This window comes from Silurus aristotelis (assembly GCF_946808225.1).
Source record: "Silurus aristotelis genome assembly, chromosome: 9".
NCBI classification, from domain to species: Eukaryota; Metazoa; Chordata; class Actinopteri; order Siluriformes; family Siluridae; genus Silurus; species Silurus aristotelis.
The window spans coordinates 10,482,630-10,554,106 of NC_139582.1; the positions used below are offsets into that span (position 1 = coordinate 10,482,630).

The following is a 71,477-nucleotide window of genomic DNA, read 5'->3' on the forward strand; positions in this document are numbered from 1 at the left end:
ACATTAATACTATGCACAATAAAAAAAAATTATTCCTTAATGTAGTGGTTCTCGGTTAAATCTTTCCTAGAATGAAACCCTCAGAATGTGTGAATAATTATACTTACGTCGCAATGTTAATTTGCTTATGTTGAAGAAAGCTAGAATAACCTGTACATGAGTATTCAAATAAACATTTATGGACCCCTTTTTTCTTGTTAAAATTGAAGTTAATGGTTTTAAAACTTGTTTTCCACTCTTAGAAGAAATCTTTAAATTTGGAGCCCCAAAAAAGGCTATTTAGTTTGTCACTTTGGGGTAAACCTGCCAGTTCTCTTTCTTTCAGAAGCTAATAATATTAAAATAAGTAATAATTTTCCTCAAATGTGTACCACAGGAAGTAGCATAAATAGATAATAGACAAAATACAGTATGTGTGGTAAAATAATAATTAAACATTTAAATTAATTTAATTAAATTCATTTAAAGGTTTGCCAAAGAATGTATATTCTTACTAGAGGGAGTGACAGACATGAAGACATGGCAGGAGTTGTTCCAATCCCACATCTCCCACTGAGTTGAAGTCCAGCTGTAATCCAATAGGATTCTGCAGGTACCTGAGCACATAAGCCAGAGCGGTGCATTCCACTGGCCCAATATTACAGTAAATTAGCTTCAGGTGCTCTACTTCTAGTTTGGCTACTGCATCCTTAGCAATCTCGCTTTCTTGCATTTCATAGATGCACTTAATTAGCCAAACAAAACTTGGCATAGCATGCATGCTCTTCTTTTCACCCTTCACTGGCGGCGGGATTGATTTAAAATGCCTATGTAAACCTTTCGACAAACACTTCATGACTTGTTTGGATTTTTTTTCGAGCAAGACAGAAGGACATATTTGTAGAAGACTGCGATAGCGCTGGGACAGAAGTCCTGCAACAAACGCTGATGTGATCTTCAGGTTTGGGGCCTCAGCTTCACTGCAGTATTTAACTACAGGCCTCACGCAATGTAGAAAACAATTGTGAATAAAAACAGCTGGCTGCTCGCACTGGAAGAGATTTAGGATAACAGAGCAATTGTCATTGTTGTTAAGAACAATATGGAGAGCAGCAAAGAAGCACTGCATGGTTATATGCAGGAATTCAAAATGTTTGCAGTCAGAGTAGTCTGAGAGGTCCTTACAGTGTATAAGGAATCCCAAATCAATGTCCTGCTCTGTGATGCTACATTTCTGTAAGAGTGACTCTGTGAATACGTAACAGGAAGTCTCTAAACCCTCCAGGGCCAACTCTCCCAGTCGTTTTATTGTCTCTAGATGTTCCTGTAGCCATCCCATTCCCAAAGTTCTTTGTTTTTGGGGCCTCCGTTTCTGGAAGAAATGCTTCAGAACCATAAGGTACACATCAGTAACCGTCTGAGGGCTGCCTTCCCCGAACCCGAGCAACTCTTTGTAACACTTTGATATAATCCAGCAGAAAACAGGAATATGGCAGAGCCCAAGCAGAACTGTGTTAGCCTTGAGGGACTCTACAACCCGATTAGCTACACTGGCATCTTTGTGGTGTTTTCTCACAAAGTTATCAATTCCCTCAGGAGAGAAACCCTTGGCCAGAACTTCCTTGCGGAGATACTGCTTCAGAGATTGATCCACTGCTTGGGGCCTGCTGGTTACTACCTTCTTCACCCCTTTCATTAAGGTACCCTGAAGTAGATTGAAAAGCAGAGTATGTACAGGTGCTTGCTGTGTGGGGCAGCAATGGCGCTCTTCATCTGAGAAGGTGTGCCTAAATTCATCAAGGCCATCAAAGGTAAAAAGAACTAGGTGAGGGTGGTCAAGAATAAACTGGAAGATTTCATCTTGACCTTTGTCTGGCCAGCAGCAGTGTAGGAACAGGAGCTCTTTTAAGGAAAGCATTCTCTGTTCAGCATTTAGTTTACGGCAAGTAAAAGGGAACAGCATCAGAATATCTGTTAGCATGGTACCTTGAGCCCACAGCAGGTGCAGCCTCTGTAGCAAGGTACTCTTACCATTACCTGCTTCACCAGAAACAAGTATTGTGTCTGCTTCCTCATTAAGAGTCCCAAGCAGACCAACCACATCTTGTAGCCCCAGAGCTGTGACCTCTCTGTCACTTTGCACCACTTCTAGGAGGACATCAGTATAGATATCATCTAGGGAAAATCTGCTATTTCCACCATAAGTGCTGAGATAGTACGACTGGGCCTTAACAGAACTGCAAAGCTTCTTCTGGTAAAGAAGGCATTCTGGGGAAGGGAATGATGAGGAAACACAAATTAACAAGAATGTTACTAATGCATTGCTGTCGATTACAATGAGCCAAAGGTCTTGCTTTCTACTACAGTATATACCCTGCTAGCACAATGTGAACTTAGGAAAAAAAAAAGGAATGACCAAATGAAAAGTAAAAAGTTCATGACAGTATTGATCAAACACTTAACAAAAACTTAAATTCCTCCTTGCTCACATCTATTGTTATGCAGATAAAAGTAAAAAAAAATTCAATTGATATGAAAAATGTTTCAAACCACCCTAAGACTAACGAAACTAAGTACACAGGGCCCACACATTAAAACTGGCATTGCTGAAAATGTCCTTAACTTATGCACCACAATGCTCACAAGACAAGACTTTGTGCTGAGGGATACTGATCTTCAGAAGTTGATTCACGTTAAGTAACTTTAACATCATAAGAAGTTAAATGATAAGTCTACTGAAGTCCATTGTAGTAGATCCTGTTTGACAGTCAAACAGGGAGGACAAGCATAAACATAACAAGTGAAAACTGCATACATACCAGTCGAGAGATGTTTTTCTTCTTTTACACGTTGTGGCTTACTGTCTATGTGCTCTAGACACTGCAGTAAAGCATGCGCGGCACCATCCCCTCTAAACCTCACTTGGTCTAACAACTTCCTAACCTAACCAGAAACATAAGCACAATGTAACTGAATTTGTCACAGCAGAATACAATGGATTGTTCCAATCTGAGTATATATTGCTTACCTTCTGTGAACATGTGTACACCGGTAACAGAACTTCATCAAAGTCTTGTGAAGTAAGGCAGCCAGATTCCATGAGTGCATCCAAAACCTCATCCAGATGGTCCCGAATCTTCTTCACCAGTGCTGGCCTGTCAATCAACAAAGCCTCACTGGCTCTTGTGGGAGTCTTCTTGATGTCCTCTGGCCTTGAATTACCTTTCCCAAAGCAAAGTCCAGCTTTCTGGGCCTCAGGTAAGATTTGCTCAATAGCTGCCAGCAGCAGACTGCATGCCTCTTCACCTTTGCTGTACACTAAATCCAGAAGGTCTCTGGTTTTGGAGCAGAGGGGTTTAGTAAGGCCCTGGACATTGTGGTAGTCTTCCCAAATGAGGACATCCCAGGACAGCAGCAAGTCAAGCACAGAATCCAAAGGTTCAGCAGTGCCACTGCAGCATAGTGCTTGCAAAAATTCGGTTCTCTGCTTTAGCACCAGCTGCTGTGCACACATGACTTTGCTTCACATGTATTTACTGCTTTAAATGGTAGTTAGTATGTTTTAGAACTGCACAATAACATTTCTATAAATAAATTGGTAAAAAAAAAAATATAGTGCAGCTTACTGCACCATCTTTACAAAACAGAGGTGATGATGACATTGTAACGAATAACAAACAATGTTGTTCAACCCTAGTACATAAAATAAGTGCAAGATGTAAAAGACCTCTATTTGAAAGATGTAAAAGGTAGCCACAAAACTATACTTAGATAAAGGATGGTACAATAGTACACAGAAGGTAATCATGTCACCAAGGAATAACAGACTTCCTTCAAACTAAAGAACAACTTGAAAGTTTGGTTGTCGCAAAAGATATAAAATATTTAACATGAAATCATGAGGTAACAGTCCTCCAAATGACCACAGAACGCATTTAGTCCTAAATATTTAAAAGAAATTACAGTAAACAGTTTTTTAGGCCAAAGAATGAATTCACAATTCCATGAATTAATCAGAAGTCCCTCAAGTAACAATCCTCCTTTAACCACAGGATAAAAAATATAACTCAGTGACCAAAAGAGAATGTATTTATCTGAATGTTGCTCAGCTCCATGTCCACACTGAGAGTCAGCAAGAGTCACATAAATACCACATACTTGAATGATCACATCATAATGTACCTCCTCTCTTCCTCCTCTCTCCAGTCCATCGCATTTAATATATTAGCCGAATTACGACAAATGTCATAAACAAATAAAAATGGTTCTCTCCCAGTCCACCATCTAGATGTTGATTATAGGGAAGTGTAGACAGTGTGTGTTGACACACCCCTCAGTCCAAACTGACTATAAACGCTCTCATAAATCTATAATCATGCAATACAGTTTAAGATTGAAATACCTGCTCACAAGTCTGAAACAGCAGATCTGTGAAGAAGATCAGTGATCACCAGCTGTTCCACCGAAACATCTCAACACGTGAACTCGCTCCTGAGCTTCTTCCTCATTCCACAGCTGATGTATTGCATGGAACTGAGTCAGTCCATATGCAGATTATTTACTGCACAAACCCTAACCCTAACCCAGATTTTTGTTCATGGATATAATAAAATAATAATAACCTGTATGTTTATCCTTCGTGTGATGACACGGACATTTTTTCCCTTTGCTGTAGTGAGGAATGAACTGAAAGTGAAACAGCAACAAGTATACAATGGAACCGGAAATGAGAAGATTACGTACAATGAATAGTGTATTTGTTTGTTTGTTTGTTTGTTTGTTTGTTTGTTTGTTTACTGCTTTTTTTTTTTGCTTGCTTGCTTGGTTTTTTTATTTGTTTGTTTGCAATTTTTATTATTGGTGATTTTGTTTGTTTGTTTTGTGATTATTTGCATTTTTGGTAGGTCAGACTAGTTTTGACATTATATTTATACATTATATATTATAGTACAATATAATGTCTTAATCAGCAATCAGGAAAATCCTAATCAAACTGTACACTGAAATGATGGCAGTTACTTAGCAAGATAAAACAGAAATATCAGGACATAATGAACTTAAATATATTGTTGCATTAAACGGTTATAACATATCAAAGATGCATTATGAAAAAAAAATTGTCTATGTCTGTGAACGTTCAGAGACACAGTGGATTAGAAAAATAATCGAAACTTTGCAAGCTGTTACAAAAAAGTATAGTTCAATCTACACTGAAGGACCAAAGATACACTTTTGGGAGTTATTTTTAGCAAAAATTGTGTAAAGATATGAATGTATCTAATTGAATAGCTTTGATTTTGAGTCATGCAGTGACTGTTATTCCATATAAAATAATCTTATGAGGACTATGGATGGATTATTGATACTGAGTATGAATATTGGGGGTCTGGAATTAAGATATGAAAATACCTGAAACGTTGTGCAATACTTGTATTATACACTAGATGGAGCACGAGCACTGTGACCAAAAACTTTCTTCTTTTCCCATAAGTATCTGAAGTTTCCCTACTGTTCATGTAAAACCTGTTTTTAGCAAAATTATAATATAAAGTATACATTTAGAATATACAGGATATACAATTAAAATAATATCTTTCCCTGAAATATATTTAATATATATATTTTGCCTTGTCAGTCCACACTGTTAAAAATGTTTCCGTTAAAAAACAGTAAAGAACTGGCAGCACGGTTGCCTGCAACTTACTGTAAAATTAACAGTGTCTTAGTGTTGGTGAAATTTACAGTTGGCTACTGTTTTTGCAAATACAACATAACACTGTTTAAATGTACTCTTTAACAGAAGTAAATCAGCTTTAGAGAGTTGTTTCAAAACATTATTTCTTTATTAAACTGTCTTAGTCTAAAACCTAAATAACATTAAAGAAAATAACACAGATTCTTATTTACAGAACATTTGTATAAAATAAAAACAATGGTCAACCAAAAGCCCAAAGCTTATTACATTTATGGAAATACATCTAAATGTAAAAAAAAATTTACTCTGGAAAGAAAGACAAAGTAAATGACAGAAAACACCCAAGTATATACAGTATTTTTGAGTGAATATGCATGTGTGTGATGTGTGTGTTGTGAGTGTGTGTATGCGATGTTTGTGTGTGGTCTGTGTTGTGTATTACTTATATAAAGTCCCACTTAAAATCTATTAATTTTTTAAGTAGACTGGAGACACGTCCGCTTTGATACTCCTACAGCCTTGTGCTCTTTTCCAGATTTATCCCGAATAACCGCCTGAAAAACAAATGTGGGTGTTTAGAACTAGAGTGGAGGGGAAATCATTTCTCACAGAGAACATATAGCAAAGTATATTCTTGCATAAAGAACAGTTTTCATTCCGGAAAGAAAACAAGCTTCAGATCTTTTGGGCAAAAAGTTAAACAGAATAACACTGATAATTAAGGTTTTTTTTCTAAAGCTGGAGGCTTCACGAATTTCAGAAAAGCAGCGGAAAACACCAGTCGTGTTAGTGTGATACAAAGACAATGTGATTTCAGTGCAATGAAGTTTGAAAAATGTACTTTATCGAAGGCAGTGTTGTGCTTGTTACTAAAAAATAGTAACTAGTTACAGTTACTCATTACTTCATTCAAAAAGTAACTGATTACTTACACCAAAAAGCGTTACTGTTAAAAGAACGTTCTTTAATGTTCCCATTAATGCCCTTTTATGTGTTATGGTGTATACAAACACAAAACTGACAAACACCAAGTCATTTTTAAACTTTATTTTATTTAAGTCAGACCAGCACAAACTGAATATATCACAAGGATTTCTATAATAAATAACAAAACAAGCTGAATAATATATTCACAATCAAAAACTAAAGTGGCTTCTGCTGTTGTGCTGAGCTCTTAAAAATGTTCCTTTCACAGCTGAAGTATGAAAACTATCAACAATGTAGAACAGAACACCAGGTTAGCTTCTAGCTTCTAGCTCCTCAGGCATGGAGTTTATGGAGGAGCTTCGGCAGATTGGAGTTGCTGTTTATTGCAGTAGATACGAGCTTGGAACCAGAAAGACACAGCTTACATTTGACTAAAAAGTTTATGTCTTTATACTCAACTAAAGTGAAATAATGAGCATATTTCCACTTTGAGAAACTCGTCTTGCTCTCACCTCGACTCGCCATTACTGCCGCACAGACCTGAATAAACGGAGACACGCCCACAGCGTGTCTTCTTCGTGTTTACAGTGGTTCATCCACCAATCCTGCAATGCGTCGCTGCTGTAAGCAAGTTAGACTGTAGTCTACACTTTAGCCCAAATTCATTCATTTAAAAAAGTAACGGGTAACGCACCATACGGTAACGAAGTTACTTTATTTTTAAAAGTAATGCGTTACAGTATTAGTAACGCGTTACTGCCCAACACTGATCGAAGGATTATCAAATATTTTGCTGAATTAAACTCACCCGGTAATTGGGAATAATGCAACCCGAGTCTGAAATCCAGCTGCACAACACAGTGGTGCATTTGACGTATAAATCACTGAAAATGAGCAAATAGAAGAAAGATTCACTTCCAATATCCACCACACGTTAGCTGCCATAGCATATGTAATGAATTTTGTCACGAAAACAAAAGGGAACTCACCTGTTAATCTTATGAAGACGGTTAAAAGTCCCTGCATGCTCACTGCAGTTTACAAAAATACTGTATAGTAATGTTTAATTTTCTCTGAGTAATAAATACAGCAAAATGCCTTTATATTGTGTCATCATTTTACAACAACAATAAAACAGTAATGTACTGCTTTTGAACATAACATTATTATACTGTTGAAATTCTAGATAATTTTGTATATAGAATACAGGCGATAAATATGAGCAACAGTAAAAACATAACCTATTTTGCTGAAAGCATTGGTCACCTGACCTTTTCTGCTATATGTGGTTCTTTTCCAAACTGTTGCCACAAATCTGGAGGCACTTAACTGTCTTTAGATGCGCTATAATAAAATTTTGCATTCACTTGAACTCGAAAACCCAAACCTGTTCCAGCATGGCAACGCCCCTGTGCACAAAGTGAGCTCCATTAAGATATAGTTTACATGCTTTGGAGAGAAAGATCTTGAGTGGACTGCTATAGAGCTCTGATCTCATCCCTACTGAACACCTTTGGGATGAATGTGAACGCTGACTGCACCCCAGGCCTCCTCAACTACATCAGTACCTGCCTTTCATAATACACTTGTGGCTGATGAAAACAAATATCCATAAGCACACTCCAAAATCTAGTGGAACATCTTCCCAGAAGAGTGGAGGGAATTATTAAAGCAAATTGGGACCAAATGTGGAATGCAATGCTCAAAAATCACATACTATACTTATGACCATGGGGGCCCAATACTTTTGGCAATATAGTGTATTATAAAACTTTATGTAAAAATGATATATATATATATATAAACGAGTTTATTAGAAGAACAGTGCATGTACAAGAACGTTTTGGAGACAAGTTGAGTGAGGTGAGATTGAGATGGTTTGGACATGTGCAGAGGAGGGACATGGGGTATATCGATAGAAGAATGCTGAGAATGGAGCCACCAGGATGGGAAGAAGACCAAGGAGGAGGTTTATGTATGTGGTGAGGGAAGACACGCAGGTAGTTGGTTTGAAAGAGGCAGATGTAGAGGACAGGGGGGTTATGGAGACGGATGATCCGCTGTGGCGACCTCTAACAGGAGCAGCCGAAAGAAGAAGAAGAAGAAGAAGAAGAAGAAGAAGAAGAAGAAGAAGAAGAAGAAGAGGAAGAAGAAGAAGAAGGCATACACAATGCGGACACCTGACCAATAAAACAAAAAACTTTTTTTTTTGACAACCCATTCCACATTTAGTCCCCATTTGCTCCACTCTTCTGGTAAGATATTCAACCCCATTTTGCAGTGTGTTTGTGTAAATTTGTCCTCATTTAGCCACAAGGGCATTAGTAAAGTCAAATGCTTTACTATAGGGTGAGGAAGTCTGGGGTGTTGTCAGCAATCCAATTCATTCCAGAGGTGTTGAGATCAGAGCTCTTTTGCAGGCTTATGACGATCTTTCAATAAACCCATGTCAAATCTATATTCAAAAAACCTGCTTTGTGCACAGGAGCATGTTCTAACCAAGTCTATGTGGGTTACCTCTGGGTTCTCTGGTTTCCTCTTGCCTCCTAAAAACAGTGGCAGACGTTATATTGGTGAATCTAAATTGCTGTGAGGCTGGAATGGTGCAAGTTGGACTGGTGTCCCATCAGGGGTTGTAGTACCACCTTGTGCTCATTGTTATCAAGATCCATGATCAGCATAAATCGCTTACTGAGACTTTGTTAACTTTAAAAGCTTTATTTTTAGCTTTACTGTCACTCTTCACTTTTTTCTTATTTATTCTTAAAGCAATTCTATAAACAAACCTTTTTACATAGCCTTAATTTACTCATTACTGCATTCTGCTAAATTGAAATTAAAAACAGAAGTGTAAACAGTGCTCTATTGTGTGCATTTTTTTTAACCATTGTCTAGACTGGGAGGGTGTTCCCTATGTGGCCCATACAACACATCTAAGAACTGAGGGTGTGAAAAATTCAAGCCAGTTCTTTGCTGTCAGCGGGCTCTGTGCTGTCCATGCTTTTTTTTTCTCTCCACTGTCCCAAGACCATTCTTGTTCTCTTACCCACAACAGAATGAATCGTTTTCTTTTGTCAGATCTGTCTAACTGTGGCCTGGCAATTACACATGCTCAGCTATAACCAGAAGACAGACGCTCTGGGAGGAATTAAGCCTGACTTTGCCACATACAGTACACTGCACATGAAGTGCAAGCTTGTGCAGTTTTGTTTTACAGCTTGTCAGTTGTACACTATTGAGCATTCTTCCGTCTGACAACTGTTGAAAATCCTACATGGTTCCATTCAACTAAGAAGCATCCAATGTGGCTTTCATCATTGGTGGTCCGTGTGCATTACTGTAGGCTGTGGGGACGTTTTGAAGCGGGAACTAGAGACTGTTTTTGATTGTCAGCCAAAGAATGCTCAGGGACTTATTCTTCTCTTATCCTTCCTATGTCTTGTCACCAACTAAGATCGATGTTGCTTCTTTTTATGTTGTTGACCTTCCACAAATGTCATGAACACTTCCCGTTTGTTTACTATCCTACTCTCTTCATTTTTCATTAAAGCAATTTTTGGTCTTTTTGTGATAAAGTGTAACAGATAACTACAAAATAGTCTAAAGAAATGTTTTTTAATTGAAAGTCTTTTTAGACTCCTCTGAGGAAAACAGTACCAAACTCCTTTCTGTAATTCTTAACAAGAGGAGCACAATTGTATAGGATTGTAGACACTCCCTTGCACATTTTTTACATTTACATTTAAGGCATTTAGAGGACACTTTTCCAGAGCGACGTACAAAAGTGCTTTGAGGCTCTATCAATGAATAAATCTACACTGGTACGTAAGATTACAAACTTAAGATAAATCAGCCTATAACTCTGTTGAGAGTTTTTTTTTTAACAAAACAAACTTGGAAAGTATTGAGTACTTCAGTACTGGAAAATATGGAAAATGTTAAGTGCTTCAGGAAGAGGTAGGACTTTACCTCAGTGCCAAAACAGAGAAGAGCCTTGAAGTATACTTACCTCTTACCCTAAGAGAAGGTGAGACCAGTCAAGCAGAGCTGGAGGATCTCAGGCAGCGTGATGCAGTGCGAGATGTGATGAGGTCTCTGAGGTAAGATGGCGTTGGTCCATTTTTGGCTTTGTAGGCAAGCACCAGTGTTTTGAATCTGATACATGCAGCTACTGGAGGGAGCGCAGCAGTGGGGTGGTGTGGAAGAACTTTTGGATCATTTGCAGTGGACGATAGCGGACTGAACAAGCACCTGAGCAGCCTGTGTGGACAGAAATGATCGAATCCTTCGGATGTTGTAGAGAAGGATTTAACAAGAACGAGAAGGAGAAGGACAGTTGATAGTCCATAGTTACCCCAAAGTTGCGAGCAGAGTTATTAAGAGTTAGCTTATTTTTTTTCAAGCTTCTGTATAGTCTCATCTCTGCTTACAGTATTTGCACTTTCATCTGTAATGCAACAGGATCAAAATGGTCACTGCATTACACTGCCTTTGTGTCCCTCAACATTTTCTCTTTAGATTTGTTTTTGAAATAATGATCTTGTAATGATATTGTATTTGCATATCCATTTGAATATCTAAAACCCTTTTTCCTGTAGGGATGAACCATCTGATCACCATCACTGTACCCCGCAACATCGTATTTATCCAATAAATGGACATTTGGTGCAACCCAGATGAGGATGCGGTTCCCTCTTGAGGCTGGTTCCTCTCAAGGTTTCTTTCTTATGCCATCTCGGGGGGATTTTCCTCGCCACAGTCGCCACCGGCTTGCTGATCAGGGACAAACTTACTTATAAAGAACATATTCATTTTTTATCACCACATTATCTGTGTAAAGCTGCTTTAAGACAATGTTCATTGTTAAAAGCGCTATACAAATAAAAATAAATTGAATTGAATTGTGGAATTTTACAGTCAAGACTTGATGTTGGTATCAATACTGTAGAACGGTAGAAACCTTGAGAAGAATCAGATTCACTTCTGAGTGACACTGAAAATAATAACAGTATGCAGGTGTAGAAGAGTAAAGACAAGCAGTAGAATATGTGTTGAAGGAATGTTCAGATTGAGTCCTGGGATAAGTTTTATGATCTTTCTGATTACAGCAGCGGGTTCTTAGTTACAAATCTACAACATCAAAAAAAGATTAGACAATGGCATGTATGAGACTTAAAAATATTTTAAGGAAGAAAACTTATTAGTGTTTTAGGTTCTAGTGTTTAGTGTTAGGTTTACTTAGACAGGTTTAGAAAAAGGCAGACAGACAGACAGACAGAGAGAGAGAGAGAGAGAGAGAGAGAGAGAGAGAGAGAGAGAGAGAGAGAGAGAGAGAGAGAGAGAGAGAGAGAGAACTTTATCAGCTATGCCTTTGCAACCCCAATTCCAAAAATGTTGGGACACTGTGTAAAATGTAAATACTGTATATAATTTGCAATAATTTGCAAATCTTATAAATTCATGTTTTATTTACATATTCATATTTGAACAAGACAATGTTAACTACATACTGCATCTATTACAATAGTATGACTTTATAATAGAAGAGTTCAGGCGCTGAACTCACCTGCCTGCAGTCTAAAGCTTTCACCATTTGACACCCAGAACTGTTGAGCAGATAGAATCCTGTATCAGACACATATGGGACAACATTTCTCTCCCAAAACTTTAGCAACTGGTCTCCTCAGTTTCCAAATGTATATGGACAGAAGATGTGATGCTACACATGGTAAACATGGCCAACGTTTTTGAGACGTGCAGCCATCAAATTACAATGACCTTATTGTTTCCTTAAAATGTAATATATTCTCAGTTGAAATGTTTTTTTTTTTTGTTAAATTGTTTATATTGGGGTTGTGCACTGTAGTAGTTGATTGAGTGATGTATTGATTGTTTGATGATGATATGCGTATTTTCTGCAACTTGGCTTCTGTTTTTATTGTAGCATTTATTTATCTGCATTAAAACTCTTTCCTGATTCCTGACATTTGCAGTTACATTCAACTGTTTCTGAGTGGCCAAGTATCTAAAAAGGGGTTAAAAAACTCTTGGTAAATTTATTATATCTGGCAGATGTATGTCTAGAGTTTAGATCATTTAGACATGTTCTGGGAATAGTAATGGCAGAAGGTTGATTCATTTCTCCATTTGTATAATCTTCCTCTTATGTTCAAGCTTCACATTTCCATTGACATACATCCAAATGGGAAGTCAAAGAAGATTATTTTGAACACATTTTTAAGTTGGTTCACATAAGTTACTAGACTAAGTCTCTTGTATAAACCAAAAGCTGGTTTATTTTAGCTAATTTAACAGCATTTGGAACATGACATGATTGATACCGTGAAAAACGATGACACTGAAAAATAAATGGAAGGGTTTTAGAAGTACGCTTTTGATACTATTTGTAATTTCAACACAATCAAGATGTTACATTTGTAAAACATTGTGCAATGAAGTAAAAACAATGGCTTGATATTTGGAGAACACAACGCAAGTGAACGAGTCAGCCAATTGATCCACTGGGTATTCACTTACCTACATCTAGGAGCCTTTTTTAACCAGTGGTGGACAGTAAATAAGTTCATATAATTATTTACTGTACTTAAGTAGCTTTTTCACATATTTGTTTTTTTCTGAAGAATTTCCATTTGGGGAGACTTTAACTTTAACTTCATTAAATTTTTAATTCAAATATGTTTTAAAATTGTTTTGAATGCCGCTTGGTGGTATCTACTTAAAAACAACATACAGTTCAGCTTTGGTTCAACAGCAAGCAGAACATTTTGAAAGTAATAAATGATGGGAAAATGTGGACATAGACGTACATACACGTAGAATACACTAGCCTTTATTTGTCACATATACATAACAGCACAGTAAAATTCGTTCTTCACATATCCAGCTGGGGTCAGACCGCAGGGTCGGCCATGATACGGCACCCCTGGAGCACAGAGGGTTAAGGGCCCAAGTGTGGCAGCTTGGCGATATCGGGGCATGAACTCCTGACCTATCCACTGAGTCACCACTTCCCACTAGGTGAGGTGCTAGTCTATTACAATGCAACACACACACACACACACACACACACACACACACACACACACACACACACACACACACACACACATTCTCTCTTTCTCTCTGTCTCTAATTTACATTTACAGCTACTGCCATTTCTTTGGAGATGGAAGGAAACCAAGAGGACCCAGAGGAACATGAACAGAAACTCCACATAGACAGTAACCCAAACTCAGGATGGAACCTGGGGCTCTGTATCTGTGAATGAAATCTAGATTATGAGCAAATTAGCTCATCAGATTGTGCTCTCTGTTAAAATTCGTTCTTCTGTTGTACAACGTTTAATTTGTATCCTCTGAACAGTCTCAGAGACACAAAACTAATCAATGCCATAGCACAACAATTCCATTTCAGTGCGATCAAACAAGAACAAACAAGTGCCTTGTTCTTGTGTCGTTTGATCAGCCTTCAGTCACAGAAAATTAAAAGCATATCAGCAGTTTTCCATCATTGCAGGACATTGCAAGGTTTCCTATCCACGAGATGCTCCTTTGAGGCGGCCGACAGAAGATCAAAGATGCAGAGGAGTCGACAGTCTCGCTGTCTGATGTTGGCACCAATAACGGACCGAGCGGTACAATGGCTTCAAACGGATAAAGCAGGGAAGCAGATAAGCGACGTCCTAATTGACTGGAGTCGCCGCAAAATTGGTAGCCAATTAGCCGAGGGACACGAGAGTTTAAAAGGAAGAGGGGATCAAATGTCTCTTGACGAGAAAAGGGTGCAGTCAAAGGAGGTCCTGTACAGACGAGCATCTGCATGTGTGTATTGGTTTTTAATTGACGAGAAAATTAAAGCTGACTCCTGAGACTTTCTTTTGCAGCTAACGATAGATAAGGAATGAGAGAATGAGAGATAGAGAAAAAGAAGCGGGTCTGGGGGGCAGGGTTCAGAGTAAGCTCTGACTCCTGCTGGGTGCGCCGCCACTCAAGATGGCTCCTACTTGTTGGACATTCATTATCAAACCCGGTTTGCTCCTTTCATCTCCTGCTCGGCACAGCTCGCCACGCAAAATACAGAGGCACCTTGCAGCTTGACATCCTCCCATTCACGCTGTACCTTAAACAGCATGCTGCCACATCAAAGCTGCCACGTTCGCTTTGATGTTGCGAAAAAGAAAGAGGCCCCAATGATCTACGGAAAAAACCAATGGAACTTTTTTGGAGTCTTTTTCTCTTTCTTCCTCTCTCTCATTCGCTATCGACCCACATTAGTGACCATTTTTCAGTACCTGGTTGCACCTAATATAACTGACAATGTCCTACCATTTATCGTGATCAATTCTGAATTCACCTCTTCAATACAATCCAATCATTTAGAAGTGCAATTCATTTCGGGGGGATCCTCACCCCAATGTAGACTCAGATCCCCAGGAGCCGATTGGAGTGAAACCTGATCAGTTTTTCTGCTATTGTGGCACAATCACCTTACGATCAAGTGCATTCTGAGATGCTTTTCAGTGGTCACTGTAGCCTCACTGTTAGCTTGCACCAGTCTGGCCATTTATTGTATATCTCTTGTATATATATAAGACACTTGCTGCTCACTGAAAGTTTTTTGCTTTTCGTACCATTTTGAAAAGACAAAATTGGAGTCTGTTGTGTGGAAAAATTTCAGGGGCGATGAAATTTCAGCATTCTAATGTTTTAAAATTTACATAATTTTTTGCATTGTGCTGCTGTTGCCACATAATGGGCTGAGTAAGTAAAAGCATAAAGGAACAATAGCAAGATATTATACATAATAATACATACATAATAATATGTGAACAATTTGGACGAAATGGACTTGTGCATTTGCGATTTTCTTACTGCTGCACTCCTTTATTTTTGTGCTGATGCTGTTGTTATTCTTTGTCTTGTTTTTTTTATTGTGATTTCTGCTTTTAGCTTTTTTTTGTTTTTTTTTCTATAAAAAAATCTTGTTTGCTGTTGTGTGTTTCGGTTTGAAATGGGTTTTATTTCTGCTGTTAATTTTTGTGTTGCATGTTGATCAAGCCTTTTGGTGTTACTTTTGTGGTGTTACTTTCATTATTTGTATTTTTTTTTTTGCCAACATTTCTGTATTGCTGCTGGATTTTAGGTGTACAAACTATTTAAGATGTCAAGCAGATTTTGAGCTTTCGGCTTGTAAATATTTATTTATTTTTGTCTGGAAAACCCTGGAGTATTTTTAATACAGCAATATAGAAGGCATTCCTATGTCCTCACATGTGTACTTGGACGTGTAACATACAACAAACAAGTTTTAAAAAATGATAACTTTTTCATCCCTTCAGCCTCTCTGGCCTACACTTTTTATGTGACCAGTAAAACATGCGGCTGCATTTTTTCCCCCTTCACTAAAGGTTACTAATTTCCCTTTTTAAAGCTGTAATTAGAGAGTAGCCCATTTTTTTTTTCCCTGCAGCACTTTTATTCTCTTCTTTCTCCCATTTTAAATCACCTGTTATTGTTCATTATGCCATCACATGCTTTGACTGCTACTGTACTAGTACATTGTTGAAGAAGGCAGGTTAGCAAGGATAACTGAAAAAGTGTGCGTTCTTCAGGTATTTACTTTATTTATGGGTGAGAAGTAATTCTGCAGTAGCAGGCATCATTGTTTTTTTTGCTGTAAAATCTTGCACATTACAAAGCCATTTTAGAAAGAAAATGGACAATTGTAAGTAGAACTGACCTCTTGTTTGACATCTGAAACAGCTTTGTATGCGAATATCTTGGGAGAATGTACTGGAAAAGATTGCGTTCATTCTCTGCTCCTTTTAAAAAGTTGTGTAAGAGCAGCTGCTGAGCACGCCGAGCCTGTTTTTGGAACGCGGCAGTTAATTCGGTGTCTCTGAAGGTTGAAGAGCCTTTGAACAGCGATTATTTATGTCTTGGTGGTTCCAGTAAGGGGAGGATGAAAAGATTCTTGATAGGATGCAGGTGACATGTACATCCTCCGTGTCATTAGTACTGTCAATGGGAAACAGGAATATCTCTCTCTCTCTCTCTCTCTCTCTCTCTCTCTCTCTCTCTCTTTCTCTCTCTCTCTCTCTCTCTCTCCCCACTCAGCAAATGCAACACAGAACATTTAATTGAGACACATGTCAGCATCACTACTTTTTTTTATATCAGCAGTATTTGAATGAGCGAAGTTCTGTCAGCAGCTTTGCATCCTAATTCACTGAACTTGACAATTATAACTTTTTCCCCCCCAACCGTTCTCTTGTACATAAAAGCATGCATCACCAATTAGCTTCATTTCCTATCTTGCTCTCTCTCTTACTTTTTTATGCTTTGGAGCCTGAAAGCATATTACAAACGATTTCCATTATCCTGAAACAGCACTTTGAAGTTTCCAGATACGGAAAGTGAAAGAGAAAAAAACTCCACTTACACTAAAATGTTCAAAGTTGCTAAATACAGTGCAGCAGATTTAATTTTTATATTATCATCAAATTGCATTTATTTGTTTTTGTATTCTACTTTTCTGTTCACTGGAGTCGATCATGGAGTTGTGCATGTTGGACATTTATTATTAACCGAGGAGAATCTTAAGTTGAAATGATGGAGATAAAGTGCAGTGAAACTTTTTTACTTGTATCTACAAGTAAGTGCTTCAATATTTTCTAATATGTTTGACAGTGGTGAAAGAAATACACAAAGTATGTACTTAAGTTAAAGTACAGATACAGTAGGCTAATATATAACTCTAGTAAATATAAATGTGCTCCCTTTTAAACTTAAAAAGTCTAAGTACACAAGTATTTGCCTTTAAATGTGCTTAAGTATCCAAAGTACTATAATTTATGATAGCTAATGTCCTTTTATCATGTATGTCACAAGACTCTTTGCTTAATCAATTCAGTTTATGTGAAAAGACTTTAATGGTACTCTCAGCATACCAACCTAATTAATAGAATAATATTAATGAGTTAAACACTGATTAATACCTATTCAAATTATCATGAGCCCTAAACCTTCTTTTCAACTACTTAAATAAATTTTGTAAATAAGGCCACGGTGTTGTGGCAAGTTACAGTCAGGAGTTTCTTCTATCATTTATTTCTTTTAAAATGTTCTGCCTGCTGTTGAACAGATGCTGAACTGTATGTTGATGATAAATAGATACCACCAACCAGCAAACAAAACAAGTTCAAAACGGAGTGCACGCTCAAGCCTGATTGGTGGCTTGCTGCGTGTTTGAACAGTTGTGTTTATCCACTAATAAATAAAAAGTTACCTCAGATTTTTTGTTAAGTGAACAGTACGATATTTGATTTTAAAATAAAGTAAAGTCAAAGTAAAAGTAAAAGTGTTCCCAAAAAGAAAATACTTCAGTAAAGTAGAAATATGCCAAAAACCTACATAAGTACAGTAATGAATTACAATTACTTTGTTACTGTCCACGAGTGTTTACTTCAGGTTCGGTCACATGTGTACTAAATGCAATCCTTTCGCGTGCAGAACATCTGAGTTTGCTCAGGCACGTATAAAGTGGAGGACCGCAAGTTTGTTCAGTCTCCCCCTCGCACTTTGAGCATTTTTTAAAGTTTACACTTTAAAACTTAGAAGCATAAACAACAATGCCCTGGTGTAAAAAAGAAACTAGAGTTAGTGTAGTGTCATTGTGGCTACTAACCGGAAATAAGATTTGTTTTGTACATGCATGAAAAGCTAACGAATCAATAGCGCTAGCAACAGCCGCTAACCAGGAAGTGGCTAGAGGCTAATGCTAGTACTATGAATTCAAGATTCTTTATTTGTCACAAATGTATTATATGCAGGATCCAATTTAGCAATATAAAATGTTGAAACAAATAAAAAATCTTAAATCTTGCTAAATCTGGTAAGGGGCTAACGCTTGTGCTATTGTTTCTTTAGCGTTTTATGTCCAGCTTCAAGTATTACTCTTAAAAGGAAAAGATTCTGACAATTCTGCAAATTAAAAGAGTGAGTGAATATAGGATGGAAGAAATAAAGACATTTGTTAAAGTCTGCTGAAATAAGCAAAACAATAGATCATATCTTTAGAAAATTAAATATTAAATCTAAAACACACACACACACACACACACACACACACACACACACACACACACACACACACATACACACACACACACACACACACACACACACACACACACACTCACAGACACACACTTACATACACATCTGTTACCCAATGTGAACTATCTAATACATTTCTTTCCATTTATTTAATTTTATTTAATTGATTACTCAATTTAATCAATATAAAAATGTGTATTGCATTAATTAGATTTGTTATTTTTTTTATTAAATATTATAAATATTAATTTATATATATTCATTTTATGATTCTATATATTATTTTATATATTATATATTATTCATCACAAATATTAATAATAATAAACTGTGTTAAAAAAAAATTCCCCCAACCATACCGAAATGTATTCGAAAAGTGACTTAAAAACTGAGGTACGTACCGAAACATGAATTCTGTGTACCGTTAAACCCCTAATTAAAAAAAAAAAAAATATATATATATATATATATATATATATATATATATATATATATATATATATATATATATATATATATATATATATGTTGAAGTGCTAAATTTCTCTAAACCAACAACTAATTATAATTTTTTTATTAACATCACAACATCTTACATTTTAGCCATTATTATTTACTTTATCAGAGGTGTTGGTGGGAATGCCTCTACAACAAATCTTATCTTAAAACTTCTCTAATATTAAACTTTTTGCTAATTGTTTGTCTGAAAAAGATGTAAATAAATTAATCAGGAAGGAATCAATTTAAGAAATGCTGTTTCAGACATTTGACCATGCCATGACCTTGATCCTGTTTGAATAAGTTTTTAAATCAAATTAGCTGAGTACTATGACGTTTCAATATACATCCTTAACACATTCAAGCACTTATTGAAAATCTCAATCACTCATTCTTCTGGAAAAGATTTACTTACTACTCTATTTACTTTTTGAATAAATTTGTCTTTTAAAAAATCCCATTTAACCCATCCAGTGCAGTATTGATTGTTTTGAAACTACACAGTATGAACACACTGCCATCAGCTACTGTGAATGATACTAGTTACAAAAAACACTATGGGATGGAATATTGTTTTAAATAATGGGAACAAATACCTGGAAAACAAAGAATCAGGTAAGAATATGTATATAGGTGTAGAGTTATATGACTTTTTTCTGTTAACTAATACTATTGAGTTTTATCACTAATAATAATATAATGATGATAGCAATGCAATTTTTGCTATGCAAGGTCCTTCAGTATCATTAAGCATGAGACAAGAAAACACTTAAAAACATCTTTAAAGGTAACCCCCCAAACACACACACACACACACACACACACACACACACACACACACACACACACACACACACACACACACACACAAACAGCCTGCAGTAGCACATGGAGTCATTAATCTTGCTCATGTAAGGGAGGAAAGGGCCGACACGCCCGGCTAAACTACACAGAGACAGACAGAAAGAAAGAGGGAGAACAGCTGAAGAGAACAATAACACATTAGTCTTAACGAGACCACCCTGAATCTGTGTTTTTGTGTGTGTGTGTGTGTGTGTGTGTGCCTTCCTCTGCTCCTAGCTCATAAACCTTACACCGCTTGACTTTCCTCCTTGTAAGAGAAGAAAAATGAGGAGAGAGAAGCAGCTTCAAACAGCATCTATAAAACATTTGGACGCACAAATCTTATACTAATATGGTAATTGTGAAATTCATGTCTGCTCTATCAATCCTCATACTATTTATAAGTGTGTAATCAGGCTCGAGTTGCAACGGCTCAGAAGACATTTCTTCTACATTATGTACACGCTGATATAAGCTTTTTAAGTTTTATACGTTTTTATTATGTTTTTATTATTATTAATTTTTAAGTTTTTATAAGCTTTTTCTGTTAATTTTCTATCAAACATTTTAATAATTATTATTTTCTCACAATACACACAAGAATACTATCAAAGTAAATGTCCCTCTTTCTAGCTTTTTCCCAAACAATAATAGTAAACAGGTAAATGTTGTCACATTAACTCTTGGGAGTAGAATTGTGTCATTCTTGTTTATTTACCAGCTAATTATTCCTTGCCCAGGAGTCTTTATTCAACTATACATTTATTAAACACTATATAGGCAAAAGTACTGGCACATCTGACTTTTCCAGCTATAAGTGTTTCTTCCACAAACTATTACCATAATGTTGAAGGCACACAATTCTAAAGGATATCAGCTGATCCGCTGTGGCGACCCCTAAAGGGAGCAGCCGAAAGAAGTCTTTGGATGCAGTACTATTAAACTTTCCCTTCACTTCCACTTGGAGACCCAGCCCTATTCCAGCATAGCAACACAGTTTACATGGCTTGGAGTGGAATATCTTAAGTGGCCTGCTATAGAGTTCTGACCTCAACCCTAGTGGACACCTTTGGTATGAATTGGAACACAAACTTCACCCCTGAAAATGTCACACCCCACCTTAAATCAGTACATGACTTTTCTAATGCCCTTGCAGCTGAATGAGCACAAATCTCCACAAGCACTAAAAAATCTAGTGGAACATCTTTCCAGAAGTTATTATAACCGCAAATAGGAACTAAATGTGGAATGGGATGTTCAACAATTACACGAATCTCATGGTCAGGTGTCGACAAACTTTTGTCCATATAGTGTTTATATTGTATAATTCAAACACTGATGACTTTATAGCCTTTCCTCAAAACAAATGAGAACATTTTAATAAATACTGCCCTAAACCCCACATATAGACTTTTATCATGACAGATGCCCTCCTCTTTTATTTATTTATGATTTGTGGGCATGCATTTTAAGGTGAGCTACTTTTTAGGTTGGTCAATATGCTGATATAATATTAATATTATTAATATTTGCCAATTTCATGAGATTTTATCATTCTTATCCACAAATAATGATAGATACACATGTATCGACAAAACATTTTGAAAGGTTTATTTTTCAATGCTACTCTCCTTTTTTTTTTTTTTTTTAACCAACATTAGCTGCATTTTTACACCAAACTTTTAATAGAATCTCGAATGAAATTCTACTTTGTCTCAGCTCAATATCCAAATTATTCTATATTTATTATCCAATTATTCTATAGAATATTTAATATTCTAACAATATATATATATCACAATTTTTAAATTATTCTGTATTTTCAATATTCTGAGTTTAAATGCCAATTTGTTATGAATAAGGTGATGCAACACAACTTGAATTAAAAAAAAAAAAGTAAACAAATCCTCTTTCAGCTCTAAACTCTTTAATTTAATCCTTGATGAAAACAGAACATTGTTAGTGACGCTACATTTCGCTTTTGTATCACATATAGGCAACAATTACAAGGAAACAAATGTAAATGTTTGATTCGTAAATGTTATAAATTTAGATTTTTACAGTAATGGTATTTTATGTTGATTTATTTGAACTTAATTTGACATTTATTTTGCTAGCTGTGATCCACAGAACATTTAAAACTTTACAAAAAGAGGCCACATCAAAAATGGCTTTGTATTCACTATTTACGCTCACTACATAGACTATAGCATTTTCGCATTTACAATTACATTTACAGCATTTGGCACACGCCCCTAATCAATTTACAAATATCTTATTTATAAAACTGAGCAGTGGAGGGTTACCCGCCTTGCTCACATGCCCAAGAGCGGCAGTTTGGTGTTGCTCAGAATTGAAGTGAAATAAATATATATATATATATATATATATATATATATATATATATATATATATATATATATATATATATATATATATATATAAAATTATTTATTATTTATTTACTACACAGGACAGCCAGAGAAAACTCTAAACAATAAGTGTGCACTGAAAAATAATCACTAGTTACATGTAATGTCACCTTTTTATATTTCATTTTACAAAATGTGACATAATTCTGGACTTAAAAAATAAAATACGCTTTTTAAAAATGATACAATTTTCAGAGCCCTTTTACTTTATGAAGTGACAAAAAAAAAAATTGTGAAAGAAGATAGACATGAGATCTTAAATATTTCAATATGGATTTCTTTTCTTGCCTTTGAATACTGTATCTCTCACTCTCTCTATTTCTCACACACACACACACACACACACACACACAAACACACACACACACACACACAAACACACACACACACACACACACACACACACACACACACACACACACACACACACACACACACACACACACACACACACACAAAATCATACATGACTTTTTTCAACATTTTTGTAAGAAATCAAATTAGAAAACTTGTGGACAAAGTACATATCACAAACAGGGCTGCAAACTTTTGAAATCTAATATCCTTCGTGTAATTATATTATTTTACATTACTTTGACGTGTTTTCTAGGATAACGAAGGAAACATCCGCGAAAACAAACAGCTGTCTTGCTGGTATAAAGTACATTTCTTTTAACACATTTTTCCAGGAGTGTACAAACTTTTGCACTCATTCATTCACACCCTGCACAGATTCAAATTGCTTGAAAAAGGCAAATCTTCATACAGTATTCAGTATATCACTATATACTACTATCACTTCACTGTGCTATATGTCTTTCATACTTAGTGGTCTTTACAACAACAACAGCAACAAAAAAAGAAAAATATTGAGATGCTGAAATCAGGGCTGAGAAAAAATTGAACATTTTACAGAAAGAATAAAATGACATTATATATTTTTTCTTAAACAGGTACAAACAACAAAGTCTGTAGTATATGTATGCCATTTTTCAAAATGTCTTAACTGTAAATTGTTGGTTTAATAGTAAAAATAATAACAGAAAAAAAAATAGAAATACTAATCATAATTTTCTCAACAATTAAAATAATAATACTAGAGGTAGCAGCGGATTAGGATTTCTTCTTCCATGTTCTTCATGTCTTCCATGTTTCTTTTTTTTTTCTCGTAGTCTTTGAAGCCGAGTCACGTATTGCATGAAGGGAACCGGGTCTGATCCGTCTCTTCTTTACAGAATGAATGGAGCCGCACCAGAAGTGCTTTTTTCAAGTGGATTTCGAGTGGCAATAACACAGGATCAGCGTCGACAAGTCACTGTAGGCAATATAGGCACATATATATATATATATATATACTGTACATACATGCATACATATTACATACACTACACACACACACACACACACACACACACACACACACACACACACACACATACACACACACACACACACACACACATACATACATACATACATACATACACACACACACACACACACACACACACACACACACACACACACACACACACACACACACACACACACACACACACACAGGAGATCTGATTATCTCCCTTTCCTTCATTGTTCACAACACTTCATTTAACAGTCATAACCGTCTTAAGGGACTTCACATCATTTATAATTAAACTGGACCTCATGCAGAGATGCCTCACATGAGTTGCGTAATTTTCGGGTGAGAACATGTTTACAATGTATATTAGAGCACGAGCAATACTGTCATCCAAGAGGAAGAGAAAATAAAGTGAGAGATATAGCCCTTTCCTAGCCTGAAGTTCAGTCCAATCAAACCTCTTGCCCTTTTAAATACACATGCAAAGACACACGGAAAACATGGTTCCTGCTGTCTGTCAGTCTCAGCTTGGCCATGCCCGAGCCTGTGCAGCTTCCTTTTCTCTGTCTCGCTCTGTCTGCTTATGACTGGTAGAAATGGTGGTAGTGGTAGTGGTGCTCATGATGGTGATGGTGTTCGTGCCGCTGTACCACCTGCGCCAGGCCGCCTTCGTACAGCACAACGCTGGGTAGCTCCCTCACCTGCTCCTTCTCCACCGCCTGTCCTGAACTCACAACCGGCCCCGTCCCACGCCCTGGGGGGCCAGCCCCTCGTGCAGAAGGCCCCTCCCTGTGCCGCTGTTTGTGTCTCCGGTAAGGTGCAGAGATCTGATGTGGTGCTGCGTTGACAGGTGGAGCAAGAGGAGGAGCGGGGCCTCGCTTCATCACTCTGCTACAGGAAGGTTGGGCTTTGGGTGATCGTACGCCATGAGAGTGGTGAGTGGAGTCCTGGACTCGGGGGCGGAGACAGAGGCTGTCCTGCATGGCAGGGGTCTCATTTGAAATGGTGTGCGAGCGGCGATGGTGGTGGACCGGGTGGCTGTGTCCGTTCTCGGCCTCCTGAGAGCGCGAACGAGTCTGATTGGACGGCCGAGAAGTGTGATCGGGTTTGGGCGGCTCGGTAGTGGCCGCAGCTGAAAAGAACAAAAGGTATTTGAATTTGATAGAACTAATAGAATTACATGTGAAACAAAGCAAGTTATTGAAATAAGTGATTCATTAGTGAACTGCACAATCACGACTACGCAATTCACAAATAAATAATTCTTTTTTTTTTAGCTAGGATGAGATCAAAACAACATGATTATAAGAACTTTGTGCCACAGTGCTGCTGAAATCTTGATTCAGAAGGCGTTCTCTGACACTAGTTCCTGCTATAACATAAATGGGTTGTTTATATTAATGCGGTTTAGTTTTTAAGCAGCAGCTAATTCCCAGGGGATACCCACATGGAAAGAGAGGGGGAAAATGGTTGATGAGGGAATGACAGTTTATAGTTGCTATAAAGAGGCAGCTCAGTGGTTAAGAAGTTTTAGTTCCGATTTCAGATTTTGAGTTCAAATACTAGCTCCACTAAGATGCTGCTTCTGGGCCCTTGAGTCAGGCCCTTAACCCTTACCTGCTCAGTTGTATAAGTGATATAATTGTGAATTGATCTGGATAAGAGCATCTGCCAATTGCTGCAAAAATAAACTGGAAACAGGAACTCATTTTTCTCATGTATCTTGTATGTAATACATTGAATGTAACACTAAACCGTTCAACAATAAACTCCATGTCATTCAGTAATAAATTCAAATCTAATCTGAGGTCATTTGTAATCTGATGTACTTTGAGTTTGAAGGACAATTATACACTTCACAGAACTGTATATTTAGTTGTATTGATTATGATTTTTTATAAGAGCACCTCCACTGATAATTGCAGGTACAACAGGATCAGTTGTGAGAGTGATTATTGTAGGTGTTAAGTGAATTCGGTTATGGAAAATGTAATGAAATCCAACTTTGGACGTGGAGTATCGTGCTAACGAACCTGTCCCGAAGCGAGAGGAATAGTTCTCAATGCCTGCCAGGTCCAGATAATGATTCCTTCTTTCCAGGTTTTCATCTACGCAGTGTCTCTGGCAGCTCTGCTGTGTGTGATGGTCGCTGTGATGACGCCTACAGCGTTACACAACGACATGCAAAATACATGATACATACTACATACCACTAATTACAAATACACACAAAACTTATATACTTTCATAACTTATTTTATCTGTCTTTAAGATATTAATCAGATTTTAAAGATGTAACCATATCCTAGCTATAGAGGCCAGTTTTATTGTCAGGACAAGACTGATGGAAAACTCGGGAAGAGATGCACAGGCAGAGAACATCAGCATGCAGCGATTAGATAAAAAAAAGCAATTAGAATGCTGAAATGATCCTACCTCAGTAGGGCTCTGGACTTCTTGTCTGAGCTTTTATGCTCCTCAAAGCACTTTTCAGACTTCAGTCTGGGGTGTGTCATTTCTGATACTAAAAGAGAGAGAGAGAGAGAGAGAGAGAGAGAGAGAGAGAGAGAGAGAGAGAGAGAGAGAGAGAGAGTGGGTAGCATTAAATCAAAGAAAACAGTGTTGAGCTTCTCAGCATCACACACGTGCCGGCGCATGCACACACACACCACACATGCCTGCCAAAGAAAGAAACAATCCTTTGTTCCTTGACTTCTACTTTGAAGATTTATAAAAGAGGGAGAAAACAATGCTTCATTTATTCTATTTTCAACTGACGAAGCCAAACACACAAACACATGCACACATACACAAACACATACACAACCACACGCACTTCATTAATATAGCGGCATCTGATGCGGTTTGAAGACTCTGTTATCAAAGTCCAATGCTCAAATGCACAGTGCATATAAATAGCTCATAAGAACACACACTCTCTTTCAATTCAATAACTTTCATCCATCAAGTCTCACACGCACGCATTAAAAAAAAGAGCAGCAGACTCCCGGTACCTGCGTTGGCATGAGTGCCACTGCCATTCCTCCACCTCTGGCTGGCATCTGGTGAGACGGAGAGCTTCACACGAAGGGTTTTGCTGCTGCTGGGTGAGTGGTTAACTGAGGCGTCCACCACCTCATAGATCGTGTGCAGCAAACTAGTGATGTCCTTAAAAAAAAAACAAGAAGACATGGGGTTTGTCTAATCACACTAATCAGAGGTAGAAAGAGTATAAAAATATTTTACTCAAGTGAAAGTACTGTTACGGCAATAAAACTCCCAAAATCTACTTAAATAAAAGTAAAAAAAAGATTATTTAGAATTTACTCAGGGTAAAATTTACCTTTTTTTTGAACAGTGGGGGTGGGGTTGGGTGGGCGGTTCTAGTTCTTGTGTAGGGGATATAAATTTCAATTTAGTTTTTAAAATTGAAGGAACACCTTTACAAATTCAGGTGCAATAACAAAAAAAAGAACAAATAACACTACAGTCCATGACTTGAGTTTTCACTTTTGCGGGGAAAAAAAAAATCACCTGTTATAATGTAATTTATGATAATTAGAGGATTAGGTCTGCATCACCGGCTTCTGTCTTGTGGTTTCCACACATGCATTATTTTTATTTAGTTATGTTTTTAACTCAGTAACGGATATGCATTGAAATGTAGTTAAGTACAGTACTTCAAAAAACATACTTAGGTAAAAGTAAAATTACAGATTTTAAAAAGTAGAATTACACACAAAAAAAACCCCTACTCAATTACACTAACTCAAGTAAACGTAACTCGTTTCTTTCCACCTCTGACACTAATAGACAAAACAATAGTATCCCCTCAGACCTGTACAGAGTTGACAGGATGCCAACAGCCTGTTTAAACTTCTGCCCTCTGGAAAAGGCTACTGTAGTATGAGCTAAAAGCCTTCTAGACTCTGCAAGAGCTTTTTTCCCCACATGCCATCAGGCTACTCAAATCACTCTAACAATACAGAAAAACCCAATGACCTGTCACAACTCTGACTGCTGAACCGCACACTTCTGTTCAGTCTTGTCTTGTGCAATAACCAGACTAGTCATGTGCTATTAATTCACTCTCATCACTTGAGCACTTTATATTTATCACAGATAGTTCTTTTAAATTCATGCCACTTGTCCACTAAACCGAACGATGTGAACATTTATTGTGCAATAAGCCTGTGTTCCTGTGCAATATTTCTCATATTTCATATTTTCATGTCTATTGTGCAATCTATGTGTATTGATTTTGCTAGTTTGCCGTCTGTCTATTTGTCTCCTGTCTTTGTTGACTGTTTGCTGACTGATATACGAGGGGCTTTTAAATCACATTGGGACTTTTGAGTTTATAAAATAAAAGAACAAATTTCAAGGTACATTTCTGTTTTTAAATACTTCCCTGCTACATTGAAACACTTATCAAAGCATTTAACTAATGCCTGGAAAGACATAGAAAATTTGCCGAACTGTTCCCACAGAAAGATTTGTCTCTTGTGCAATTTTATGACAAGTTATGCTGTGATTCGGACGTTCCATCAAATGTCTTTCTGCGACCGAGCGTCTCATCAGCGTTCTGAGCCTGAAGTCTTCTGAAGTTATTCATGGGTTTTATGCCTTCATTCACAAGTAACTTCATTATCACACGCTGTTTCATGTGTGCAACAACACATCGTTTATCTGTAATAAATGGACATTCGGTGCAACCCAGATGAGGATGTGGTTCCCTCTTGAGTCTGGTTCCTCTCAGGGTTTCTTCCTTATGCCATCGCGGGGAGTTTTTCCTTGCCACAGTTCCCACCAACTCACTTATTAGAGACAACTTTACACTTATAAAGAACATCAAAGCTGCTTTGAGACAACATTCATTGTTAAAAGTTCTATACTAATAAAAATGAATTGAATTGAATTGTTGTCCGCCATCTTGATTAACGGTCTCTGGACTGGCCCGTGACAATGAAAAATTTGATTTTGACACAGTTTGCCTCGAATGCCCCTCCGATGTTAAAACTACACAGTGGAGCATTTAGAGAAAACCGATTTCATGCTGCTTTGCTCCCTGTTGCCTGGCTGAATTACAATAAAGTTCACTTTGACTTGACAATCGACTTTGAATAGTGCGAGGAAGGGTTCTGTTAGAGGAAAATAATTAACAGCGCAGTGTTGTGATGCGGCCTGTTGCGAAGGCTAAGTTACTGTGAACACCTAAAATTGGAATCATCTCCAATAACAGCAACATCCTGAAGTGTTTTATTGCTTTTATACTATAGGAATGTACTCCATTAGACATTTAAGCTACCATATTTTCATTCATATACAATTGCAAGTTGGACTGAAGAGAATTATTAAACCTGACTGTTACAAATCATTGATGCTAAAGACTCATATAATAAACATTAAATAATGAAAATGGCTCCTTAGCAAAAGCGACGCTGTATTAAATATAAAACATTTTAACAGCGTGTTTTATTTATTCGATTTTTTTCTATGATAACAATAACTAGTACACAATATGTATGATAAAAGTATGATCATTATTACAACCCTGGGAATCAATAAGTAGTTACTAGATAAAATCTGCAATGCTCTGATGCACTAAAACTTTGACGGTGTAAAGTGTTGATTTAGCAGAATATTTACAGAATTGGGACACAGCAGTGACACCTTGTGGAACAGCGACATACCAATACAGAGTTAGGTGTATGTATGAAAAACCTTTAAATAACACATTATGTTCATTCAATCCTTCAGACTTTTGTGTGTGTGTGTGTGTGTGTGTGTGTGTGTGTGTGTGTGTGTGTGTGTGTGTGTACATGCCTTACCTCTCTTGTGACTTTGCCATTGTTGTCAAAGTCGTACAGAGTGAAGGTCCACTCCTGCCTGTTGTCCTCCTCCACCGACACAGCACACTCCAACTCCTGATCATGAAAAATAATCTCGATCAATAATCAATACGTCTGCACTACACAGTTTTTGAGTTGAGTTTCCCCTCAACGAGCACCCGTTCTACCCAGTACTTTTCCGTTTGCTGATAGGTCGATGCAAATGCTGCAGAAGCAGGATAGACAGTGAAGCTGTACACCAAGGCCTAGGATTAACATTTAAACTCGCAAACTCTATCTGATTAACATCAGCCTTAAATGACTGACAAGCTGTCCACATGTTTTAGTGTGCTCATTTACCCACAACTCAGCAAAGAGAACAACAAAACGGTATAAGATACAGGTAACGGTGGGACAGTTCACTAATAATGACCAAAATTTAAAAAAAGACATTTATAAACCTGTTGCATTTTCAATATACAGTAGGGTATCAAAGATGATCTAACACAGTGGTCCCCAAACTTTTTTGCACCATGGATCGTTTTAATGTCTTTATTACGGACCGGTCTTTAAGGTGTGTCGGATAAATACAACGAAATAAAATGATACGACCGGCATAAAAACTCATTTTTATTTCTAATATAATAATAAACATGAACCCACTTTGTTCTTTTTTGTTCATATTGCTCACTTGGGGGTTTTAATTTAGCGGTAATGTATTATGTGTTAGTGGCCGGAGCAGTTCCTTTAAGAAGGTAGTGGATGGAGGTAAGACGTGACCGAGGCATCTTGACATGCATCAAGAGTGAGTCATAGACAGATGTGGCGGAGACAATCCGGTAATTTTTTTAAATAAAACCGTTCAGAATCAGATAATAAATAAAACTGAAATAATGTAATATATGTATTCTTTTTGTGCGGCCTGGTACCAATTGACTCCGGTGCCAGTCCGCGTTGGGGATCACTGATCTAACACATTTCACAGTTTGACAATCATGTCTGTGTGTGTGTGTGTGTGTGTGTGTGTGTGTGTGTGTGTGTGTGTGTGTGTGTGTGTGTGTGTGTGTGTGTGTGTGTGTCCACTTTGTTTTTTCGGTTGCATAGATCAGTCTTGCCAGGAGAAGCAGGTATTCAAAATCCCCTCCTTGACTAAACACATCTGTTTTTTGTCATCTAAACAACACACTGTTACACACCATATTAGGCGCAGACTAGGCAGCACTACTTTATGTGGACACGTGTGAACCTCACCTCAAATTGTAGTTGTTTGTGTGGTGCGGCTGCAGAGTTTATCTTGTCCATCATCTTCTCTTCTCCACTGAAGCTGTCAATCTTCTCTGGAGGCAGGGCTACTGCAGAGGGAACAAACAGCAAACAGAAAGCTGTCAAAGCTAATTCAGAAACAGGAATTAATCAACAGAAATCATAGAGAGTTTAGTGGGGCTCTTTTGTGTGGATGTTTGTGGTTTTACCGCAGCCGATGGGATTTTAACAGTCAAAGGGCAGATAGTAGAAAACTTTCCATGCACACTTTTTTTATGAATAACTGTTAATAACAGGGTTTTCTCAGAATCTACCATTCCTATTGCTTACATTTTTCCAAAGAAAGCAGTCATTGTTTTTATGGAAATAAGCTGTAAAGTACTATAGTGCGATCTATAATATTTTACAAAAATAAAGCGAGCTGTTCACTGTAAAAACCAATTTGGGAATCCGCTTTAAGGTACAGTGCTACAGTATGACTCGAATTTTGAGGCTGATAAAAAGCCATGCAGACAGAATAGATGGTACACTGTTTAGAAAAAGTCTATCTGATCTATCTGAAAAGTCGCCTGATCATAAGATTCTTATGGGCTTTTACATTTTCTTAAAAGCACATACGGCACTTTTGATTTGAACACCCTATTGCACAATTAATCCCAATTTCCACAATTTCAGAAGATGTTTCACTAGATTTTGGAGTGTGCATGTGGAGATTTGTGCTCATTCAGCTACAAGGACTTTTGCAGTGTGAGGAGCCCTGAGGTGCAGTGTTCAGTGTTCCAAGTCTTTCAGGGTTGAGGTCAGAGCTCCATTGCAGGCAACTCAAGATCTTTTACATATCTACATAGGGCTGGCTTTGTGCATAGGGGCATTGTCATCCTGGAACAGGTTTGGGTCTCCTAGTTCAAGTGAATATGAAACTTAATTTTACCACATTCAAAGCAAATACAATTGTGTCCCTCCAACTTTGTGGTAACAGTTTGGAAAGTCACTTTTGTTAAAATAATGCATACCAAGGACCTCTTCTACTCTCGGGCACTTAAAACAAAAGTCAATTCAGTCACTTTCATAAAAGCTGAAAGCAAACCTCAAAAAAACTCAAAGATATTGTGAAGTGTCCTATATTTAGAGGTTGTAATCAATATGTTGTCTGGCAAACCAAAGTAATTAATAGGTCATGAATAAATCTTACAACATCAAAAACATAAATAGACACATGAACTAATCATCACAGAATGTGTTTGTAAGGAATTTATAGAATTATATTTTATAAGGGTGGACTTTCTGCGAAAGAAGGTAGAGGTGGCAGGCGGAAGGTGGAAGTTTTCCCATGATTATTTCAGTTTGTATGTGGAGCTGAGAAAGAAGATGCTGAGTCAATGCACCCTGTCCCCTGTCACCTGTCCCCTGATGAACTTTAGAGAACAGAATCCTGTCTTTATTATATTTAATAATGAGAAAAAAAGCTTTGTGCACTGTGGAATCATCGATGCTCACTATAAACCAACATGAAATAATTAAGCAATGTGCTAATTCCTATATTTGGACACTGACACGTCTATGCGCTCTGACACGCATGGATCTAAAACTGTGCACAGACAGCCACTGCGTCCTGCACTCTAAATCCTCCCCCTGCCCCCAATCCCCACGCTTTGAAGTTCCATTCTCAAACCATTTGGCCGAGGATCAGTCCGTCTGCTAAACAGAATATCTAATTAATTAAGCAAAGTCAAATCTAAAACTGTGTTTGTTGTGCCAGCCAATGGATCAACACATACAACAGTGTCTCTCTCTCTCTCTCTCTCTCTCTCTCTCTCTCTCTCTCTCTCTCTCTCTCTCTCTCTCTTTCACACACACACACACACACACACACACACACACACACACACACACACACACACACACTCTCTCTCTCTCTCTCTCTCTCTCTCTCTCTCTCTCTCTCTCTCTCGCTCTCTTTCTCTCTGTCTCTTTCTTTCTTCTTTTTCTTCTTCTCTCTCTTCTGCTGATCAGTTCAGATCAAAGAGGACCTGTCCTGTCCCTCATCAGAGAAAACAGCGTGATAAAGGGAATGAAAGAGAGAGAGAGAGAAAGGATAGTGCTGGAGAATGAAAGAAATCGTCCCGGGGAGCTTTTACAGACTTGTTTTGAGGGAAATAGCGACGGCTCTGGGCTTTTGATCACGACGACATACTCAAAGGCAACATTGTGAGCTAGGGCAGAAATCTGCCTGTGCACCCTACATGTTTCATAGATTCTTATCTGGAGGGTTATAAGAGTAATAAGTGGCATGAAGGGGTTACTGTAGCAACACACTCACACACACACATACACACACACACACACACATGCACACACACACACGCACACACTCTCGACAAGTTCACAATTTGTTCCTATTGGCAGACTCGGCTCGAACAGAGCAAACATCAGACCACCTACTGTGTTTATGCTGCACAGGACACTGTAAGCATGTTGTGAACTCATATAACACCCATGCAGACACAGACACAGACACACACACACACACACACAAACACACACACCTACCCCAAAGGACATACCATCCAGCCATCGTCCTGCCTGCTGTGAATTTCAGAAAAGCTCTGATCTCACGGTAAAACTCAGAACATTCTGAGAAACCCACTATCATATGCCTTTTTCTGTCTTCTTTCCCAATCATTGGCTTTTTGTGTTTGTCCTTATGACCCTTTAACCCCTTTATTCCCATGTTCTTTTTTGCACAAATACATATAATATATATTTTAAAAAGTAAAATTAAATTAAAAGTACCTTCAATGTTCCTAAGAAATTGACTTTTAATTAAACAACAAATAAAAAAGACATCCATACATTTTGATAAAATGTAACAAAATTTTAACTAAAAAGTGTCAGGATCTTTCGGGCACACGGGGCGCACTTCCAGTTTTGCGGCACGCACTTCCGGGTCGGCGGCCATCTTGCCGTTTTTCCTGCGCCACCCAGTATATAAGGACATCTGGACTTTAGCTCAGGGCTAGATTATTTCGCTGGATTTATTGCCCCTGAGAATACTCTGCTCTGGATCCTGATCCTGATCTGGATACTGAGCCTGACCCTTGTTCTGCTCTGTTCTGGTTTGTACTTTGGACTGTTTTCGGCTTTTGTGTTTTTGCTTTGCCGTATATTGGTCTGTTTGCCGGTTTTTGTTTTTTGCCTTGCCCCATTGCTCAGTTTTCCTTTTTATTAAAGCTTGTATTTTTCTTACCCCCTGTCGCATCCTGCATTTGGGTCCTTCCTCACTCACCCAATCACCCGTAATCCCCTGACAGAATAATCTGGCCTTGCATCGTGTCCCGCCTTTCTTTGACAAAAAGCCTTAATGAAGAATGCAAAGTGATATAAATAAGCAATTTGACTCAAAATTACTAAACTCCAACTAGAGAAAACAAATAAACAACAATAAATGCTCTACTCAGCTTCCTATTCTGAACATCAACCCAAAGTTGATCATATGAATTCATGGCACATGGCTGTTTACAGTCTTGGCTCACTTGTAATGGCTCACTTGTTTCAAAGTAAAAAAAAATCCTGTCTATTTTTTCTTTTACCAAACTTCATTTCAGAGATTAGACATCTGAAAGCAACATGTATTGCTGTAGTGTATTTAAAGATTTCTGACAGTTTATGTTTGAAATGCTGAATATGCAATTCATATGGCCTTGTCCTCTCTTCATCTCGGTTCAGCATTGAAATCTACCATGTAGCTACAATGCTATGAGTCACGAGACTGCACATGTGCTGAAACGCTAAAGGCGTATAAAGCAATGTGAGCTTTGAAACCGGCTACGGTAGTGATTCTTATCAGCACACAGAGTGAACACCTCCTCTACTTTCACATCTCACATCACATGTTACCGCCGCATTTGTACCTGCATGCTGTCTCTGGTTAAGGGACCGTTTTGTGGCACACGACCTCAACTTTACAACAAACACACAACACCCAAGACATTGTGCATTGGAGCCCATGGGACTGAAAAAGGCATAATGGAGGGAACAATCTTCATTCAAAGTGAGAGAGAGAGCGAGAAAAAGTGAGTGACTTAAAAGTGAGTGGAAAAAGTCAAAATGCAATGAACATTGCACACAGAAAGAGGAAATGCAAACAGAGAGAGAGAGAGAGAGAGAGAGAGAGAGAGAGAGAGAGAGAGAGAGAGAGAGAGAGAGAGAAGAATAGGGATTATTTTGTCTATGGGTCCAACAGAAGGGTCAAAATTTAAAGAACAAAAATATGTACAGAAAGAGAGAATGCAGAACGAGAAAGGTAGAGACAGAGAGAGAGACGAGTATGTGAGGTGTTTACCTTCTAAACGATAGTGCTCATCACTAATACCCTCAGCACAAGCGTCCTTCAAAGGGTCCTAAAAAACAGAAAAAGGACAGAAACATGGCTTTTACTTTAGAAGAAGGAGCCTATATTTTTCACATATATACATTACAGCATTGCAAAATCCTTTTTGTGCATTTTATTAGATAAAGTCTTGGATTTATTTCTTTGCTTCTTCAATTTACCACTATTTTTATTTAAAGCTTTAAATACATTTTCAAACATAAAAATTACTTTGTATTGTTTCCATTAAAGCAAAATAATGGCAAACTTTTTTGCTACTTTCTAATTTACACTTAAAATTATAATAATGTTGATCATTTCTATAGCAACAACATGGGGAACTTGACGGATAAACGGATAAAAAAGGATAATTGTTAAAATAGTGAAGTTTTCATTTAAATGGTATATTTTGCATATATGGAAGGAGTCTCCAGTGTCAGCAGTTTCAGTGTCCGCAATCACAGGAAAAGCTATAATTAATCACTTTGCTCCCATGGAAATTCTTCAGCTGAGAAACTGCACTAAGCTCTATGATGAAATGGTTTACATGTGCTGGAGGGGAAGATCTTGAGTAGCCTGTTATAGAGCTCTGACCTTAACCCTATTGAGCACAATAAGCCACTTCTTATGAGGGAAAAAAACAGTCATTCAGAACCTTCTTCTCCACCCTGCTCTTTCATTGATTCTTTTTATATACCATGTCATGTTTTCTTCCTTACATAAATAAAATCATCCTAAAACTATCCTAAAACCTTACTTTTGTTTTAGCTTTCAGTAAGTTTTGTCGTACCTGAAAGCACCCTGAACAAGCTCTAATATTCTAATTGTGTTGTATGTTTTGTCTTACACATATCGTGAGTGAGCAGAGAAATTGATGTTTGAGGTTTGCCTATGAATGTTTCTTCTTTTAAGTTGTCAAATGGAGTCATTTGTTTCTGTCCAGCCTGTACCATGACACACAGGGGAAAAAAACACTGAGATGAAAGGATTAAAAAGAGGAGTGTAAGATGATAGCTGGAGCGTGTGAAGCACATGAGAAGTCGTCTGCCACATCTGCTAATGGTGGAACAGGATAGCACGTAGCGACCCTTAAAACAGATCCAGTATCGATCTATTTCTATTCTACTAACACATGCTGGCCGTCAAATGGTTTTGAGCAGCAGCAGGTCATGTTTATTACAGTTTTATTAGAGAGAAGGTATTAGAATCTCATTGGTCAGAAGGTGTTGATTAATTCGCTGACTTTGCCTGTCATTCTGGTTATGGTTCAAATTGTAGGTTTATATAACCATTTCTCCTAATACTTTCATTAACAGCTCCTACATAAGTATATGGCAGACACTCAAAATAACCTAAAGCTAAAAATAAACAGAAAAAAAGTGCTTTATTTTAACAGTTATTTCAGAAGGTCAAGGTAGTAAATCATTGTTAATATTATCGTATATAATTGCTACAGACTGTATAAAATGATAAAGAAAACATTTCAATAAGGAAAATTTGTAAACCTGATAAACAGCTCTTCCTCAGATCTTACTATAAATGGGTTCTTAATAAAATATCCTGTATACTTGAAGAATAAACGATAAATGTGTGCTTTCTTTCTGAATAAATTAGAACAATATCAATGCCATTTTTAATAACATTGTCTCAATTCATTAAGATAAAATGAAATTTCTCATTTCACCTACACATATTTGTTGGTTTGATTTTCTGTTCACCTTAATATTATTTAAAGTGAAATTACTAAAATAAAAATGCCTAAACATTAAACATTCAAAAACCTGTATACACTCGCTGTATTTTTATCCACATCTGTATTTCATATATTTTTTTATTTATATTCCATTCCTTCTGCTCTCATGATATTGGATATTGATATTGGATATCTGTCAGTAGATCCCATTGGCTGTACATTTTTTCCATCACCACTGTGATTTATGACTGGCTGATATGGATCTATTAAACTAAACGCATACACAGTAGGTGGAAGGATGCGTTTAGAATGGCAGCCACTCTGCGACTGAAGAAAAACTTCTGCACAGATCATATCAAAAACCATTTCAACTCAAGTGTCAGCATCACATGACCTGTGGAGAACAGCCCAATCCCACTTCCCGTCCATTACCCCTCAAAAAACACTCCTGTTTCTTCCCAAACACACACACACACACACACACACACACACACACACACACACACACACACACACACACACACAGAGGCTGTAGTGGAGCATGCAAGCGAGTCAGGGTGGAATGCACTAATTGCTTGTTGTGCTGTATGATGGATGGAGGTGTATTATTAGTCCGAGTTTCTCTCTCTGCTTTCTTCTTCTTTTCAAGCCTGATATAGCTTTCACACTCTCGGGACATTCTTCCACAGTATTTTTACTTACATCTACCTCTCGCTGATTGACATGTTACTAGCTTGGCAGGGTAATCGGGGTGTTTCAGTCCTGAGTGTGAACACATACACTATAGAGCAAGAAGACAGCAAGACCGAATGGCAGAATATAAAACTCTTAATGCAACAATCTATTTGTTTAAGCAATAATTTACAAATAAATCCAATTACTTGGCATGGGATACATTTTTCCTTTTAAAGTATTTAAATGTGTAAGACGTGTGGGTAAACTTGCGTAAAACTTTTTTACAGATTGCAGATTTAATGTTGTTCCATTCAGTTTTCAAACTGTTCATGAGTGGATAAAAACTTGTTGTGAAGACGAACTTGTGTTAAATTTTACACACGACATATAAATCATTATCACAATTTTATCTTTAATAATAATAATAAAATTGTATTTATAGAGCACGTTACAACAGCCAAAATTTTGTTGTCTTTTATTGTTTTTACTGGAAAGTGCCTTGTGCTCCAACAATTATTTGTTGTTAAGATTATTAAAATCTTAATATTTTGACATTTTGGTCTATTGCATGCTAATATTGTATTGTATTGTATTGTATTGTATTGTATTGTAATAATCTTTTGGTATGCAAATATATGTAAATATGTACAGTAGGTATATATGTAAGTAGGTAGGCATGTATATATGTATTCAGGTAGGAAACTGTCTAAGGACGTTAGGAACTTAGTAAATATGTAACTAATTATGTATGCATACATTTATCATATACAGTTAATATCAACTGTCTACAAAAGTAAATATGCAAGTGGATTCTGTCAGTATTTATGTATGTACATATAAATGGATATATGTAGATATGTAGTATGTCTGTAAGTATAATTGCATCCAATTATGTAAGAAAGCATGTGTATAAGTATACATTTTACAGCACGGTGCAAAGGCCCTGCCCACATATGACAAACTACAAATAACATAATTAACCCTTTCTTGTGAGTGAACAGAATAGCAAAGAATATAAAATTTTACTGACATTAGCTATGCTAGCGAGTACAGTTAAAGTTAAAGTTCAGGTTTACCTTCAACAAAATGAACCCTGTACATAAAAGGCATTCATTTGAAAAATCTACTAATCTATAAACAAGTTTACTTATAAACATTACTCATGAAGTAAGAAACATTCTAATGAAGCGGTTAGCAACTTACACACAGTGAATTACGTCTCTGACTTATTAAGACACCTACAAGGTGTGCTAATAAGGTAAGTGTTTATAAAAGTGGTCAGTAAAAGTAACACCCAGCTTCAGACTTCTTCCTCAGACATGGTTTAAACTCCCTATTGCCTAGTAGCATGTAGCTAAGTTTAGCATCGACCACCCAGACTTACAGAGACAGACTAAACCCAGTCTCACACATACATATACAGAATGCTGATGGTTTATAACCTCCAAACGTTTCCATGTGGTCCAGATCTGTTCGTTTCAGAAGTGGCTCAATATTTTTAGTATGCCGTACGTATATATTTGCCATGTGTCTGTAAAGGTACAGTGATGTTTGATGTACTTCTCCGTGTCACTGGCTAATAAAAGCGCTCCCAGACGGTTGTATACATAAAAACTCTAAACCTCAAGATTCAATGAGAGAGTTTGGAGTTTGTGAATGCTGAATCAAAATCTTTCCCATGTGCTTTTGTATCCCACTAAAGAACCCTTCGGTGGGGCGACACAACAATAACTGGCCCTTTCTAATTGAACTGAGGGCTTTGCTGTGGCACAATCCCGCCGAGCAAAACCCTCAAGGATGCCGAGTGTGTACTCATTAACCGGCGTCAGCATATTCATTGGAGCTGACAGTCTATCAACCTTTAACCCTTTCAGGTCAAAGGTCATGATATGAGGCAGGGGAGATTTGAAAAAACCGGGGTGGGGGGATCAAGAGCTTTAATCAAGATCTTTAAAGCTTTAATATGGACTGGAACTTTTTATTATGTGCAACCCTTAAGGGCAAAATGGGATTTGAATTACAATAGAAAGTTACATTTCTTTATATTACGCAACAAAAATTTTATGATTAAACAGTGTGTTTCAAGATATTACTAGCAAAAAAAAAATGCAACCCCTCCCCTTCCTTAATGAGATGCTTATGTATGCTCACTATTTCCTCTTCATAGCCTTGGCCTAGGATGATTGTGATATCATGATAAAACCCAAAAGCTTTAAAAAATGACAAGCTGACAAATGACTAGTGGTCTAGGATTGATTTTCTGCCCAAATTATTATTTTTCATAAAGCATTTTTACAGACCCATTGACCAATTTGCAGCTGGTTTGTCTTTGAAAACACGCCTTTGCAACTCATTTCTGAGGAAAGTGAGCCGAGCTCCATGAGGAACTGAGCTGAAACACACAGTCTGATATAGTGATGACTATTCCAGACAAGGACGACTTGGATGCAGAACACTCCGCTTGTGTAAGTAGAACCGACCCTCAAGTCTCCATCAAATCAAAGTAATATAATGTTTTTTTGTTTCCGTTCGTTTATGGTTTGAGTAATAAAGTGTTTATGAAGGTACAAACCAGATGCTGGAGAAGTGTCAGCGTGCCAAATCTCCGCCAAAGTCTCTGACACTCAAACAAGACTTTTCTCCTTTTACCTCACACCAACAAGGCCAAACAGCTTTTCCAGATGTGAAGTTTCACACAGCATGGGAGAAAAAAAATGAACAACAAGATGTTTTTCTTTAGACAGGTGCCAGAAGAGAGGAGAAGACAGGAGTTACTGAGTTGCTGTAAGCATCAAAGCTGCTAAAGAGCCTTCACACAAAATTTATGCTTGTGGAACTCTGTGGTGTACTGCATTACAGAAACATCAAAACTCTCACACACACACACACACACACACAGACACACACACACACACACACACACACACACACACACACACACACACACACACACACACACACACACACACTCTGCTCTGCCTTCAAACTTGTTTTAGTTGTCACTATATTCACTACTTACTAGATTTCCCCACTCATATATCAAACTTTATAGTTTGGATAAATAGTAAATTATTACAGAGATTATATTAATTTTAATTGTGACCGAATCGAATTGGAAAATTGGTCGATTTGGTTTTTCTGAAATGTGCAAAACTGTTGATTAGACACAACAGCTCTATATCCTATTCAGCAACTAATGACAGCAGGTGGCTTAGACCGGGCAGAGGGTGGCATACAATAATTGTAGTTAAAGTAAATTGACAGTTGTTGAAAAAATCAACAAAAAAAATATTGTGCACTGCAATAAAATTGTAAGGGAGCCACCAGTCACGTCTCCCTCCAATGCTCACATTCTCGTTCAGCCTCTCCCTCCTACTAATCACCTACACCTGTCCTCCTCGGACTAATCACCTACACCTGTCCTCCATTTACTCGTCCCCTTTATAAGGGTTCTATTCCCCTTCACTTACCGTCCGATCAACAGTTTATGACCGTAGATCATCCACACTACCTACCGTGTTTGTTCCCTGAGTTTCCATGGTCCTGGCTACGCTTCGAGAGAAGCACTCAAGATAAGTTTGCTACAGTGTCATCTCATGCTCTTTTGTGTTTGCCTGTTTAGACCAAATAAAAGACAATCTGTTTTAAACCTGGTTTATTCGTGACAGAAATATTTTGATTGTCATTCTTTTAAGGAGTCTACATCACCACTATACCCCATGTATATTATTTAATATCGATTACATAGTCTAAAAAAGAGCATGCTTCAAAACTAAGTACAGCTAGTTAAAAATGATATGTATATTAGAGCTGTCAATCGATACATTGTTGAAATCGCGATTAATCGCATTATCGTCATGAGTTAATTATATATATATATATATATATATATATATATATATATATATATATATATATATATATATATAATTTTACTGTAATAAACCCTACATGAAGCTCCGCCCTTAGGATCTACAGCCACCATGTACAGGAACACTAAGCAGAAATAAATAACAAATATAAATAAATCAGAAGAACTGATAGAAAACCCCCTGAAAGTTTGCTTCAGATGACACAATCTGTCAACACAAGGAATAAGCAGAATGAGGAACATGTAGTGAGACTGTTCAGGAACTGTTTTATCCTGGCCAGGGAAAATCCAGAGACTATCTTTGGAACACTGGGAACATGAGTTGAACACGGGGTTGGGAGGGGGGTGATTAGAGGGATGAGAAAGAGAAATAGAGAGAGACAGAGAAAGAATAAAAAGTAGAAGAGACTATAAAGTCCATGATGATGATGATAATAAGTATATCTTTTGCTTTGACTTGGATTTGGCACTGTGGGAAATGTTTGAGGTCCTGCCAGCTTTGACCTGGCAACACATGCTGAATAAGACAGACCCAAGTATGTGTGTGTGTGTGTGTGTGTGTGTGTGTGTGTGTGTGTGTGTGTGTGTGTGTGTGGGTGTGTGTGTGTGTGTGCAAGCCTATGTATGTGTGTCTGCATGACACAGCCCCCTGGTGTTTGAAACATTAAAATGTTAGCACCATGGAAAAAGTTCAAGGAAAAAAATTCCACAGCCGACATAATGGAGACGGACACACACACACACACACACACACACACACACACACACACACACACACACACACACACACACACACACACACACACACACACCCACACCAAAGTGTTCTGTAAGGCCAAACACACTCAAAAGCTCATTTAGAGCCTCTCACATTCTTTTTTTTCTTCTCTTTCTCTCCAGGCCACTGAGCTAAAAGGATCATTAAGGGAGCGACAAAAGGGGGATAAAAGACAAAGAAAAAATAAAAAGAAAGTGTAACACAAACATGAAACAGAGGGAGGAATCCAGGGGATGGTATGAAATGAAAAACAGAGAGAGAGAGAGAGAGAGAGAGAGAGAGAGAGAGAGAGAGAGAGAGAGAGAGAGAGAGAGAGAGAGAGAGAGAGAAAGAGAGAGAGTAGATTAGAAGCTAAACCATTCAGAAATGAATCCCTGTGATGGGAACACAATGCTGTCACAATTTTGTTGTTTGGTCCTAAAAGTGTTGTAGAGTTTACTTGACATGTTGAAGATAATGAACACTGTTGATTTTTGCATTGGACACATCATTTGGTGAAGAACAGAAATGTATGTTTGTTTTTTTAAATAAAACGTAGTGCGTTAGTGAAAACGACAGCAGCGGGAGTTGATAACAGTGCATCATGAAGCACTCTGTGCAAAACTGCAGTCTCAAAGAAAAAATAATTGAAGTGGAACATGCAGAAACACGAGAATGAGCCTCACACCAAACTCTCTCACAGACAACTCAGTAATAATGTACTCATAGTTTCAATTAAAGAAGGTGCAAGTTTGGCACAATGCAGCGTTCAGAGCGAAGATCTATTTCAGAGCAGCAGGTGGAGGGATGAAAGAAATCATTGAAGCAGACATTTATTTTCTTATTTAGTCATTCAATTTGTGTAAGTTTTTTGTGGTAGTTTTCTAAACTCTGCCTGTTTCATTTTGGCCTAAGATTAACAATAAGCCAACATCTGTGAGAAAAGGAAGTATAAAATGGCAAGTATTAAGCACTTAATGGTCAATAAATGATAGGTCAAAAAATGAAGGAACACATGCACTCCACAGATGTTCTGTGCCACTATTTGCCTGTATATTTTTGCTGTGGTCAATTGTTGTGGTAAATTTACATATCTAGTCTCCATGTATGTAAAGGTCATGATAATGTTTGAAATGTTTGATGTAAACTTCATTAAAATACAAATAAAAATATAAATATTCAAGATTCTTTAAAAAAATATCTTCTTTTATTTTGTCAATTTTTTTAATGCATCTGGTCAAGGCACATAAATGGAAGCAGGATTAACAGATTTTAGTATTTAATTTCATGACTAATAAGGCCATTTCACGCTTAATATTTTGTCATTTTGTTCTGGGGTCATTTCCCTTTTCCAGAAGTATACACTCTAGATATGTGTACAGTCTAGATCATGTTTTCTTTAAAGCTAATTCCATATTTGTAATGTAAACAGGGGCTAATCGTTAGATTAGATGCTAACCTTAAATTGGTCATTGCAATTTTGTTTTATTTTATTCAAATTGTATTTATACTATTTTCAATACGCTTAGTCAACCAAGCTTTTTCAAACTAATGCTCCTTCTAAGCTGTCAAATGTATTATCTTTAACACTACACAGGTGTATTGTTACTGCCACAATCCTTTTCAGGGACGGAAGTGCACACTTCAGCGATTCCCTAGCGAGGGAATCGGAGCCTTTTTTGGTGAGACTGAGGATCTAGTCTCGAAAATCACACCCTACACCCTTCCTCAATAACCTACTTACCCCATAATCATGCTTCCACGAGGGGGATGAAGGGCCTAGTTTCAAACCCCATGTACACGCAAGAACTTCAGAACGATTTCATCCGTCGCAGTGAGCGTTTTACAGCGGTTACTCATATGAGATTACTGTTGCAAACATTTTCCTTCACATTACTTCATCCACATCAAAGCATCAGGCTGCTGAAGCTGCAGCAGATTTGCTACAGCCTACAGCATGAGTACACTGCACTCACACACACACACACACACACACACTACCCTATCATCTCTTACCATTTCTCACACGACCTTCAAGTTCAGTTTATTGCCATGATCGTCAGGTACAACAGATTACAGATATATAAAGCAGAATTTCACGCTCCTTTTAAGTTCATGCTCTTCAGCAACTTCGAGCCACAGTCTAGTCTGAGTACAAGATCAAAGAGTTTGAACTGGTGACCTACAAAATCTAACATGAAAAAGAACAAAATCCAGATTATTATTGTCCCTGTTTACTCATTTTTCACCCTGTCTAATGGATTTTATCTCCAGTTAAGATGTCTTCACGATCTACAAATCTTGTCTTTTCTCACACATTGTGAAAACTATACTTTGGTCATGTGTTTTTGAATTTAGTGCCCTTATGACTAAAGACAACAAACATCAAAGTTCTGGGAGTGTATGAAATATTCGATTAAAATATCATAGCAAATTTAGGAATTTTACATCATACCCTGAATAGCATTCCATGAAGGTCCCCTGGTGGTCTAGTGGTTAAGATGCAGCGCTCCCACCGCTGCGACCCGGGTTCGATTCCCGGTCAGGGAACCATCCCCAGCCACTCTTAGTGCCGGTCCCAAGCCCGGATAAATTGGGGAGGGTTGCGTTAGGAAGGGCATCCAGCGTAAAACATGTGCCAAATCAAACGTGCGGAGGATCCGCTGTGGCGACCCCTAACGGGAGAAGCCGAAAAGAAACTTTTACCCTGAATAGCATTCCATATTTTTTTTTAACATTGGACAATATTATTTTTCTCATTTAAAAACAACATCCTCAGCAAAGTTGGTGGGGGTGGGACACTTAAAATTCTGCCATCATTTGATTGGACAAAACTAATCCATATTGGTGATGTGGCAAGAAGCTGTACATTTTCAATGCATATATACTATATGGACAAAGGTTTGTGGACACTTAACTATAGACTTCTATGTGCTTTCTGAACACCCTATTCCACATTTAGTTCCCATTTGCTGTTATAATAACCTAATGTTTCACTAGATTTTAAAGTGTAGTTGATGAGTTTGTGCTCATGCAGCCACAAGGGCATTAGTGAGGGTGAGAAGGCCTGGGTTGCAGTTGGCATTCTGATTCATCACAAAGGTGTTTAATAGGGTTGAAGTCAGAACTCTATAGTAGGCCACTACTATCTGATCTTACCACAAGATCTTCAACTCCAACCCATGTAAACCATATCTTAATGTGTAGGGGCTTTATCATGCCAAATAATTTTGGGTCTCCTAGTTTAAGTGAATGGAAAATGTAATGCTACTGCATCCCATACAATTGTTTGCCTCTAACATTGTAATAACAGTTTGTTAAAGAACCACATATGGCTGGAAAAGTCAGTTGTCAGCTTTTGTCCATACAAGTATATCTTCTAAATAAGAATTCTGTCATTGATTTGAGCACACTAGCTTACAGATAACCTTAAGGCTAGAATATTCATACTAAAAGCCTGAAAACCTTGTGGCCCATGGGAATTTAAAAGACTAGAAAAACCTAACTTGAGCTTCGTCTGGATCAATTACACTCCAAAGACACTTGTCAACTGATGGCGTCGTGAGACTTCCTAATCACATGTATAAACAAGAAGAATCATTGAGAATCAGATGAAGAGACAGGTGTTTATAATAATAGCAGCAGAAAGCTTCAGTGATGATAAATGCATTCTCATAACAGAATTATCCAGAACACAGAAATGAAGACGCTAGATTGAAAAAAGGAAGTGGTCAGGATGACACATGGGCAATGAATTCAGAGAACGACAACATTGATCTGAGTCCAGAACAGAACTAGGAAGCTCATCTTCAAAGCGGAGAACTCTGTTGAGCTAAAAGTAGAGCCGGATATTCATATCTAACTTGGCACGTTTCCCCAACCATGCTGTACATGCCACCAATTAATGAACGACACGTTGCTAAATCCAGAACGAATCGTATACATCCCTGTGTGTAACTATAGACAAACTTGAACTTATGCAAGGCAAAAATGGGAAGGAACTTCCCTATGATTTGTGCACTGTAATTCGTCCATAAATTAGGTGTGTGCTTTTGTAGGAAACTACCGTAATCACCAGTATGACAATGTGATGAAATGAAATTACAAAATAAATGATCTTTTAATGTTCTCAGAGCCAACAATTAAGAATAACATCATACATTTTTATCTATTTATGTTTGCATTCAAACACATGCCACATTCACAAAACAGGTTCCTATTATTACTTATATTAAAGCAGCTATAAAGAAAAATTATTTTACAAAGTTAAACATAGTTAAAGCCAATAATTAAAAGCTCTTACACTGTACTCCTATCTCGTTAGAAACTAATTAGAAAAGTTCACTGTAACACATAGTGATTATACCTCTTTTTGGTTGTTCCATAGACAGATTTTACAAGACCCTGTGAGTAAAGTGTTACTATAAAAAAAAACTTTATTCCAATTATATTCTGAGCATCTTATATCACACCCTCGTTGCAAGCATTTCACTCAACATTACCTCATACACATCAAAGTGTCCAAAGTCTCTCTCTCTCTCTCTCTCTCTCTCTCTCTCTCTCTCTCTCTCTCTCTCTCTCTCTCTCTTTCTCTCGCTGTCCTTGTTTGTAATCTTGTGAACTTTTATCCCGGCAGTGTAATGATTTTATGGCCCACTGAGACCTTATTGTCTCTTTCACAACACACATCCATTTGCTCCCTTTAATATATAACTGCAAATGGTTTACCTTTATCAAATGCTGTTTATCGTGTGTGTGTTTTTGTGTGTGTGTGTGTTTGTGTGTGTGTGTGTAGGGGTAAAGGACATGAGGTAGAAAGAAATCCCCTGGCTATCTTGGACCCAGTTACACTTCCTAGAAATATTTCAGCCCAATAACATCTCACATTGTGAAAGCTGCACTTTACAATATACACATATAGTCCATTGTGTTTAATCACCAGATAAAGCCTAGAAATATACACAAAGGAATAGACACATCCCCACACCACTGCCAAGTCACAAGAACTCAGATCACTGAGACACAACTCAAATACAGTAATCCCCCGCTTTAGTGCGGTTCGAATCTCGAGCCACTGGTTTAACGCAGAATTGCATTTGCCACATAATTAATTTGTTTGGCTGATTTTCCCTGTGTCTCTCAGACAGAACGATAAACCAAAAAACTTATAGGGAATTGATTTTTTTGGAGTTTAATGTTAAAATACTGAAATTTATTAATAAAAATATAATTATTAATTATAAAATGAAGTAAAATGTTAATACAGTACAGTTCTGTATACATAAAATAGCATTTCTGGGGTGGCGTCCGTTTATCGTTATCGTTTATCGCGGGCGGGACGTAACCATCGGGATAAACAGGGAATTACTGTATATATACACACAAAAATAAATAACCAAACCTCACATACACACATATATACACATGGCAGGTCCACACCTTTAGAGGAATAGAGGGAGGCCTTTTACATCTGTAGAGTTGTGGAACAAACTAACGGAACATCTAACACCCACTAAATACACTCTCCAAAAAAATTACCTTTAAATAACACATTTAGCCTCTTACAAATTCGAAACACACATTGAAAACACACAAATTTGAAACTCATATCTTTAGCTAAAACTAAGTAAAGGAGAGGAGAGGAGAGTAGAGGAGAGGAGAGGAGAGGAGAGGAGAGGAGAGGAGAGGAGAGGAGAGGAGAGGAGAGGAGAGGAGAGAAAAGGAAAATGTAAAGGATAGAAAAAGAGAGACAACAAAACAACATAAAAGAACAGGAAATGAGACAAGAGAAAAAAAGGAGCAGATAATAAAGGAGAGAAACTGAGCATAGACATGAAAAAGGGAGAGGAGAGGGGACAAAATAAGACCAGTGGAAGGACAAGAGATGAAGAGATGAGGCAAGATGTGTAAGTGCTGGTGTGAACACAAGGAAAATGGGGGCTTTAGCTGTTCCTTTATGTGTGCGTGGGATTTTTTCCTTGCCACAGTCACCATGGCTGCTCATTAGGGATAAATACACATCGTTTACCTTAACTCTTAAATTCTGTAAAGCTGCTTTGAGACAACGTCCGTTGTGAAATAATATATATCTTATATATAGAAATAAACTTGAATTTGAAACTTGAATTGAAACTTGCATTGCATGTGTGCGTGTGTGCATTTCAGCTGTTGAGCACGTCTCTTACACACACACACACACACACACACACACACACACTCACACACACACACACACACACACACACACACACACACACACACTAGGCCTCTCTTATGCCAGGCACCACTCTAGACCATCCGCCCCCACACACACACGCACCCACTCCCCAATACCGCACATTCCGGATCACTATTTTTACACACATACAAACACACAGATGGATACACAAACAAAGTCATGGTCAAATAGACAAACATGGTCAATCTAACTTGAGACAAATATGAATATCAGCTCATCAGGACTTGATATATGACAAAAATCGCTCAACGTTACAGTAGGGAATAAAACATAGCAGACATGCTGGCATTGGAAACTAATTAGCGACACAGGAGTGTGATTCAGCCTTATGGAATCTTGAGTTAATGTTACCAACTCGTAGTTGATTATTTACAATTTACACAATTATCTTTATGGAACATCTTTAAAACATGCTAGAGCTAGCAAACTATGAGCTAGTTGCTAGTAGCTAGCTAATAAGACAAAAATATCTAGCTTGTCATGTTACTGAGCAGCAAAAAACGTACAATGTGCTTGTTCTTTTTACAAATGCTACATTTTAAAATGCTCTACCTCATGGAACAGGCTACTTATGCAAAGATATCCAATATATATGTATTTACCAGGTGTTCATTCACTATACATACCTGCGGTATTTTCAGTCAGACTTAGACATTGGATGTGTAAAAATACTTGCAAAGGAAGCTGGAGAAAGGTTTCAAAGTGTATGGTTCATCATAAATAAACAACTACAAAGAGAAGAAAATAACTAACAGTAATGGGACCCAAACTAATGCTTGTCCACAGAGATCACTGGATCATGCTGGTGCTAACAAGTTTCAAGTTTTATTTTCTAGACATTAAAATAAATTGTTATCGTGAAATTTTCTTGGCCAATTTTTCTTAAGAAGTTATGTAGTTAATTTACTACCACCAAAGTTTTCTAATAGCTTATAGATAGTTAGTTCTGACAAATTGTCCATGTTTCTAAGCGTCTGGAAATCCCTTAGCACTAGATAAATGGATTTTAAAAAGAGTTCTTTTTATTGAAACATTGGAAATATTTCTAGGAAAAATGTCGGCATTTCCAATGTTTTTTTAATAGGGATATGTTTCTATTGTCATTCTGCTTATACATTACTTAAAAATATTTCTTCAAAAACAAAACCTTATGGCTTTTGCTAGGGTGATTATTAGCTATAAGTTATTTCCAGTTGCCTGGAAAGTGTTTTTTTTAACAACTTAAAACCTTTTGAACAAAAAACACATTGTGAGTTTGTCTTTCTTACTTACAAAATACAATAAACCCTAACTTAAGCAAATTAATCCAATTTACCATTTAATTTCTATACATTTTCTATACATTTCTATTATTGGAGTATAAATAACAACAAAAGAATAAATATGTAATTGAGTGGTGATGACAGGGTTAAAAAGACTGTTACTATGGGTAAGTGGATGAGAGTAGGAAAGTGCCACACAGAAACACACACACACACACACACACACACACACACACACACACACACACACACAAACACACACACACACACACACACATATGTTTGTCTTTCTATCCTACTCAAGGCCTTCATTTTCTTCCCCACCATGATATAAAACACACACACACGCACACACTACTTCATAGATCTCGTCTCTCATTCATTTCCCCTCTCCCTTCTTCTCTCTTGTACCCTCCTAACCCTCACCTCTCCTCCCCTCTCTTGCCCTCTCATGAGAAACTTTTCAGAGGCCCCCAACTCCAGCCGGGTGCTACGGTCTCCTCCCTGAGGGCGTTCTCTTTCTCTTCTTTCACAAAAGAAAAACAACAGCCGGGTTCTCTCCATCTTTCTCTCTCCCTCTCCCTCTCCCTCCATCTCTCTCACACAACAGTCAGGTCCCTAGGGAGCACGGGGGAACAATCACACACTCAAACGCTCAAACACACACACACACACACACACACACACACACACACACACGCACACACACACACGCACGCACACACGCACGCACACACACACACACACACACACACACACACACACACACACACACTCCAAGCTGATGAGTAGTGAGTTACTGAGTCCGGCAAGAGGAGTGTAAAAGAAGATATTCAAAAACTTAAAAAAATGGGGTACAAATAAAGAAAAAAAAGGATGTGAGCAAAAGCAGATGATAAAAAGACAACCTTGGGAAGTAACAGACAAAAGAAAGATAAACAAAGAGAACTAAAGTGTCTTAAAGGGAATTTTCTTTTTCTGACATTCCGATTGAGACAGATAGAATGCAGAGTATGACAAAGATGGCGAAAAAAAATAATGGCAATATTTAAGCCGGACAAATATTTCTCCAGAGATGTATAATAACTCCAAACTGGCACAAGATCAGACAAAAGCCTGAAAAATCTTCCAGGTCTGAGAAATTGCCAAAGGTTTTTCTTGCAAGTATGTTGTTATAATGTCTTCGATATATCCAAAACTGGAAGCTTGCTGTCAAATGTATCAAAGAGAGTAGTGAGAGTGTCCTCAGGGGGGGACCTGAGGGTCCTGCATCTCTCTCTCTCTCTCTCTCTCTCTCTCTCTCTCTCTCTCTCTCTCTCTCTCTCTCTCTCTCTCTCTCTCACACACACACACACACACACACACACACACACACACACACACACACACACAAACACGCAAACAAACCATGAAAACCAGAGGGAGCAGCTGGAGACCTCACACACCAACACCCACTAAAGATACTGATCTTCCACCTGCCTGCCAAGCACGCACTAATCAATCACTCACACACATACGCCAATAAACGAGCAGAAAACTGCATGCTGATGAAACACATTAAAAAATACTTTGTATTTTATAGACTTATAATAAAATAAATTGCTCAGATGATGATTTATATTGGTACAATGCAAAAAGTAGGTGAAGTTATACTTCCATGCGTCTGATTATTTTGATTATTCCAAATATTAGTTCAAGTCCGTGGTCCACTAAATAAAATCTAGATCTATAATTGAAATCCCAAACAGATATTCGTTTACTACATGTGTCCACTACATAGAGTATAATGTATAGTCTAATTCTGGCATCTCAATTGTTGTTTGCTTTTAGAATAACCTGAAAAATATTCCATTTAAAGCTTTCCATATGTTCACTATGAATAAATTATTGGCACCCCTTAGTACCTGGGCCGCTTGTTATTAGTGCAGGATTAAATAATTTGTTTCATTCTCACTGGTTTTCATTTCGTCATTCCAGGAAAAATGTCATTGATTTTGTGGGTTACAGACAAAAATCTCACATAAGAAAATAATTCTCGAGTCTTGGTTATGACTTGTCAGAGATAGCCAATGACAAACTTTCTCAGTGTGTGAAATTTCTGATATAATAGATTTGTTAAAGCTAGCAATAGGAGTATAGTATAGGATTACAGAATGGCTATAAATACAGCAACAGCAAAGACAAAATGTAAATGAACCAGTTTTTCCAACTGAGGACAAAATGTCCCTCAAATTAACGTTAAGAATTTTTCTGTTTTTGCAACACAAACCTTTGTTTATAAAACACCATTTTCTGCAAGAGCCCTGATTGTGCTGATAGTGTAACAGAGCGTAGTAGCTTTTCTGAATAGCATATCTATTATTCCCACATGGACAATGAACTTCATTTTACTGAGCTTATCTCCTACAGTGTGACAATGAATAAACTCTTAAGAGTAAAACAGGTTTAATTCAAAACTATACCAATATTATTTGGTCATATCGCCCTGTTGTAGTGTGATGGCAGTGCTTTATGAGCAGGGTCAGCCTGTGAGAGGACACTTTCAGCACTCAGCCAAAGTGAGTCTCAACATCAAACAGATTCCTGACCCCCTGACTCCCTACTGTCCTTCCCATATAGTCTACATTTTACAACACCCTCTTTTCACACACACACACACACACACACACACACACACACACACACACACACACACACACACACACACACACAAACAAAACTTGTTTGGTAATGTCAGTCTAGGCAAATAGGGATAGTGAAAACCTCAGAAGAGTATTTAAGTATATACGTGACACATGTTACAATATGAAATGCAAAACAACACATTCGCAATCAAGAATTAATTTGTGACTCTAACCGCAATAAGAAAAATCACAAGTTTGCATATGTTTGGCACTTGTTTCAAAAATTCAAAGAAGTGATGCCGACGAACAAAGCAACCCCAAAACAACAAACAGCTCGAAAAGCATGAAGGCGGGAAAAGAAATGATGCGCCTTAAGCGAGCGCTGCCTCCAACTTTAACACGTAATTAAATATTAAGCTATCTTAGAAACGCTTTGTTGAACTCAAAACAAAGCGAACACTTTCAAATAAATATTTATGGTCAGACGCACTTCTTGCTCCGTTTTGTTTTTTTTCCCTCAATGCTGTGAAAAACATTAAGCTCACAGGACTTAATAATTTATGTGAAAAAAAAAAACACACTCACAAAACTCTGCTAAAACCAAACGGTTCAAACAGTCCAAGTCTTTCAGCAGGGATCCATATGCAGCATTGCCAAATCACTTCAAACCATCTGGCAAATGCGCACGTGTTCTTCAAGGCCTATCTAATGTTCTCTTAATGTTCTAGACTCCTTATTAGAACAAGTCAATGAAATCATGTAAATCTAGCGCATGGGTTCAGACTATTTCTTCCTAGTCCATTGTGCCATAAAGGATGTACAGATTTAATAAGCTTGGATACCTGAGGATTTGGATGTCTGTACTCAAATAAAGAAACAACAAATTATTAATTGTATGCTGTGGCTACAAAAAAATTATAATATTTTTAGCAAAAAATTTATCCACCTGAACTAATTCAAGACATTTTAAATGCAGTGCTGATATGTGTGTGTGTGTGTGTGTGTGTGTGTGTGTGTGTGTGTGTGTGTGTGTGTGTGTGTGTGTGTGTGCGTCTTTTGACATGCAAAAAACATGCAGCAAAGTCGACAAAAAAGAACCAAAGGGGAATAAAATGGTGTCGTGACCTGAAATCAGGTTCTGAACTGGGACACCGGACATTTTCCCAGCCATAAGTGGTTCTTCTCCAAACTATTACCACAAAGTTGGAGGCACACTATTGTATAGAATGTTTTTGGATATAGTACCATTAGTTTCCCAGCATGACGATTCCCCTGTGCACAAAGCAAGCTCAATGAAAATATAGTTTACATGGGTCGAAGATCTGGAGCGACCTACTACAGGGCTCCGACCTCAACACTAATAAACACATTTGGATTCAATTAGAACACTGACAGAACCCCAGGCCTCCTCAACCTACATCAGAATCTGACTTTAACTAACACCCTTGTAGCTGAATGAGCACAAATCTCCACAATCACACTCCAATGCCTCCAAGTATCTCATGCGTCTCGCTATGCATGTAATTTTCTTTATGTGACTGTCTTTTCTTTTCTATGTTTATCTGCATCTATCTCCAAGTGTCTTTCTTCCATGTACCTCCCAGTCTCTTTTTGTGTCTCTCTTTATGCGTCTCTGCATGCATGTGTTTCTCTCTGTGAGCGTGTGACTCTTTACAATAAAGTGTCTCTTTGTTTGCGCCTATCAATGTGTGTATCCCTCTCTACCCCCCCCTTTGTGTATGTATGTGTCTCTCGTGTTCTCATTTTTTTTGTTTCTCTCTCATTCTATTCCTGTGTCATTGTCTCTGTGTGCATCTGTATAACCAAGTCTCTCTGTTTTTCTGTAAGTTTCTCTTCATTGGTGACCCTCTCTGAAAAATGTCTCTTGATGTATATATCACTTTCTGTGTATTTTCGTGTTTCTTTCTGTTTTTTCTCTACCTTTCTCTTGGTCTCTGCAGGCTTATATAGCTCTGTGTGTATCTCTCTTCACGTCTCTCTGCAGGTCCCACTCTCTATGTGTCACTTTCTTTGTGTCTACATTTGTATCTCCTCTCTCTCTCTCTCTCTCTCTCTCTCTCTCTCTCTCTCTCTCTCTCTCTCTCTCTCCCTCTATACGTGTGCTCTTCTGTCTTACAATAGATGATCAAGAAGGTGTCTGAACTCTGATTGGCTTCAAACACCTCAGAAAATAGAAGAAAGAAAAGTTATAACTAATAAATAATTAATTAATAAACGTATAACTGATAACATTTATTCATTCAATCATTAATTTTCTCCCGCTTATCCGTAATTCGGGTCGCGGGGGCAGCAGTCTAAGCAGGCCCCCGCCTTCGACTGCTGCCCAATCCTTACAGCACCGTCCCTTACGGTCCCTCCTGCAGGTGGTGAGCCCACAGGAAGTGATAACATTTAAATTGTTAAATTTTTCATGTTTTTTACAGATGTTCTTTTTTACTATTAATTTTGTACCATTTACTATATGGTATTTTTCTCACAACTGTAGGAACATCTGTGAAATCTTGGGAGTTTCTCTTTCCCTTAATTTTGTCCTAAGGGTGTGCATAAGTCATAGACGAAAACAACACAGGATAATCTTTTACAGCATCACAATAATGATTTTAAATTTATTACAATGTCCTTCAAAATCATAGCTGTAATAAAAGCCTGACAGCCGAATGTTTATGGGATGTTCTTGGGAGCAAGCAGACTTCAAATCCATCCAATCACAAAGAATATAATAAATCTTCTGTCGCCAAAAAAAAAAAAGAATCACATCTGTATACTTCAAAAAATGATGACAATAACAAGGTACTTTTATCTGTCTACTTTGCACACATGCCTGTAGCATCAGGTTAACATTCACTCCAATGTTTTTTCCCTTCCTGTTTCCTACATATGCAAGAAGTTGATTTTCCAAAAGCCAAAGCAACTCCAGATAAGCTCTGGATGTGCCAAATGATTTTTCATACCAACAGTCACAAAGCCTTGGATTGACAGCCATAAAAATCCTGTTTTCATTTAAATTTTTCCATTGTTTATTAAATTGCAGTTGCTATATAACTTGTTAAATCATAATGGTATACCTTTAAAACAGTGTGGACACCACCAATTGGAGAGTAAAGACTTTGCTTGTTTCTAGATGAAATCCATAACAAGATAGAGATCAGAGATGCCTTTGATTCCTCTTTCACCAGATATTCATCTCCATTTTTAACAAGCTGCTTCCCATTGATATTTTGGCTAATGGTTCCTCTTGAAACAAAGTGTGAAAGATAGACCTCTACATTGTAGGTTTTATATGTAAAACCCTGCATGAAAAATAAAAAATACTATTCTGACAAATCTCTTTCATTAGATAATAAAAAAGATCTCTCTATTGGATATATAAAACACTCTTCAATCCTTTTGGGAACTGGTGTAAAAGTCGACCCTTGAAATCTGTAATAGTTTTCAAATCAAGACAAATCTAAGAATCCAAATTATGAACCATTTCTTTCACTGGCAAATAATCTCATGAGTCTAGGTTATTTTGGTAATAGTTCACCATTCCTTGAGGGCTCTTTAATTAGTTAGAGATTAATAAAGAGGTTTTATCCATTTGGATTTTTCATTAAATCTTTACTAGTTGCCTCAGTAAGACCAAGAAATCTGACTTATCTTTAGAGTAGTCCACTTTTAGGGTTCCTCAGGTTTTTTTTTATGGTTAATACTTAGATTTTTCTACAAAAAAAAAAAGATTGTGTAAGGAGGCCATCAATTATACATTTCTACATGAAATCTTAATCATTCGAAGAGCAGGACAAACCCAAGATGTATCTGTACAAATCCACCTGTATTCTGACACACTTCATTTATTACCTAATAATCTCAATTTTTATCATTTTGACATCTCTTGGGCATAGTCTTCGGTTCCTCTAGATTCCTTTAATGGGTAATGTTTAGAGATTTTTCAAGAGATTTTAAAAGGGGTCCCAAACCAATGATAAGCGAGCACCTACTATCTAGGCAGAAATAATCATAGGCTTATAAACATTCAGAGCAACATTTGTGTCTGTGTTTTTGAAACATCCACGAAAGCAAAATTACACAAAAGTCTTGGCCAAGCAAGATGCTGCCTCAAAGCTGCTCAAAAATAAAAACGCTTAGAAGAAATGCTGTTTCCTAAATTAGACAGCTCTCGAAAAATACTGACTACATAGCCAAATGGTAGAAAAGTGACATTTTTAAGTGCTGTACTACAAACATCCTGTCTGTTATCCACAAAGTGGTTTGATATATTCATTCTTAATTTAGCTGTTTCATAAACAGTCCATGCTTTCTGTCAAAAAGAGGTGGAAAAATATTTGCATCCATCTTTAAAAAAAGCTTGCAAAGTGGCCTGTTTTTTTTTTTTTTTTTTCCAACTAAACTTTTTAAGAGTGGTCTGACAGATTTCAAAGCACCCCAACACCCCTAATATCATCCCCCCCATCCCCTTTCGCTTTCTCAAAAACTCTTTTGAGACATGGCAGACCCGTGACCCAAAAAAGAGGCTTATGCTTCCTCAGAAGTGCTTCCAGAGCTTTACGTCTCTTCTCAAACAGCGACGTTCTTGTGTGTTTACCAGGATGCCAAATCACAGACAGGCTTGTGCTCCCTCCCTTCCCTTCCCCTCCTCCTTTACTCGGTTGCACAATGCACCCCTGTCACCAGCCCGTCATGCTTTCAAGCCCACCGTGATCCATCGCTTTCCATAGAGCGCTGCGTCTGTTTTGAACCTTGACACATTCTTTCCTCTGTTGCTTAAATAAACCGCTTTACCCTCGTGCTTTTGACGGGGGGAAAAAGTAAACTTCACCTTTCGTCTAAACACAGAGGCATTTTACCCAACGCCTTGGGTATGTCCAACTATTTACATGCACTACTTTTTTTTCCTCTGAGCACAAAAACAACTGCCTGTCAGGTAAACAGACTGGACCTTTGAAAAACTCTTAAACAGATGTCTCACATCCCAACATTCTCAGGAATATGGTTGAGTCCTTTCATGGCAACAATAAAAAAAAAACTTTGTGTGAAGTCCCCCCCACCGAAACTCTTCACTCTTCCTTTAAGCCAAAAAAAGAGAGATTTCCTGTCAGGTGCAAATAGACTCCGGTCTTTTGTAAAACTCCAAACTCGATGCTTTCCATCTACTTTCATGGCAGCAATGAAATGTTTTGGGTTTTTTTGAAATACACACCTTAACTTTGGTGTGAAGTTTTCGTTCCTTCCCATCATCTTTTCCTTTTACTTCACCTCATCTTTTATCTAAACACAAAGACATTTTCCTCAAGCAGAGAACACTTTGGGTACCTCCGACTCGTTTCGTTACACCCCCAGCCCCTTCTATTCAGCAAAATATGATTGCCTGTCAAGACGAAAAAACGGGTTCTGGACTTTTATAAAACTTAAATCTTGTCATTCTCATGAATATATTTACTGCAGCCAGAAACAAAAGTTTTTCCTTCTCACAACTCCTTCTATCAGTCAAAAAATAAACAAACGATTGTAACTAAAACAACATGGTTCCTGCACAGTCAGTGCTTGGACCCCTAATTATGATTTCTTGTCAGGTGCAAATACTCTGGTTCTTTGTAGTATTCTAAACTCGATGCTTCATATCAGTTTTGGTAATGCATCAAAAGTCTACTTTTCCTTGGTAATGCATCAAAAGACTACTGTTTTAAGGAATATGTCAGAACACTTCCCTCCTCTTTTCCTTTTAGGCAAAAAAAAAGCGCCTACTTGTCAGGTGCAAACAAACTCTGGACCTTTTGTAAAATCTCGTAACCAGACATTTACCCCTCCCATCATTGCTAGGAACAAACATTAAAAAAAAAAAAAGTTTCCTGGCTCTACCTCAGGCTTCAAAGAGAGCATTTGCAATTGTAGAGAGCCCGTTGGCAGGCGTTTTAAAAGCCATTCATTAGCGGGTGTGTGGATTCAAAAAACTTCTCCCATCTCAGCTCAAAATAACGGTCTTGCCTTTTGTAGTCAGGCTCGGGCCGCAAAACAAAGCATCTTTTGCTTTTTCTGTGTGTGTTCCCAGCTTGCTGCAAGATACACGCTCAGTATTGTTCTTGATTATCAAAAGCACAATGCCAAGATAATTTTCCAAGCGCAGAAACCCATTAAGGGGGGAAAACGGGGTGGTCTTTTAGTTGGCTGAGTCACAGAAAATGGCAAAGCCAAGAAACAATTAGGAATTACAAATGGAATATTTACAACACATTACTTACACTCTTAAAAATAACAGCCGCATAAAAAAAGTTATTTCTAACCAGTGCCACTCAGGACTCATTTTTAGTTTTCTAAAAACCTTTTTCAAATAAACATTTCGTATCAAACCTTTGTAGGTAAAAGTATTTGTGAGTTTTTTGAGGCATAATGGAATAAAGGAATCATCCAGAACCCAAAAATAAAGTAATACTCCAGAAAATGTTCAGCAAAACAAACACGATTTTGGAATAAGAGACTAAAAAGACTTGACTAAAAGTCTTGACTTGTGTTCAAGCGACCAATTTAACACGATAACAATCCGAACTAAGATCACTCAAATCAATCTTGCAATAAAAATTCCTTTTTTTTTTTGTGTTAAGTAGAAAACAAAACTTTTTGTGTACATTATTTACAAAAACAAAGCACTGAAAGACAAATTGGGAAGTGTCATGTCATTGTTTGAACTGAGCATCTTAACTCAATATTTCGGGATATTGCAACTTAATATCTTGTTATTTTAGAATATTATTTATGGCCAAGCATCAGATGTACATTTTTTGCACAAGAATCAATTCAACCAACACAACAGATAAGAACAAATGCTTATATAAATTATTCAAATTATATGCTAATATTCATATAATTGCCTATTAAATTAGGAGATAATTATAGATATAGAGATAAATAGAGAAAACCTCTAATTGACAGGCTATAACATTTTTATTTTGACAAGTTAATTAGTTAATTAGGTTGAAATAATAGCAAGATCCAATTTAAATAGCAACACCATATCCTTAAACAATGAACAATTTCCTTGGAAAACCAACCTGGAAATGGAAATACGATAAGATCTTATAGTAGCTAGTTTTTCATTTGAAATAGTCAACTATTATCTTGAAATAATAATGAATTTAGTTGACAGGAGTTATTACGTCAGAATAACAAGTTACGTCATAAAAACATGCTGTTAAAGTTAGAAAAACGGGGTTTGGAGGCAAAATAACGGTGCATCCAGCTGAAATAATGAGTTACAGAGCGTTCTTACTCTATACTTTTCCGCATCTTGCGGTCCAAATCTTGCACACAAAAAAGCCCCGCAATGGGAAGTGCGGTGGAGTAACGCGCACGTCGGGGATGCGCAAAACGCGCAAATGCACAATAATACACGTATATGAAAAGCAGTCCACGCATATCTATACGAGTTTATACACCACATCACAGGGCAGATATACGGGTTTCTCACCCTCGCTGGTGTCCCGCAGGTACTTTTCTGTGGACAGTCCTGTTGCTCCAAACGAGCGCTCGCGCAGTAATACTTCTGCTTCACCAGCCAGTCGTCCAGTCCTTTCCTTGCCAAGCAGGCATTCACTACAAAACTATCACCTGCCACGAACAGCAAGGAAAAAGTGCATTGAACACGAGAATGCACATAAATAAGTACAATAATATGGATAAAGTCTTAAAACTTGTGGTGCGGTTTGCGCCACGAAAAAGCGCAACGGGCACGTTATAACGCCTCAACAGCTCATAATGCGCTAATACTACATTTCCTTTCACATGCAATCAGTGAAACTCACTCACCTTCCGGGCTTTCCCTCGGTTTACAGATTGCAGCTTTAGGGAAATTTGGGAAGGGAAATGGGAAAACTGTGTTAGTAGATGCAAAATGCACAAATACAAATGCAAAAATAAAACAATCGAATAAATGCATGGGAATATTTACCATGTTTGGAATGGAGTTTACCCATTTCTCCGCATCAAACTGCAGGAACAAAACATCAGATCGGTTGTAATCCAACAAAACCCCAAAGCGTGATCCTCGGTCCACGGTGAGAGCGAAATGCGCGCGCGGTTACATCCGACGCCGAGCCCGAGCGCGAGTGGTAGCTCCGATCACCCTCACGCGCGCATTTGCCCTCCCAGGCCCGCCTCTTACTGCCCCTTTGGGTTGCCAGATTCATTCTTGTGGTTCCCTCCTCAGAATCAGAATCAGAATCAGGTTTATTGGCCAAGTGTGTGGACACACACAATGAATTTGGATCCAGCTGTTAGCGACTCTCAAAGTACAGACATAAATAAAAACTATACATTCAGCTTGGACTAAACAAGACAAAACAGACAAGACAAGACAATAAAGACAATGTGAGACAAAATAGACAATATGAGGCTCCTGATCAGAGCTTTGTCCACATTGGACAATAAGTCCCAGGGCGGAAGAAAATATCGGTTGAATACACACTGACCGGGTGTATTGATCATGTCCAATGACAATAAGTCTGTCTGTTAAATGGGCGATTAATAATATCAATTCTCATAGATCAATAATGAAAGCATGATGGTGCAGTGTGGTTAATTCTGAGTTTATAAGTTGCATTTAACATGTTTCTCCTCTGAAGATATGTTCTTCAGGTCTCCAAAATGCACAGGGAGCTGATTGACTGCAATAATTGCTGTTTTAAGAAGCTAATTATCAAATGTTTGTCACTAAAACAATGTAGCTAGCGTAATTTTCTGTTGTTTACTGTTGTTGTGCTGCATTTCAAATCCAAATTGTTTTGTGAATGGTCAAATAGAACAGAACCACTAGCCACTATTGAAGCAGAAAAATCGTGCATTTATATAGTTGCTTTATATAAACTTCATATGCTCAGACAGACCAAAAAATAAAAATGCACTTGAGTAAAGAAATGCATTTATTCCGTGTCACACTTTATACATTCTGGTTTGGGAAATTACATCATTACAACTTGTAAATGATCATTTTAAAGACACCATGAATGCAGCAAAGAATTACTAGGATAAATACAAGACAAATTTTACAACCCCATGAAGAAAGAGGCTTTTACTTGTCACATATATATTATAACACAGTGAAATTATTTCTTTGCATATCACAGCTTGTTAGGAAGCTGGGGTCAGAGCATAGGATCAGCCATGATACAGCACCCCTAGAGCAGGAAGGGTTAAGGGCCTTGCTCAAGGGCAGTTGGAAGATACTGGGACTTGAACCCCTGACCTTCCTATTAGCAACCAACCACTGAGCTACCATTTCCCCTGACATCAACGGTAGCACACCTACAAAGATGTCACCTCAGCATAATCAGGATATGTGTTGAGAATGCTGTAGAACTGAGTAAACATCTGGCAAGCATAGTTCCAGTGTGGTCCCTTGGATATTGATTGATATGAGGGTGATAGATGTGCTATAATTATAGCAATAACTTAAATCTACGAAATGCATACATATTGAAGCTAAAACTAAAATGACTACAGAGTGTACTGTACGATCAGGACCATTCAGGTGTATAACATTGGAAAAATTAGGGATTCTTATCAACCTGGCAGAATCAATGTCTCAGTTCTGAGAGTAGAGGAGGCGCTTACTCAAAGTGTTTTATTGGACCAAGGCGGTGCATGCTCGAGCCTGGAGTCTTTTGGACTTTCTGTATCTGAAAAAGAGCAGCGCTATGTTCAGTCCAAACTAAACCAGAAGCAAATTAAGACTTATTGGTAAAGATAAATAGATGAGATTTTCTGTTGAAGGCAGGTCAGGTCAGTGATCAATTAAACTTAGAAAAGTGTTGGAAAAAGTCAAATAAATTAAGCATCAAAGAAAAAAAGTCTATTTTAAGACACCTGAGATATATTTCCAATGAAATAATCCTGAAATGCCATATACTAGAATATCATATACCCTACATACCCATCTTACATTCACCCGCCCAAGCCAAGTGCACAGACACACACACACACACACACACACACACACACACACACACACACACACACACACACACACACACACACACACACACTGAGAGACTGCGACAAAGACACAAGTCTGACAAGTCAGACATGCATTAAAAGACCCAAGACCTCCTGTCACTCCAAACAGTAGATCTGATTTAATAAAAAGGAGTGACATATGAGTGTAGATTACACTGTGCACCTACTTTTTTGTTATATTGTTTATCATCATCTCCGTTTAGACAGCATAATGTATCAGCAGCAGAAGCAGTAGCAGTCTACAGATTATCTGATCGCATCTGCACATTTTATAATAGCAAGAAATAGGTCAGAACTATGGTGTCACCATAGTAATAAATTTGCACAGATAAAAACAACAATAAAGCCAACTTCAACCAATTATAACACACCCGTCATCTACAATGTTTACTACACTGATATTAAAGCCACAATAGATATTTTTTATCTCTATTTACTGTGGCTGGTGTGTGTCTATTATTTTAAAAAGAAATATGAACTAGGTCTTAAGGAAAGATGTACGTTGGAAAACTCTGGTTCAGCTTATGGTGTGGCTAAATTTTGTTTTGGGCTGGAAAAATGTCAGCTGATGTCTGTACCCACCACAGCATTTGAAATAATGTAGTATAACTGATAACTGTTCTAGAAATGTTTTGTTAAAATGTACTATACCTTCATGGCAACATCTACTACTAATTCATGCTATTGTAATACAGTAGATGCAGTAGAAAGTTAGCATTGTCTTCCTCAAATATGCAAGGCTTTTATGAGCCCATACACTGTTTCCATTACAGAAACATGACTGTTTTAAATGCAGTGCAGCCTGAAGGCCCTCGTCCCTTGTGCTAGAGACAGATTATTTGAAACTTTGAATGATATTATGTACTGCAGTTGTTGTTGTCTTTAACAGATTAGACCCTATCTTCTGAGAGACTCTGCCTCTCTAGGATACAGTATTTATACCCAATCATCTTACTGACCTGTTGACAGTTAACCTAATTAGTTACAAAATATTTCTTAACTGTTTAATTTCAATAACACTTTCTTTTTCCAGACTTTTGCTGCCCCAGGCGAACTTTATTGGGGCATGTTGCAGCCATCAAATTTAAAATGACTTTATTTTTTCTTTAGAATTGTACATTTCCTCAGTTTAAACATTTATGTTTTCTATGTTTGATTGTGAATAAAATATGGGTTTATAAGATGTGCAAATCTTTGCATTCTGATTATATGTAATTTTTGTGCAGTTTTCCAACTTTTTTGAAATTGTGGTTGTATATCTTTAAATATCTAATTTCTGAATACAATTTCTTTCATACATTTCTTACAAAGAGGATACGATTTGGTTATGCACCTACTTTTGGTCATACAACAAGCTCAAATATTGAACTATAGACCCGTATAGATGAGAGTGTATTTATACTTGCTCATATGTCATTATGTCATTATGCACAGTTTTTACAACAAGTTATTATTGTACCCCAACAGGTCCCCTGGTGGTCTAATGGTTAAGATGCAGCACTCTCACCGCTGCGACCCGGGTTCGATCCCCAGCCACTCTTAGTGCCGGTCCCAAGCCCGGATAAATTGGGGAGGGTTGCGTTAGGAAGGGCATCCAGCGTAAAATATGTGCCAAATCAAACGTGCGGAGGAAGCCGAAAGAAAGTTTTTATTATTGTACCCCAACATCACACACCAAGGCTGGGAATAGCAAGTCTGTTTCTAAGACACACGTCCTGTACTTTGATGCAGGCAGCAGAGAGATGGCTTTTCTCATAAGCTTTTTTGAGTCCTGTATAAGGGGGATGCATGAGGAAGGATTGCATGTTTAAGTGTGAAAAAGAAAAATCTAAAAGGATAAATTAGCTCTAATTATATCTGATGGATTAACAATGAGCAAGCACGAGGATAATAATGGTGCCAGGACAATGTCCACATGGTACCAATATATTGCCACTCTCACACTACCTTTCAACCCTAATCATATTAATATACTGCCCCATTCACTTTAATATAAGGCCTTGATAATACCAGTATAATGCCCCACTTATAACATAATATAGCCACACTCATACCAATATACTTCTCCAATTTTACCAATATACTCTAGTGCTCGTACCAATGTACAGCTCAGCTCATACTAACATACCAATATACCGCACCACATACCAATTAATACTGCCTTGATAAAACCAATATACTGCTCAGATGAAACCAGCATACTGCCCCGCTTTTACAAATATATTGTACTGACAGAAAACAATATATTGCCCAGATCATACCAACACACTGCTCCAATCTTATCTATTTACTGTCAATACACTGCCTGATCATACGAAAATATTGCGCTAACAACATCAGTATATACTAGTATATTGCAGGTACTGCTAGATACTGCACTATTCATCCCAATATATTACTAAAATCATACCAATATTCTGCTCCATTGATAAAAAATTTAATTTATTTCCCACACAAACTGCATGAGTCATAATACACCACGTAATATGATTCAATTAAAGTAAAAATGTTTCTTAAATATTGACCCAATTCCAGTGAGTACTGATCCAATCGCTACCTACTCATTAGCTAACAAATGCTACTAATATGCTATCTAAACTTTTAACATTTTGTAATCTGTGTCCAAACTCATCCATAAAAAAGTTTTTATTTACAACCAATCAAGAACCCACCTGTTAAAACTCATCATTTGTTTGAAGACCACGACTAATAGATTTCACAAGTGGAATCAGGTGCTATTCTGCTTGTTTGTAATATAAGCCAAACTGCAGATAAAATTTGCAGATAAAATTAGACACCCCTGGTTTAATGGAAGCTAAAGAACTCACAACACTTCTGTTTATTTTTTCTCTAACAATGGAAAAAAAAAGAGAGAGAGAGAGAGAGAGAGAGAGAGAGAGAGAGAGAGAGAGAGAGAGAGAGAGAGAGAGAGAGAGAGAGAGAGAGAGAGAGAGAGAGAGCAGCTGCAGAAGTGCTTGCTGGGCATGTAGTCTTACTTCCTGCAGAACAAAAGCAGGCCATGTGTGCGTGAGAGTAGACAAGGGCAGTAACAAACCAAGCCACAGTTGGTCATGATGGTGAACCTACAACATTGACCAGCATGCAATTAATAATAAATAAAACATTTAGGTGTGTACAGTTATAGGAAATGCATCAATGACAGAAAAATGTGCCAATGCCTTCTTTACTACATTCTTCTTTCTCCTCATCTCTTGAAGTTAATCAAACCAAAACAACCTCTCTTTCCTGAAGACTTTCTTGTAGTAGAAAACTGTTAATAAGTGCTAACAATTTTCCTTCCATAAACATTAAATGAAAATCACCTTACAAAAAACTGTAAATGTAACTTACATTTTCTTAATTTTCTTTTGTTAAATAATGTTTTTTAAATCTATTTAGTAATACTTTCAGGTCACATCTAATGTCTGCCATATCACTCACTGTGAATGAATTATTACTATAGAATAAACAACAAATAGATATGAATACATGAACATAATATGAAATCTAGAATATTCTATTTATTTAGTAAGTAATTTTACTCCATAAAATATGGTTTATAAAACATTGAAAAAAAAAAGATAATTAGAAGTCATGAATCACTTTCAAATTAGAACTTTTTTTAAACTGGCTAATTCCTTGTTTCCGAGCTAGAAGTGCAAAATGAGAGGAAAACTTTCACCTAAGAATTCTGTTTCATGTCCTAAGAAGCCAGACACACGCAGCTACTAGCATTCAGGCCCCAAGTCTGTTAAACATGTTTACTACTCTCTTGAATGAAATTCACCACACAAACACACACACACACACACACACACACACACACACACACACACACACGCACGCACACGCACACACACACACACACACACACACACACACACACACACACACACACACACACACACATGTAAGCATTACTCTGTCAAATCTAATCTTTGTTTTATTTTGGACATGCAGTATTTGATTTGTCCGATCATTTCTTTGAAGTCTAGAACATGAAATCTGATCTGTCTAGACCACTTGGATTCACATTTGTTTCAGTAAGAAAAAACACAAGCTGTGAAGTTATGGTCTAGTGAAGTGCGAAAAAAAAAAAAGAAAAAAGGACTTCAGAAACATTTTTTTTTAAGATTTCAAAATTAAACCAAGGTAAAATGTCTATTAGAAGAAGAGACAACTACTATAAACTCAAGATGGGTTCCTTTCTGGAGGCCCTTTCCTTTGAATGCACCTGTGCCATTTCATCTGAAGAGGAACTGTAGTCGGCATTGTATTCGGACACCGATGTCATCATGTCCTGTTGTCACTCACTAACAATCAACTTTGAAATAGATCACATTTTTTTTAACACCTTAACTCTAAGAGTTAAATAGTACGTTAACTAGCATGTCAGACTAGGTTTTGGAAATAACAACAACAATTAGAATAATCATATATTGGATTTCAGTTCTTCAAAAACTGATTTTAATTGCAGAGCTGATCACAGGAAAAGTGGAATCTGCTGTCAATATGGTGAGACCCAAGACAAATTATTAAGCTTGCAAATGAAAAAAAGGGTGTACAAGGAGATATAGCTGGAAATAGTCAGTGCTGGTTTCAATTTGACAATTGAGCACACTATAAACAGATTTAATATACTTGAGAAAGAATACAGGGATAAAAAAAATCAACAACAGCAGCAGTGAACTGGTTATGCATTCACATATACAACAGACTCATGACTGGTAAGCAATTGAATTCAGTTAACCTCAGCCCAGCACTGGTAAAGAGCCAGGTCCAAAAACCAGAAAAAGAACTGTTTTAATTAAAAAAAGTAATGAGTTCAGAGTACAGCAGCTGCAAGTCCAAAAAGAACAATGGTTCAGTTTGAAAATTAAATCTGAAAAGAATCCAAATTAGTAAACACCAAACAATAAATCAGAAGATAAAAACAAACATTGACAATGCAAATGCAAGAAATAGTTCAAATGAGAAGCAGCAAAAATGGATGCAAATTGGACATTAACTTGACATGTCACTAACTCATATTTAGAAACATAATCAATGGTCAAAGGGGCAACTTGTGAATTTGTGTTAAAAGAGTTGAGCATAAAGGGTTTTCTTTGGAAGAAATGATGCTTGTTTACACATTTGACCCACAACTTGCATTAATTATACTAATCCTTGTGATAAAACACAAAACAAAATAAATGTCTGCTCAGTATGTTACCACAAACAGTGCATATTGTAGTACATTCTGTCATGAAAAGCCAAAGAAGCTTTAATAGCATGAAAATTGAATCTTTAATGTAGCTATTAAAAAGCAAATAGAAGGTTTGAGTAAAGACTAAGGGATGTCTTGCAGCACTGCTGAATTTCGGGGCTGAGAATTTCTGCGTGTTAGCTTCACCTCCTGATAGGCTGCTTTTTGAAGCGGTTGGGGATTTGCACCCCATCCAGAAAGGGGGACACAATTAGTGCAGTGAGGCACAAACAGTAGGGAGTCCCCTTTGATGTGAGGATCAAAAAAAGAAGTAAAGAAAGAAAGAGAGGAGCTGCATGTTTTTGTCAAAAATGACGCCGTTGCCAGATTCAGTAATGCAGAGTGTTGTTTATGATGTTTATTAATTACCAATTGTATATCAAAACACACTCGGGTTTGAGGCTGGGGAGGGGAGGGGTAAGAATAAAGATGCTAATGAAAGAGGAACGAGTGATGCGTAAATTTCGAATAAAACAGGACAGTAAGTAAGACAAGGACAACAGGAGAGTTGAAAAATGGATGCAAAGTTTATCAAAAATAGAATTCTTGATTCTGATTGGCCAGAACATGCTTACAAATCTTAATTTTATATATATATATATATATATATATATATATATATATATATATATATATATATATATATATATATATATATATATACCCAAATGAAGGAAGGACGGAAGGAACAATATGTTGTTGAAGAAGGTTCTGATAAACATTTGCATTCACTCTGCCATGTAGCTGTATAAGAGGCCCAACTCCTGCTGCTCCACTTTTCACCTACTTTTTTACACACTTTGGGTTCAGTTTTTCTCCAGTTTGTCGCCAAACATAATGTTTCCCATCGGACCCAAATAAATTAAACTTGCTTTCATCACTGAAGTGAACTTTGGACCAGTTCTCCTATGTCCACACAACATGCTCCTCAGCAAAGCTTAGTCTAGCCTTTTGATTCTTTCTGCTAATGAGAGGTTTGGTCACTGCAGAGTGGGCTTTCAGTCTAAATGCTCTTAAACGTCGAGGCACTGTATGACGAGACAGATCCTTACCCTGTTCAGCGCTGAACTGGTGAGCAATTCCAGCTGCAGTGTGGAAACGATTGCCCATTGAGATCCTCCGCAGTATCCTGTCCTCTTTTGTATTTGTCTTCTGTGGACGACCAGCCTTCTTGGCGGACTTGAATGAGTTTGTGATGTTGTAAAGATTCAATTTTCTTGAAATTACAGATTTGGAACGACCAACTTGTCTTGCTATGGCTGATAGGGTCATCCCTTTGGCCTTCATCTGGACAACCTGCTGCCGGAGGCTTTCAGACACTTTAGAACGGCCCACCATCTTGCAGAGTCAGTGAAACTGGAAGGTAGGCTGCCAGTTAAATATATAAATATAGTTAAATAGTTAAATAATTATATATATATATATATCATCATCAAAACTAAACAAAACATCTCAATTGTCTATTACTTAACTACAAAGCCCCAAATGGTTTGGTTACTCTGTATCTATCCAGTCTTCTAAAAAGCTACAATCTGTCATGCTCTTTGAGATCTCATAACTCTGGACTTCTGGGAGTTCCTAGAAAAGTCCACTAAAGGTGGTAGAGAATTCTCTAGGAAAAGTCTCTCTCCCAGTTTAAGCACAGATTAAAGATATAGCTTTTTAGCATTACCTACACATAACACCCATCACCTATCATAACCTTGTGCTCCAGTACATCTGATCAATTGCACATCATCAAATTGTGCTTGTTAATATTATGAAGAGCAGCTATGCTATTTCCTCTTCACTGCTTCTCTTTCTCTACCCACCTCGAGGCATCCTGAGGTTGTTTCCCACCTTATTAAATATTATGGGCCTTCAAAGAGTAGATGGCGACCCCACAAACATCCTGAATCATCTAGAGATGTAACAGTGCATTTGGATCCCACTTCATGTAGAGTTTGGACATTGGACTTATTTGAATGCTTAAAGGCTCTGGCATGGAGGAGTAGGTGCTGGATCTATTGTTAGGGTTCGGGCTCTGGATCTTTTATTGATATGGATCTCAGATGTTAAGCTATTCTGCTCAGTATTTCCTGGTTCCACAACGTCAACTGTATAAGACTATAGAAAGGGAATTACTCATAATCAGACACACACTCCGGTGCTCACAGTAGTCCTTACTCTCTGTATTTTTAAAGATTTATAATCACACTCTTAATATCACCCAATTAGGAACAGGTTCCTCTTTTGAGTCTGGTTCCTCTTAAGGTTTCTTCCTCATACCATCTAGGGGAGTTTTTTCTTGCCAGGCTCCAGGCTGCTCATCAGATATTAACATAATGCCTTTATATAACACATAAAAACACGTAATGCCATTATTGTTCTATAATTCTTACATTCTGTAAACTGCTTTGAGACAATGTTCATTGTGAAAAGCGCTATAGAAATAACTTGAAATTAAACTTGAACATGTATGTAAGGCAGTGGCGGGCAGTGCATTTGGTACCTGGGCCTTCAGTGGGGACTTACCCAACTTAATCCACCTCTTAATGCCACCACTATCATGTCGCCATTAATACAATACAAAAACGAATTAACAACGCATGGCATTACAGAGAGAGAGGCATTTTGCATATGGAGGGTGAATACCATTTTACTAAAGCAAGCACCAAACCTTTACACTACAACCGCAACTGTGCCACCTACATCATCTGAAGCAGTTCAGAATCAATATTTTTCTAATAACATGACAAAAACTTGAAAAACTTTAATAAAATACAATCTATTCACCAGAGATGCAGACTCATAAGTTGCACCGCTCCTCAGAGGCTATAAACCAGTGGTACTGCTCGTATTCACTGGTCTGGAAGTGGAAAACAAACCCTTTCCAAGGCTGAGACACACTAGTTAGCTTCGGGGTTGGCCGACCTCCTCACGATTTCTAGCTTTTCTTAAAGTATGTCCAATTTCTCTTCCTCCATAGGCATAAAAAAGTCTAACTCAACTGTATTAATGTGTGCAGAGCAACATACATGTTTTGCCACTCGAACTTGACTGTAATAGTTTCCCTCGGACCAACCAATCAGAGGACAGAAAAATGCTGACGCTATTCTGGGCCAGCTAGCTGTCCTGTGAGGCGAATATGAAATCTAATTGGTTAAAGAAACAAAGCTATTTATTAAGGAGACTATGGTATAAGGGCCAGCAGAACAGACATTGAAGGCCTGGGGCAGATTAGATTGACATGGCAGACCATAGAGGCTGAAATTGGACAAATCTGATTGGACAAAAAATCTGACATCCACATACACGTACTGGAAGCAGTGCAGCCAAGAGAAACGCTATGAAATGAATAGAATAAACTGTTGGGAATAAATTAATAACATTTCTTGGAACAAATATTAAAATGTAGGTTGTAAATGTAGGTCAGTGCTTCTGATAGGGTTTAGGCCAGCAGAGATGGTTTTGCGGGCCCTGACCGCCCGACAATGATGTAAGGTATATATAGATACACATACATATATGGGAAATAGTGTTAACTGCTAATGTCATAAAAGGAGCACATTATTCATGCATGTTGATAGATGATTTTTTATTCATTGTTAATAAAAAAAAAAACATTTAGTCTAGATAAACTTGGTTAGTGGAGAAGAGGAACTTCATGTGTTGATGGAGGAACCATGTATGAGAAAGCAAGGAGAAAGAAAGATTCAAAGAGCAGGAAGTAAATGAATAAGTGGAAGTGAATAGGGAAAAGGGACAAAGGG

General features: G+C 37.5%; 2 protein-coding genes across 2 annotated transcripts in view; both read right to left on the reverse strand.

Moving 5' to 3' along the window:
- The window catches only part of nod2 (nucleotide-binding oligomerization domain containing 2), a 9,589-nt gene extending 5,875 nt beyond the window's left edge, over positions 1-3,714 (reverse strand). The window contains exons 1-3 of the mRNA XM_083550848.1: positions 3,008-3,714; positions 2,799-2,922; positions 495-2,247 (exon numbers count right to left, since the gene is read on the reverse strand). Coding sequence (XP_083406974.1) covers positions 495-2,247; positions 2,799-2,922; positions 3,008-3,493 — 2,363 coding nt within the window. The 5' untranslated portion in view covers positions 3,494-3,714. The remainder of the gene's footprint in view (positions 1-494; positions 2,248-2,798; positions 2,923-3,007) is intronic.
- An 18,985-nt stretch (positions 3,715-22,699) lies between these two features.
- On the reverse strand, positions 22,700-60,586 carry nkd1 (NKD inhibitor of WNT signaling pathway 1). The gene is made up of 10 exons (XM_083550916.1): positions 60,418-60,586; positions 60,276-60,308; positions 59,938-60,077; positions 35,308-35,365; positions 30,954-31,054; positions 29,703-29,798; positions 26,886-27,039; positions 26,308-26,395; positions 25,905-26,032; positions 22,700-25,003 (listed from the first exon to the last, which is right to left on the reverse strand). The coding sequence occupies exons 1-10, from the start codon at positions 60,440-60,442 to the stop codon at positions 24,453-24,455; spliced, it is 1,374 nt and encodes a 457-aa protein (XP_083407042.1). The 5' UTR covers positions 60,443-60,586; the 3' UTR covers positions 22,700-24,452.
- Between the last annotated feature and the right edge of the window lie 10,891 nt (positions 60,587-71,477).

Excerpts from the sequence above, each read along its gene's own strand:
- nkd1 (XM_083550916.1), bottom strand. The coding sequence starts at position 60,442 with ATGGGTAAACTCCATTCCAAACATG. Across the intron at positions 60,078-60,275 it reads ACCGAGGGAAAGCCCGGAAG|GTGATAGTTTTGTAGTGAAT; the intron begins GTGAGTGAGTTT and ends TGTTCGTGGCAG. Across the intron at positions 26,033-26,307 it reads AAGTCCAGAGCCCTACTGAG|GCGTCATCACAGCGACCATC; the intron begins GTAGGATCATTT and ends GTAACGCTGTAG.